Below are 69,420 nucleotides of genomic sequence, written 5' to 3'. Positions count from 1 at the left end.
CCCCAGGTGAGCTCATAGTGGCTTGCAATGAGACGGTTTGTGACAGCTTTCAAAATTTACATTAATTTGCACAACGGATTTTAAAACTTGATGGTGTTCACTTTCCAAGTTTTAATTTTGACTTAGGTTACTTTAAACAAGCCACGGCTGGCTCGGGTCAATTTACTAAAAGATTAAAATAAATTAAGATGTTAATTATCATTACATGTCTATACCTGATTTTTTTTTCCGGTTTAGGATGCTGTAATTCTGCCGCAGTTGGATGATGAGAAAGGTTCTGGGCAGAGAATGTTAGTACAGAAACTTTGACATTTTTAGCACAAAAACATTAAAATTATTGTCAAAATAATAATCAAGTCTTTTATTTTCAGTGCTATTATTCACAGTGAAAAAAATATTCCAAGTTGAGAAATAACTGTTTTTCAAAGTCAGTGGAGTAACACTTGTTTGCACCTCCAACAACTCATACTCAATAAATATAACTGAAGAAGGTTTTAACGCTTTCTTTATTAAGTTTTATTTATTTTTTTATTAGAAATCAATAACATCCTGTTTCCCTGACACACAGTGATCTTTTTCTCTTTTCTCTTTGGGCTTTTCCCTCCAGAGGTCACCACCGTGAATCAGCCGTCTCCATCCTCTGCATCCTCTACCCTCACGCCAACTAACTTCACATCCTCTTTCACCACATCCATAAATCTCCTCTTGGTCTTCCTCTCGGCTTCAAACCTCCGCATCCTTCTACAGATATCATCATTGTCTCTTCGCTAAAACTGTCCAAACCGTCTAAGTCTGGCCTCTCTGACTTTATTTCCTAAAGGTCTAACATGAACTGTCCCTCTGATGTTTTCATTCTGGCCACTCCCAAAGAGAACCTCAACATCTTGAGCTGTGCTACCTCCAGTTCTCCCTCATTGGTACCATCTCTAAACCATTCAAAATCTCTCGTCTCACTACTGTCTTGTACACCTTTCCTTTCATTCTTTCTGATAATATTTTTATCACACTTTTTATCGCATGTTATGACACTTTTCTCCACCCGTTCCAACTTGTTTGCACGCTTCTTTACGTCTTTTCCACACTCTCTATTGCTCTGGACCATTGGCTTAAAGTCCTCTACCTTGTCTACTGGTCCTCCCTGTAATGTCAGAGTTCCACTTGCGCCCATCTCGTTTACACATGTGGGTCTCTGTCTTGCTACAACTAATCCTCTCTTTTCCAGTACGGACCTCCAACTCTCTAGCTTCTCCTCTATCTACGCCCTGCTTTCCCTGCAGATCATAATGTCTTCTGCAAATACCATGATCCTCACAAATTCAGTCTAATGTCTTCTGTTAGCCTGTCCGACACCAAAACAAACAAAAATGCTTCAATGCTCAAATAGTCACAAAACTCTGAACTACAACAAAGATTGACCTTAACTCCAAAACAACAGGCTAAACCAGACCAAGCTCTTAAACATGCAAAACTGACATAAAACCAACCAGCAGTCTGTCAAAACCAAATATCTGCGCACAAAAAAAAAACTCAGGCAAAAACAAACCAGAATCAGTTTGCAGATGGGGTTAAAGCTTCGATACTGAATCTGGGTCTGCAGGGTCAGCTGGAGCAGTGGCTGGGGCCTGCAACCCATAGTGGGGCTCTACTAGCAGTTCCCTCCCTCGCTGTTCGCCAGGAGACTCCAGAGAGTGCAGAGGCATACCAAGAGAACTGAATGACCTAAAAATGCATCTGCGCCTTCATAACAAAGTTGCTTCAAGAGAGACTGCAGTGCTGTGTTGCCTCTTAAGGAGGCAACACAGCACTGTGTTGCCTCCTTCACGCTTAGGAAAACCTCTTCACGCTTCCCCATCGCGTGTTAAATCTGACTAAGATGTGCGAAAAAGAGTAAAACTAGGGGGCTGAAACGACATTACCGCTCTCTGGAGCCAACTGTATTTATGCACCTTGAGATGTGTGCTTAGAGGGAACTAACATAACAAACTGTGAAAGTTTGATTTGCATGGCTCTTCCACAGTAAAAACGAAGCAAAAAGGAACAGAAATGCCTACCAAAAAAAATAAATAAATAGTGGAATCTAACTCTGGCATTTCAAAAACCCACTACAATATCTGCGTACTTCTCCACAGGTCAATTTTCTTCCTGATGTCACGTCACGAGGGCTTGAAGCAGCCACATGCCCTTTGGAGATTGACACTTAATGCCTCATTGGCTCCTGCTACTAAATGCTAATGGCGGGCTGGTGCCAATTTCTAAGAAACAGAGACAATAGTGTGAGAATTTTCCAAATGTGCCCCCCCAAAATGACTGACTTCTCTCCTGAAGGATTTTGTAATGTGTTCCTTTGCTTCGGGACTAAACCTTACGGTAGGAATTAGGAGTCTCCGCTCATCGTTGAGGTGTTTCACATGTCCAAATGAAAGTAAGGCCTGCCACTGCCGAAGTCTCTGAAAAGTAGGTTTCATCAGCTGATTGCAAAAAGCGCTGGTGTCTTTCGGGTCTGTTGGAGGGCCCGTCTTGGGCCTTTTCCCCCTGCCAGTAAATAAAGGGACGGACAGTGTGCCCAGTGTTATCAATGAAGCCGGCCTCTCGGTTCTCCAGAAAGTGCAGCTTGGAAGGCGTCCATAGCAGGGCATTAGGCCTGGAGGTTTGTGTCGTTTGTAATTTATAACACTGAGGGAAATGGGTAAGAGGACAATATGGAGGGAGGAGGGAGAGAGGGAATTTGGGAGAAGGGGGAAGGGACTTCGCAGCACAAGCAAGTGGTGCTTGCCTAAAGTGTGTTGCACCGAGCCTGGATACCAGTCTGACCGGGCTGGAGGGTTTTCTGGGAGACAGAAAAGCTGAATGGGGCCCGGTTTTAGATAAATGTATTTTAAATCGACAACCCTCTTCCACCACTCAACGTCGACCCGTCCACATGACAGACTTAACACCGAGTGACTGCACAAATCAACACGTCTACATCAGAATTTCTCTCGACAATTACAAAGTACGATTAGGAATCTTCTGGTTTCAAATAAAGTCAGAGATATAAGAAAATAAAAGACAAATTTAATTTAGTTGTAATTAAACTACGTCAACTAGAAACCACGCGGATATGTTTAAGGTACATTTATGTTTTGGCGTTCAAGGTTCATCTTCACAATAACACCATCACTAACCAGCACAGCTGTATGCTAGTGACTACTTTTTTTTATATTTAGTAGTGTTAGAAAATGTACCGTTATTGTTAAATGAACAGTTTCGTATGAAAAAATTTCACTGTTTTCATTTTAATCTACCTACAATCACGATAAAATGGCAAAAAATAAACTCTCGCACATTGATCTATAAAATCGGGGCATAAAATAAAATAAAAAATAAAATAAAATAAAAAAAAAACACAGCTATGTGAAATTTTAATGAAGTTGAAATGTTGTAAAAAATTGAGCCATAATACAGAAGCAGTGCGTAATAATGTGGGTTTGCACCTCTATTAAATCTGGTATAGCAGTAAAACATCTACGGGGATCATCTACTCATGAATCATCGTCATCTTTAAGTTTTTCTATGAAAGCAGAAGTTAGAGCAGTTTTTTTTTTCCTCTCTTGCTGCTTTCAGTTGAAGAGTTCAAATGCCATTTCCAGCTGCTACCTGCTTTAAAGTGGGGAGGATTTTGAAGAAACAGTCTAACTGGTACAACTAAACAGCTTCAGCTTCAGAGCTCTTTTGCATAGTGGGGGTGTGACACAACAAACACAAAACACTCTAACATAGTTTCTGAGGCAGAATGCTGAACAAATGGTAAAAAAAAAAAAAAACTGAGTATCAGACATTAAGAGAACATTTTGTAAGCACTGGAAGAAAATATTACCCTAAATCAAAAGAGAAGTTGGCATTCCTGATGTTAGTTTTCAACTCATAATTCAATGTCTAACATATGGAGACTTCTTACGGAGTCTTTAAAAAGTAGTTTGTGATTATTTTTCCTCGGTATAATTTGCTGTGGAACAATTTGAAAATTTGCCTGATCACAGATTGTTTTTGCAGAACGTATCTAAAATATCCTGAAGAAAATGCAACTAGTGAAGGCCGAAATACTTTTGTGCAATTCTACTTGACAGGACTTTAATTTTTCTCAGTGCTGATGTCTGTACCCAAAAGACAGGAAATAAGGAAGACTTTAGATGTTTACTTCTGTAATACGCCACGTGCATTAATGCATATTAAGATATATTTGTTGTTTGAAATATTTGTAAGCATACTTAGAGGAGATCTCAGTTATTCACTGGTAGTTGTGGTCCCCAACTCCCACCAATACGGCGGTCTACTGTAATACATGGTTTCCTTTTTCCGCCTGAAGGACTCATGCTTCAGTTGGAAGTCATTTGTAACTTTTGATTCAGAAAGAAAAATGTTATGAACTAAAATATATGAAACTCTCAAATAGAAGTATCATAAAGAAGCATAGGAGAAACGGCCGTCTGCGAAAAAAAGAAGTCATATGAGAGAAAATTAACTCAAGTAATTGCTGCAGCAAAGTTTTCCACAAGATGCTGGCAAGATGGAGGAGTGTCATTAGTTTTACACATTTCTCTTAAGTCCGGGGGATTTTTTAACATTTTTATAATCTGTAGATATCTAAAACCAGAACTGATAGAAAGCAAACTGATATTTTACTATACAGAGCTTTTCACAAATATTACTTCTTGGGTTTTCAGCTTGCAACTGCAGCACCACTGTTTGCTCACTATGCCCTGAAGACTGGATTTCTGAAGGAAAACCTATTAAAACCATGTGGGGGTTTTTAAACCATGCTGTTAATTTAACAACATGAATATAAAATATGTAAGCATAAGTAAAATGCATAGGTTTGTGAATTCACAATTCTTGCAATACACACGAGCTTCCTTCAGCTTGTCACCGCAGCTCTCTCTGACCAAGAGCGGATATTTTAATGCGGCATCAATATTTGCTCTTAATGCCACGTTACAGTTGCTGAATCAACAACAGCTTTGCTTCGCTTGTTTATTAGGACTGTGGCTAAACTGTGGAAGGTATAAATATGATTAAAATAATATCGTCATATCATATACAACCCAGTCAACCAAGGGCGTAGGTTCGGTCTAAGTTTTGGTGGGGACCTTGACCCCCCCCCCCCTCCAGCACAGTGAAATGCCCAAGAGCACCGAACATTTTTGAGAAGGGGGGGGAAACCACATTGGCTTAATAATCCCCTCCCCCAACCATAACCATATCATACATCTTGTGTATACAACCAGATACAGTCCAAGAACACTTTACTTTTTCCTTTACAAAATTCAACAAACGTTACAAGTAAGATCAAAAGAAATATCCTCTGGATACAGCAAACACAATTGCAGATAAGAAGAAATCAATAATAAAATAAAAAAGAAAAAATATTACATAATTAACAGACCTATTCTACCTCACATTCAGTGCTGACCTTACTAAACACCGGACTTTACAACAAATGCGTTGCGTGATAGATATCTAACTTATGGGTCCACTCACTGTACTTACAGCCGACGTAGCGAAATGACTTCTAATGTCTGTCCTTTTCTTTTTTGGTGGCGACATGGTCTCGGAGACTCAGAAGGAGACGCGTGTGCCCAGCTAGCCGCCGCCTTTTGCAGCTAATCAAAGAACGTCCGACGATTCAACTGACTCCCCCTCCCCCCTCCCCCCACAGCACCGTTCCGACACGGTCTCGGAGGCTCATAATAAATGTCAAACTAAGAAGCTTCCGTTCCGCGCACTGCCTGTTGCTGCTAATCAAAGATCGTAGATCCACGTACTTTGAGCCAATATGGCAAAAATTGGTCGGGACTTTTTCATATCCCGTGAATATTGGTCGGGACATGTCCCTACCGTCCCTACCCAAACCTACGCCCATGCAGTCAACACCCTTCAAACTACTGCTGTCTCCCCAGAAGTTCTTCCATTTGCCATCCAGCAACTTCAACTTATTTGCCTCAAACCAAATGTTGAAGCGCAGCTGAAGCTCAGCATTCTGTCTTTAACAATTAACGTCAAACAGGATTCTTGTTTATGAGTGATCCGACGAGCCGCAGGCTTTCTGACGGAGCTTCTAGCACACACCAGCAACTCTGGACTGGAGATGCACAGAGAAATTGGTGGAAGTTCAGATTTACTGGCCCAGCCAGAAACTCAAAAATCCCAACTTTCCCAATCAATGAGCCACACTACTCTAAGTGTAACCAGATCGTGCTGATATCAGAGTGATGGACGCCGTTACATTTTCGGTATCAGTGAGTTGTTTGAATCTGATGTCGGAGGAAGCACGGAAATCAAACTGGATCTTGTGATGCATGTCTGTGGTTCATTCAGACTGAAGGAGAGAGAGCAAGGTCTCAGCAGGTAACAGGAAGGCTGAACGAACTGCTCACTTTTCCAAATCCTTTTACAGACACAAATCTGTGTCAGATTTTTAACCTCTTGAGGTTAAAAATTAAAGAATTTTTAAAGCATTTTTAACCTTTTGAGGTTAAAAATTTGAAGGTTAAAAATCTGACATAGATTTTTTAACCTCAAAAGGTTAAAAATCTGACACAGATCTGTGTCTGTAAAAGGATTTGAAAAAGTTAGCAGCTTTTCTTTGTTTTAGCTGTCTGATTTAAGGCTCTCCACTCTGAAGATCAAGATCACATAAGAAACACGCTAGATGTAAACAGAAGAGAGGTATTTGCTTCATGAAAGATAGAAAAAAACAGTATTTTAATCATTTAAAGGGCAAGATGTGGATAGTTTAGGAAGTTTAGCAAAGTGAATCAAAAAGATATCAAGTGATATGTATTAATAGCTTTTAATACAGTGATGCTCTCAAATTTAATAAGCTAAGAACGGTGTTATCCACAGTGGACATGAAAACAAAACCTACACCTGTTGTCGCAAGGAGCTTCAGCAGACATTCAAATTTCTGCCTTCTGTATGTCTTGCTGAGGCAAGCAGCAAGATTAGCCGAATTCTGATACGTTCAGTCAGTTTCGAAGCATATTTGACGCTAACAGGAAAACGGTACCGACTTCTGAGAACTCCAATCTGCTATTAAGACGCACTGATCTGAGCATAATCCCTCTCCTAATCATCATACAGTGCAGCGACAGTAATGGCAGTAATTTCCGTTCATTTTACATGAGTGACGTAATGATCAACACCCAAATGACTCAGATAAAATCTTAAAGACATAACCACAGACAAAACAAGCATTTCCTCCTTTTCAAAGACGTAATGAATTGTTTTTTTATGAGAAGGGGGAAAAAAACGGATTGAGGATTTTTCTTTAAAAAATTATGTCTTGTTAAATAAAACAGGTCTGTTTTATTTGCGAACTATATTTACGATTGCTCTGGAAAATTCAGTGCCTTTGTGAACTTGCAGTGGTTGTAAGGTGCTTGAGTTGACAGCAGCTTATGCAAAGAAACATGTGAAAATGTTTTGCATTGGAGATTCATACTTGTACTGGGCCTTGCAAAGGTAGTCATAACCTCTAAACTTTACAACCATCAATTTTAATTCATTTTATTTTATTGGAAGTCCATGTGATCGACCAACACAAAGTAGTTCTTAATCGTAAAGTGGAATTAAAAGGCTGCATGGTTTTATGGGTACATATCTACAGTTGTCCCCTTCTTTAAAAAAAATAAAAAACATTACCGTCTTAATCAAACTAGATGAAGAGTGTGAAAAGCTATTTTTTTGGATCTGCTCTAAGTTTCAGTAAGAGCTTCTGAGTCTTGTAGTTCTGTGACGACACAAATCATAAAGTCTCTCTGTAAACTAGAGAAGAAAAAAAATAAAGGCACGTAGAGGTCCGGTTCGATCGCTGTTGTGGGAAACAGATTAATAAAAGCAGCGTGGGGGTGGTTGCATTCTGAATTGCATAATAATTTTTCCACCGTGGCGCATGGCGACAAGAACCTAGGCAACATGCGCCGAAGGCAGGCTCGGCCCCTTAACTACACGCACAACACAGAACTACAAAAAGCAGTTCTTGAGGAGCAGCGCATCACTGGACGTGACAGGAGTCACTAATGAGTCTGCAGCCGGGTTGATGCAGAAAGATGCAACGGTGTCATGTTATATTTTACCACTTCAGACAATTTGTAACTGTTTTTATCTCTGCTGTGACCGAAGGAAACGCCCTAATAACGCAATATCTGCTACAATGAACTATCCCTGAAGCTTACGGTGACTCGGTTTGATTGGGGACCAAAATTGCAATATTTCTTACCTTGCCTGCCTGTGGTGGCGCTGCAACCTCTGAAGGAAACAATTCGAAAACCTCCGAAGAAGAGGTTTTCGGTTAAACTCTTCCTTCTTCACGAGAGTTAGACAAAAATGAAGTGGTGTCGGGTTTTAGCGTTTGTAGGATTTCTCTTTTGTCTTTGGCAAAAGACCATGAGCCATTTCTCTCGCTAGCGCTCAACTTGCCTGTTTGTTTTGGTTGTATTTACCCAGAATGCCCTGCGCTACAGTTCGCTTCCTGCTTTTCCTGCTCCGGTCCGCTTGCATCCACATATTCATTAAAACAGCACCAGAGTTCACTTCAACGAGCTGGGAATTAAGTTTTTAGGAGGACCAGGGTTCGCTCCTCGGTCCGCATCATAGATCAATTACGCATTCCCACCTCTCCAAATGAACCAGACTTTCTAGACAAACCGTTTGAGTAAAGCAAACATTCTGCTATTAATAGCCTCTTGGTTGCTCATGACTGCAAAAGATGGATTCAGCAGGGACCAGGTCAGATACATCAAGCATCTTTCAAACACAACAGGTCATTAACAAGGGGTTAACTTTTCAGAAATACGTGATTACTTCTGTCACAGCAGCTTACTGTGTCTGACTGCCCTTTTGGAGACGTTTGCCAAGTGGAGCAAACTTGGAGGCTAAAGTACTTTCCCTTTAATTCCAACTATAGTAAGGTAATACTTAGCAGTTTCTTTGTTGAACAACCCAGTCCAGGCTTGCACTGCACGACTGCAAACTTAACCTAATGCAAGCAAGTTGAATTCTACATTTAAGTTTGTTGCAAAGTTGGCTATTCAGCTGTATAATGAAGATGATTTTGAGGTGAGTGATGTAGTATTATGAGATCTATTAAAAAAGAAAAAAAATGTAAAGAAAAGTTATAATTCCCCATCGGACAGGCTGTGGGAACGCACCATGTCCAGATTCACACTCGACTGCTGTACTAATCGGGTCTTAAACGCCTACTCCATGTTGCACCAGAATCTGAAGAATGTAGGCCAAATCTAAAGCGAGTCCTGCAACACGACACACACCAGAGTTCAGTCCAGTCAACACCTCACACGCCAGGAGTCAGTCATTTGTTTCCTCATTGATGTCCAAAGCTGGAGAGTTTGGATGGACACGTCGCATTTTGTTGACACATTCAGCAAAACAAAAAAAGGCCAGTAGTTTCTATTTATTCTTTAGGACTGGCTTACTGCTAGCTCAGATTTTAACTGGACTTATTTTATACAGTATTAGAAATACATTTCAAAGTGCTAATAAATACATCAATACATTTTAAATTCTACTGAACATTTAACACTGGAACTGGAAGACATGTTAAGTAACCCAAAATAATAACTAAAATAACTGAAATGACAACATGAATTATGAAGTCTTGGTAAACAAAATGGTCCTTCAAAAAAAAGAAAGAGCTAGTTGAGACCAGTGCACCAAACAAGGAGCAATTATCATCCGATTTTTGGTCAAAAGAGAAAAATCATAGATCATGCAAATGGAAATTATTGCGTCTGTTTCGATTTACCATGCGATTAATTAATTCATTTTAGTTTCTGTTTGCTAACTCAGGAGAAACTCCCTCAACACATTATCCAAGCATTAAGTAAAGGTAGGGCAAAACTACGTAATCTGAACCCAAAAAGTGCAAACAATTGTCGTTGGTTCATGATTTAACAAACGAGACAATTATTTTTCAAGTAGGTTTAGTTTGGATAGCTTTTATAACGAAACACAGATTGCTCTACTGTGATTCTGGCTACAAACGACTGCACTTTTCTAAAAAAATCCCATACCGCACAGGAGAAAATCTCCGTACAACATTTGTGCCCTGTAAGAACAAGTAAACTGAGATGCAGGAAAAAAACCTCTTCACTTCTAATAAAGTGAGCAGCTGGCTGATTAATTCTTACTGAGTTCAAAGGAGAGTCCCTCATCAGGAAACATTAAGTGTTCTTACCAACATGATGCCATTTAATCCCCCGGTTTTTACCAGGCGCTTGCTGTCATATCCTCCACCACAACAACAAACAGAGAACAGAAAACCAAGCACAACGGTTTTGTCAAAGCTGCAACAGGAAAAACGTTTTCTCACCCCCCCCTTTAAGACAAAGCGCTGCACACAGAGGTCGTTTAGGTTGCTGAGTCTGAATTAAGCATAGATTGGCCTATATTACAGGAATCAGGGGGAAGTAGTTCAATGTTTTTTACCCAGGATGCCTTACTCTGAAACCGAAAGAAAAAAATAAAAAAATCATAGCTGATATGGATATTCACGACAAGCAGGGAGCTGACAAACTAAAACAACAGTTTACAAGAGCTAGAGCCAACTGAGTTTACGGTTACGGTAACACGTGCTGTGACGTGAGCAGCGCCCCGTCCGCTGACTCACATTGAGTAACTTTGGCTTTCAGGAATAGCACACCTCCCTCTAAAGCTGAATTCCTGTTTTTGCCCCTGCCACTCGGTTTAGTCCCAAATGGCATGCGCTGACCCACTCATTAACCAGTGACCCTGCAGCTGGACCAAACAACCCCTGCATGACGGTAATTGTTGCAGTCGGAGACACGGCAATTAATGAAGGGGCCAGAAGTTTCCACAAGGGTGTCTGACTGCATTAAAAGGCTCCCGCGTGAAGCTCGCTGCGACCCCTGACCTGTTGGACCTGTGTTGTGGAGACCTATGACAGTACAGTGTGTCGCTAAGATGTGGCCAAACATGATGTAACGAATCACGGTGTAACGCCTCCCTTTCTTTTACAGAGAAGATGAACTTTTGTGTCGATTCTGAGACCAGAAACCTCAATAAAAGTGTTAAAGTGAATTATGGAAGAGTGGAAAAATATGACCTCCAAGAAATCCCCAACATGTACGAGAGAAGAAACACCGCAATATTCAGTATCTCCAGTAGGTTGCGACTGCAACCATTAATGCAGATTCACTCATCGAACACAGATTTCCCCGCAGGATGATGATGTGGGAGTAAAGAGTGAAGATTTAAATAAATTGCAACTTTAACCACAACTTTTGGAAAAAAAAAAAAAGTATTTCAAGTTTTAGGCCACAACAATCGCAGAAAGACGTCGGACAGCATCCTGGACGTACTGCGAGTTTGATATACGTGGCCCTTTATTCTTTCTGCAACAGTCTTCAGACACGCACGCAGCTCTGCGAGAGGCAACAAATTAATTAACAGTGACTTATAACACAAAGCACTTTGAAGTGAGAGTGCACTGCGACCAGAGCCAGATTGACTGGAAACTCTGACCCCGCCGCCCTCCCTTCAACAGTCGCTTATGACTTCCCCAGAGGGAGGCGAAGCGAAGGCAAATTCCCTCTGGTGTGCCGCCAGCCGCAGGAACACTCTGATTCAGCCACTAAAGCTAAACCGACTGGTTTACTGTAAGCGTGTTGCAAATGTGACGCGGACACGGACCTGGTGCTGCTTTCTTCCACTGGTGGGACGCACAGCAGGTTGACCAAAACTACAGCGAGGAGGAAAAAACATTTACACCCGTTTTTTTTTGTTTGTTTGTTTGTTTGTTTCCCACATTAATACAACTGGAAACCTGAGCGTATTTTATTAGGTGCAAAAATGTCAAGATGTCAAGAAAGTCTGCAAAATCTTTAACACATCAAGCTCTGAAAGGGTGAATTAGCATCCAGGCCCTTTTTCTCTGACAATGCCAAATGACAAAAAATAAACGCAACCAATAAGCTTCATAATGACCTAATTAGTAAGTAAAGTCCAACTGCGTGTAGAGTAATGTCTTAAATGATCAATTAATCTGACAGGCCGGTCAGGGAGAGCATTATTTAGAGAAGCAGTCAAGAGACGCGCTGTAACTCTGGAGGAGCTGCACTGATCCTCAGTGTCCACACATCCTTAAATAGTCTCTAAGGTATTAAATTTATGTATCTAAAATGAATGCCTTATAATGTTCTCAATTCATTTTAAAACATGTCAGTTAACCTTAAATATATTAGGTCTTAAATGTTTTCATAGCAGCACTACTTAGTCTTGCATGTCTACTTCTTTTTCTTGCTGGATCTCTGCTAATAGACACTTGCTAACTAGCTAGCATGTTTTTTTGTGTCAATCGTGTGTAAGGGAAAATGTACAGGCAGTTAGCTGTACCGTGGTCATTTTCATCACCGCTTCACTTCTTTGTACCTCTGAGGCGTGACACATTCTGTGAAAGAAAAAAGGAAATCTTGGCACTGTGGGGGTAAAGGCTGTAGAGAGCCATATGCAGTGTGAGAAGCACAAAGCTGCTGCCAAAAGCCTCAAACAAACCCCAGAAAATTTCATAGTTTTTGCTATGAATGTAATACAGTAGAATCCCTCAACAATCCCCAATATTTGTAGTTCTTCGGTCTTAGATCTGACTTGCTGAAAAACCTGCAGACATCCTGCTCTGCTCAGGTGAGAGACTCTGTTGACAGGACAATTACCCATCATGCACTTTCCAAATCTGGTCTAGGTACGAAGGAGTGACAAGAAGAAAAGCAGTAGAAGTCTGCTTTAAAGTTTGTCAAGTAGCGGGCAATGTGTTCGAAGGCGCTGTGCTCAGGTGAACATTTTCACGCTCCAAGATGCTTCAGACTTGGCTTTAAGTTCACCTAAATGTATAAGTGGTTTAGATTTAAGGATATTTGTGTGATAAAATGGCCCAGTAAAAGTCCAGATTTAAATCCAACTGTGAATTTTTGAAAACTGATGTTCACAGATACTCTCCTTTCAATCTGACTGAACTTGAGCTGTTTTGCTAAGAAGAATTAAGAAAAAAAAACAAAAAAAACAAAAAAACTACAATCTCCAAAACATGAAAAGCTGGTAGAGACAAACCCCAAAAGACGAGCAGCACAAAATACTGAGACTGGACACTTTTCTGATTTTATTTTGGATTTAAAAAAAAAAAACTTTGAAAAGCCATATCTTGGCTTTTCAAATGGCAAAATGTGAAAAACTTTAAGGCAAAGGAAATCTTTTCCAAGGCGTTGTCTCTCAGTCAAAAAGCACAAACTCAGAGAGAAGCATTAGATGTCTCTCTAATTAAGAACATGCCCAGGGAGAGCTTTTTATATTAATTTTTGAGCCTCTGTATTCCTGGAAGCTTCTATACCCAAAGACTAAAAGCATAAGTAACCATTTTATAAAACTCAGTAGTCTTACTGTGAGTTGTACAATTAACATTTAGCATCAGTCAAGTTGGACAGGTCAGTTACTGGCTTGAAAGCACAGCTTTCTTCGTTTTAGGATTAGCATAAACGATGAGTAGTCCCCAGGAGTTTGCTCCTGGATTATTTCGTGGTCGACTGTAACTTCACCAAAATGTTTTATTTTAAAACGTACGTCAATAAAAATGCAAAATTGCACATGCAAAATTGAGTGCAACGCAAATTTCCCCATGGAGACAATAAAGTTTATCTAATCTAATCTAAAGATGAGTATTAACAGCAGAACAATATTCCAGCAAGTTCAAAAACAAACTGATGATGATTTTTACTTAATCTACGGAAAGAAAATCAGCAATTAGATTTAGGTTTCAGATCTTATTGCACAGATTAGTGTATCTGTTCTTCATACTGTAACACAAATATAACAAGCCGATATCAGCTATTTAACCATCTGTTTGGGTGGACACGCATATGCTGCTTGTTGCTCGGCAACTGTGCTTAAATCAGTGTTACCTGGTGATTGGTGTTACAGTCTCCATGCCACAGTTGTGTGTATAAAGACTGGGAAAGCACTATAAAAGTTTTGAACCACTTGCTTTTTTACACACATGAAATTTAATGCCCACACTACATCACACCAAGAACTTTAACTCCTCCAGGAAGGCTTTAAACCAAATTTGAGACTGTGTTTATGGGAATTTCTGACCATTTCTTTTTTTCAAAATCTCATTTGTGAGGCCAGACACTGACGATCAAACGGTGCTCCTGCGTCAGGGCTGTGATCTGAACTCGTTGCAAGAAGAAGCCAAAACAGTTCCTGAAGACTGGAAGCAGAACATTGCGCAAAAATTGTCTTTTGTTGAAGCATTAAGTGTTCCTTCCAATGAATTCACATGGGCTGAACCCAACCATTGAACAACAGCCTCGTACCAAAACCCACTCTGCACCAAAGGCTGTGCTTGAAGAATACAGTCAGTCCGGTGTTGTTCTCCTGCTTCCTGCCAAACACACAGTCGTCCACTGGATTGCAGCAAGGGGAAGAACACGTCAGAGGACGCAGCTCCACGTGCCACCACAAAGACAAGCGGCAGCATGATTTTACACTGGTGGAGCAGGGCTTGGGCACAGCTGCTGACCACTAGAAGCACATTTCATGCTCTGTTTTTCTGCTAATCAGGTCTGAAAATAACTACTATGTGCCTCACCGTCAACTAACCCTGTTTGGTGATTTTACATGCCCTTTCACTTCAAATATCACTAATAGTTGATGTAGAAGGAATGACTGCATGGAACCACACTGGCATTCACCGAGCGCCTCAGAGTGACCCATTCCTTCACAAGAGACTGTAAAGTCCTTCTGCCTCCCTAGGTGTTGATTTTAGAGCTACAGTCCAGAGAGCAGCTTTGAAAGTTATTTAGTGAACATTAGTGAAGACCCAACAATCGTAAAGGCCAAGAATCACACCAGTTACGTCAGGGATAAAGATGTAGAAAAGGCTACGTCATAAAACAACATCCCAAGCACTGACTACCACACTGGATGCTGTTCAGTCTATCGTCTGACAATGGGAACAGTACAGTACAGCTGTAAACCTACCAGGACATGGCTGTCCATCTGAACAGACAGACTGGGCAAGGAGAGCGTCAAACAGAGAGAGACATAATGACTCTGGAGGAGAAGAAGCTCTCCTCTAAATACAACATGAGATGTCTTATTATGAGAACATATTATGATTAGTTCAATAAAATTAAACTAAAATGTCTTTCTGTTATCAGATTTTAGAACAAAATGGAATCCTCTATTACAAGAGGAGAAAGAAAAAACATTGTAGAATGAGGTAAGCCTAGTTTGAAGCTGTTAAAAGCGTCAAACAAGCTTTCAAAAGATAGTTTTGCAATGTTTTTTTAAAAGTCATAGCTTTCCACAGCTATGACTGGTATGGAAAAAAAACACCAGTCATAGCTGTGCAAGGCTGGTAATAGGCCTGGGTAATATAGCTTAAAAATAATTTTTTTAAAAATACAAAATTCACTTTTTTTTCCCTTAAAAAAATCCATAAAATATCTTTAAAAAACTGGCCTTCATTCCAATCATTCCTTCTGTCAGTTGACCAGTATTCAAAGCTGATATAAATAAAAGATGGCAAAAAAAAAAAAAGATGACAGTTCTTGGGTGAATGATGGAAATAAAACCGTTTTATTCCCAAAAATGAAATCTTCAAAAACAGAAAATTCTATTAATTGATAAAATCGCTTTATTTATCGCCAGGCCCTCTGGTAGAGATGAGGTTCTGCAAAACTTTAGATATCATAAAAGTGAACGCCATTAGTCAGTTTTCTTCCACAACACAGTTTATCCACTGCTCTGTGTTGACGTATCAAACAAAAGCCTGGTAAAATACATGGAAGTTAGTCGATGTAATGTGACAAAGTGCAAAAAAAGCTCAAAAGGTATCGATGCTTTTCCACTTTACACAGCGGCAACAATACTAATAAAATAAACCCCGAAAGACGGACGTTTGTTTCCTCCCAACAACAGTGCCTGTCTGTAACCAGTCAACTGTGATGAAAACAAATAGTACGTTACGTAATGCTAATTTGGCATGGAGAACTTCACCTAATTTCTGGTAATGGAGCTGAATGATTTGTTCTGTTGTACCTCCTGATTAATCCTCTTAAAAATAAAGTGATTATTCTAATGAGCATGCAAGGCTACCCAATCACGCTTTTTCCAACATTTTAGAGTATTGGTAAATGAGCTGCGGACGGGCGCGCCTCGCTGCCCCTCCTGCAGCTCTGTGTTTTTAGGAGGAACCTGCATAAAGTCCAGCAGCAGCAGCTGTTTTAGTCAGACACAACCCACGGAGCGAGGGCGGAAACCAAACCGCCCCCCTCCGCCAAATGAACCACAGGTGAGGTAAGCATCTTTGCCGAACGACATGCGCGGACAAACACTCGGGGGCTCAGAGGTGCTAGAGGCTGTTATTCATTATCCACCCAACCGCATTCCAGCACCGGGCAAAAGCCGTTATCACCACCATCGCTCTCAGATGCGAGCAGGAGAGAGGCAGAGACGGATTTAAGCAGGTTCTCGAACGAGATGCCCTCACCTGATGACCCCGGCTCCGCCGTTGCACCATTCCCACATGTCCCACTGCTTTACAAATCAGAGAGAGAGAGAGAGAGAGAGAGAGAGAGAGGGGAGGCAGGCAGGGGAGGCTTCAGAGGCGATGTAAGAAGCTGTGGAAAGCTGGAGGAGAGTGGGAGAGTGTGAACATTAACACTGAGTGGAAGTGATGGAGAGTGATAAGGGCACCTCCTGCTCCCCCGTTTACAGGAAGCTGGTGGCTAAGGATGTGGCTGATGAGGCTGAAACAAACCCAACGTGGTGCTCCTGTGATTTTTTGTTGTTGTTTTGTTTCGTTTGCTTTCACTGCAAGGAATATCTTGTCAAAAGGAGGGCAGAAATACGTTCTCCTCACTCTGCTCCTGAAAATCAGGTTTAGACTATTTTTGAGGTCATTTGAAACAACCTGGCCTGCAGCTGCAACACAGGCATCCAGAGCAGAATGAAAGGTCAGCTTTGGTTCACAAATTATGACACAACTCATCCAATACCTTACCTGACTCAAGAGGAAGAGCAGATAGGTGAAACACCAGTTTGATAACGAGTGAAGGAGTGAGAGTCCTGAAACATTGCACATGTACAGACAATACCCGCGCTATGGAGAACCAAAAGTGCCACAATTCAATCATTGAATAATCTGCAACTAAGTATTCATAATTTTTTAATCTCTTTATTAAATTTACTTAATAAAGAAATAAATCATGTATGTATTTCTTCAAATCTGTCAGCAAATCTCCAGACAGTTCATGCTTAATTTTATGCAGATTGACAAACAAGTATTTCAGCAGAGCAAGCGTTTTTCTTTTTATTGCTTTGCAGGTACAGTACCATGATGTATGTTGGATCCTCTGAATTCAGTCTTATGTTAACTATTTAATTGCGTAAAGACAAGAACACACTCGGGAAAACATAACCGAATCGCATACAAAGTGCTAGCTTAACTTGCTCTACATTTGCCATGCTCCGTCTTGGGGGCACCATTGAAATAAAGTTCCTGTGTTTTTCCCTCAGTTACAGTTTAGCGTTTCAGAAAACAGGGACAGGTATGGTTTGAAAGCAAAAGTAGTGCCACACAATTGGCTACCATCCATTCATCTATTAAAACTGTTAAACTATCTGAGCAGATAGCCTGACTAACTAACCAGTTCAAATCCATTTGTTAGACTCAAGTCAGTCTTTAAAGAGAAAAACCTTTGGCAGGTAAAAGCTACAGTAAGTGCTGCAGAACTTGGTATGTTTATTCTACATTTTTTCTTAAGACTAGGACTCAAAACTACAATGACAATAAACAACTGTGGAATATCTTGTAATAGCACCAATTTGAATGATTCATGCTGTCAATTTTAAATGAAACATTCTAATAACATTCTAATAATAATAATAATAATAATAATAACATTCTAATTTTATACAGATCTATACTTAAGGTTATCATATCTCAAAAATGGGTACGTTGTTACAATTAGACATCTTGAATGTTAAACAGCTGTTTATGTGCACTACACAGCATAACTAACTATTTCTGACAATTACAGTTTCGCTAAAGGAGAGGTCCAGAGGCAAACATGAAAAGTAAAGTGAGAAAAAGTATATTACAAAATGAAGAGATATATATAAGAATGAATAAATTAATACTAATAAAAATGAGTATTAATGCTTATTCTGAAAGTGAATAAAGATCGAGTGAAGATGATCAAAATGATTGAAAATATATAAAACAGGAATATGATCAGACACACATTGTGGTTGAAAACCAGTGGATTAATAGCTTTGTAACTACCCTGACTTTGACACAATTAATATTTAAAACTATGCTTTAAATATTGAATTGGCGATTGAATTTCCCAATTAATTATTATAAGACTTACATGAAAGATGACTTAACTAAAAAAATGTATTGGATTGTGTCACTTTTGGCTTTCCATACAGGGAGAACAACAAACGTGCTTTTCTCACCTTTTTTAAACTCCTCCAGCATCGCATCCAGCTTGGTGTCATTAAACACAAAATGCAGCGAGTGGCTGTAAAACTTTGTGATGGTTTTGAGCGGCGTGCAATCATCCGGGTCAACGAAGGCCAGGTCCTTGACAAACAGCAGATCCACTATATTGGACCTCTCGCCCTCGAACACCGGGATGCGCGTGTAGCCGCTCCTCATGATCTCGGCCATGGTGTTGAAGTCCAGGATCGTGTCCCCGGGCATCATGAAGCAATCTCTCAGCGGCGTCATGACGTCCTCCACGGTCTTAGTCCGGAGCTCCAGCGCGCCCTGGATGATGTTCAGCTCCTCCTTCACCAGGTCGTTGTAGGGGTCCGTGACGCGCAGCATCTCCAGCAGCTTCTCCCTGTTGTACACGGTGCCGATCTCCTGTCCGAGCAGGTAATCCAGCAGCTTGCTCACCGGGTAGGACGCGGGGAAGGTGAGCAGCATGAAGAACTTGGTGAGGAAGATGGTGTTTGCCCCCACGGCCAGGCCGTGCCTGGAGCAGATGGCCTGCGGCACGATTTCACCGAAGATAACGATCCCGATGGTGGACATGACCACCGCGATGAGCCCGGAGCCAGCGATGTCGTCCAGGAGGATGGTCAGCGTGGTGTTCACCAACACGTTCCCGAGCAGGAGCGAGCAGAGCAGGTAGTTGCCCTGGCTCCGGACCGGCTCTATCTTCTTGGCGTAGTTCTTCTCCCTCTCCGTGCCGCAGTTCTGGACGATCTGGAGCTCCATGGGATCCAGAGCCATGAGCCCCAGGTTCAAGCCGCTGAACATGCCGGACAGGCACAGGAGCATGGAGATGAAGATGACCTGGAGCCAGAAAGGCAGCAGGAACTTTTTCTCCTCCACCACTATCACTTTGGTGTCGTCCCCGTCGTGGTAGATCCAGGTGTTCTCCGTCCACGGGTCGTGCAACCCGGCCACCGCCGGCGTGGAGGTGGCGATGCAAAGGTAGTACGCTTTACTCCTCTCGGTCTTCCGCAGGGGTTTGACCTCAATCTCGACTACTCCGGATGTTTTCCGATTCAATATGATGTTGGGTAATATAATTATATCCGAAGTCCTAATTCCGCAGGGATGCGAGCCGGACGAGTCCTCCCGGCTCTGGTTATCCCCCGAGGAGCTGTCAAAGCCCCCCACCGCCCGGCTCCGCTCGTGTTCCGTGAAGGCAATCTTGGACCAGGTCTCGTTGTTGATGTTCTGCCCGTAGACCCTCAGTTTCACCCGAGACCGCTCGCTCACCCGCAGGTAGCCTTTATCCATGAAGGAAATGTCGTCCGTGTCCTCCAGCCGGAGCCCGATGATGACGGTCTCCTCGGAGCCCTCCTTGCCACTTGTCGGGGTGACACAGCAGCCAGTGACAGCTAAGAAAATCATCGCCAAAGCTCGGACCCGGCTAAGTGACGCCATTTTTGCAATGTTGGGTCCAGGGGATAAGGGATCTGCCATATCGATGACCGTTTGGGCAAGCAAGCTCCTGAATGAAAAGGGCTTTGAAAAATCAGAGCCAGTCGGAGTCCGCCTTCATCTCCGCCCAGGGCTGCCGTGACTTGTGCATCGGGACCTGCTCTTTCCCACTACGTGTCCGACACTGAGAAGCAGCCAGCGCAGGCTTACAGGCCAACTCGTGCCTCTCTCTGTGTCCCCAAGACGGGCGACGGGAAGGACCAATCAGGGGCGGCGGCCGAGCCGGGGGGCGGGGCGTCCGCAGCCTCCTTGGCGAATCAGATTCCGGAACAAGTGCAGCTCATCTTTGGAGGCAGAGAGAACTCTCTACCCGTTGACTTTTTAAAGCAGGCTTCTTTATGCACCCTGCACTCGGGGGCACGACTCCTGGCTGATTTAATAAAAAGATAAGCCACATGGGTCAGCGTCAGACTGTTTGGAGCAAAAAAATAAAGTTTCTGTAAGTGGACTTAAGGTAAAGCAAAAATATAACTCAGTTAGAAATTAAAAAAACAAATTGTTTTCACAAGCAACTTGCAGGAAAGAGTATCATAAAACAGGAGCATATTAAAAAAAAGAATAATGTAAAAAAAAAGTTAGTGTGTGCCAACAATTTTACTCTAAAATGTACATATACATATTAAATTAAGTACAGTTTTCACAGACAACACAAGAAGGTAGCACAGCAAAATACACCAGTTTACAGAACAAAATAGTACAATCACAAATGTATATAATAAAATCTTAAGTTTAAATCGACTACTTACACACAGTGAGAGATTTCAAGTGTTTATATCTGATTATTCAGTGCTTATGGCTGACAGATTAAAAAAACTAATATATATATATATATATATATATATATATATATATATATATATATATATATATATATATATATATATATATATATATATATATATGTATATATATATATATATATATATATATATATATATATATATGTATATATGTATATGTATATATATATATGTATATATATATATATATATATATATATATATATATATATATATATATATATATATATATATATTTCTTTTTGAAAACTGAGACCAATAAAAGTGATTTCAAAGAGTAGAGTATGTTTACACTGTACAATAATGTGTTTTCAGTACTTTGTTGTGGCTCTTTATATATAAAAATTCAACACATTAAAACGCTGTATAGTGACATGGGCTTATAGGTTTGGGTATTTTTAGAATTTTGGAAAATACAGTGATTATTACACAGAGATGTATTGAAAATGAACATATTTTATTACATAATTAAATTAACTGAGCTATACACATTGTATGTCCATATAAACCAACAACAGTTGTTTAAAAAATACATTATAAAATACTTTTGTTGTTAAAGTTTGTTCAAACAGGTACAACTTATTTCTCTTGAGTATTTTAGCTTCAACTTATCCAATTTATTGCTCCATTTAATTTTTTTCTGATATTTTTTCAGTTTTTTTTAAAGAGTCCTTTTAAAGTATTTGATTAAAAAAATCTGATATATTACTATTACTTTTTTTGCTGCTGACATAAACTTAGTTTTTGGGAATTTCTCAGTTAGGGATAAATAATATATTCTATTGTAATTGCCAATTAAAATCTTTTTGTAAAGGTTAATACAGCATTCATTAGAACAAGCTAGGTACATGTATGAATGGTATGAAGCCTAGTGATTAAGACGAGTGAACAAAGTGTAGGTACATTATTTTGTAGTTCCCATTTGCATCCACTTCCATTTTTTTCCCTCTAATTTGGAGTTTCAACATCATTACCATCCTTATGTAAGAGAGGAGATTAAGGTGAGCCATGACCAGCACACTCATCCAGAGATGAGTCACTTATTGGTGATTTTTTTTTTTTGGTAACACAATCATCTTTCAGGCACTGCGAGTAAACATCCTAAACGCACTCATAGAGCAAGTGTTTATATTTCTGCACAGTTCGAAGCACATGCAAAAATGCAAGTCTCGTAATCTATTAGTGCTGCTGGCCTCCTGTAGTGTCAAGCAAAACAAATGACGATCATTCATAAGCAGGCATTAATGCAGTTTCATTGCATCAGTCGGAAAATCATTCATGCACACCACGCTGCCGGGCCTGTATTTCCGAGTCCTCTTTGCACAATCATTTGCAGAAGTCAGCAGATTTTGTGCTGTAGCATCCCCCTGTGGCTGAAATGAGGCCTTGGGCTGGCAGACTGAAAGGCCAGTTTTAAGGGATTTACCATGTCAGCCTGCATCAATAATTCAACAGCAATAAAGACATCAGAAGTGTAGAACGTCCGCACACTTACAGACACACACACACACACACACACACACACACACACAAGAACGCACCGTGTCCGTTCAAATGTCAGATGTACAACCGTGTCTCAATCACGATGACCAAGCTCGTCGTAATCATTATGCAGCACTGTATTTGGCACACATTTGCAGTCGTGCTGCACGGCTAAGTAGCACTGTGGGATGTTTAGGAAATCACCACTTTCACACCACTCAAACACAGCAAACGACCCCTCAACACCCGGAGTCATGTTCCCTTCAGGGGTCCGGGGGCGTCCGGAGGGCAAACGACATTCGGATACGTCTATAAGCCTCGACAGTGACTGTGTTTCCAATGCAATCAAACATCAGTGACTGTTGGAATGCAACACTCATTTATTATTGATGGATGACTCTTAAGGACTCATTTTCCGTAACAAATAAGTACGTGTATGTGCGCCAAATGACTATAGGAGCTGATAAGATGGCATTCCATTGGCTGAGAAGAGAACATTCCTTCCTGTTCAAGGTTCCCCGGCATGACTCCACACTCTGGTTATGACTCCGAGACAGCTGCTTGACCTTCTTGCGTGTGAATGTGTGCGTATGCAATGTTTCAGTGGGTATGCGAGTGGGAGAGAGAGTGCAGCGTGCGCCCCAGTGCACACATGTGTAGTTGTGACTGTGCGCACAGCAGGGCTCCCTGGGTGTGTCACACACTTCGGATTGATCCCAGACACACACTGACCTCCAGTGGTTTGAAACAAACAAATAAATCGGAGAATTCCTCATGCAGGAATTTAAATATGACACTGACCTTAGGTTGGACGCAACAAGACTCACAGGAGCCACCCGGTGGCAGGAAGCTGAAGTTCTCTGCAAAGCTGGAACGGTGTCAAGACGCGTTCTCCATCCACCTTCACTGGTCTACTGAGTCTGGACATATTTACAATCGTGAAGACACAGTGCATGCACCTTGTTTCTTTATCATACAGCATACAGCATATACAAACCTTAAACGTATAATTGTGGTCAATTCGTAAGCTTCACTAAAATCACTTGACAGGTTTTGGTATTCCCTTGAGAGATACCTTGAAAAGCATCTACAGCAACAGTAAGAGAGTAGGATCCAGAGGAAACGTCCAACACTGATGCTAACCAAAAAGAGCACACAGGTTCATCTCACATTTCCATAAGGAAACAAAAAACAGCAGCTTAAGATTTTCGGGAAAATATTCTTTTGACCGATGAGAGAAAAATGGAACTTTGTTGAAGATTTAGGACTGGTAAAACCAATACGTCATTTCAGAAAAAATATTATAACTACAAAGAAGCTGAGTGCTGTGATTACTGGAGCCATGAATTCTGCTCTCTGCCCAGAGGAGAATGCCCAGCCATCTGTTCCCACCTTTAAACTCTAGTGAACGTGGGTTTTACAGCAGGATATGACCTAACTCACACAGTCAGGTCGATGCCTTTATAATATCTACCATTATAAAATGGAGTACAGTAATCTATATAAAGGTTTAAGAGTGGTCTAAATCTGAAGTGAAAATTAATTTCATGCTGTGCGCTATAACTTTAGACACAACATTCATACTTCCTTAATAAATTAGGTCAAAGCAAACACAAGAAAGGAAGGTAAATGAATGTAACCATGGAGGGCATTTAAACATACATGAGAATCCATAAAGTCAAGAATCCTTTTGCTTTTGTGTGAAATAAGATTCAGCTTAAAGGTTAAATTAAACGAGCATACAGGGATCCATACAGATTTTTCACTTGTGACCTTTGAGGACACAAACTTTACCAAAAAAACACACGAGAGTAGGAGTTTCTCAAGAGGAAACAATGTTCAGCTAGTCAAAATGTCCTGAAGACAAAATAATGATGGCCAACACTGGATTAAAACTACACTTGTGCCGTCATCACAGATAAAAGATGTTGGTGGGTCTGACACGTATGAAAATTATATCTTGTATGAGAGGGCAACTTACAGGATTCAGTTGTCATCAAATTAAAGCAGATGTTTAGCCATGTATGTGGTATTTTTTTCTGTAAAAATACTTGGAACTTTAGTATTTCAGTTAAAATGTAATTTCTTTACTGAACAGCGAAAAGGTTCGAGGATTTTAGCAATTCATTAAAGCCCAGCTAAAAACTAAAACATGCATTTTTAAAATGATCTGTGGAGTTCTGTTTATAAACACCACACAAGTAGTTAAAAAAACAAAACTAAAAATACCAAATGTTCACAAATAAAGACAAGATATCCTGAGGACACACAATATTTATTCATATACACAAAGAGTACATGTTACAGTGAAATGTCAACAGGTACAGTTCTGTAAATCATCTCAGAACCTGAGTGGCTGCAGAAACTAGAGCTTCACCTTTCGAAGGTTAAGTAAGGACATGATGGTGTTAGAGCCTGTTGATTAAAAAGAACTGCCAACTCATGTAAAAGAAGAAGAAAAAAAAACCTTCACTGGTGCTCTGTGAAGAATAAGTTATTTTGTAGTCATCTTTACTTATTTTTTCTGATTTGAACTATTTTTCCATTATCCTTAATTTAGAAAGTGATTTCAGGAAAGCCAAAAAAGAAGTCCTTTTGTGACATTTCACAGCCACCTCTCTTCTCTTAGAAAACTGTGTAAAGGCACATTTGGAACAGGGAAAGTTTGAAATTTTATTCATCTGAAGTGTCTGATCTTAATCTTACTGAAAAAGGACAGTCGCACAGCATACTGCATGCTGCTGCATTTCTCAGTGCTCGTCCTGTGATCATTTGCAGCAATCAGCAGATTTTGTGCTGCAGCATCCCCCTCGAGTTCCCGACCGAGAGGCCAGGTCGAAAGGATCCACCGTGTCAGCCTGCATCAATAAATAAACAACAATAAAGACACAAGGACACATGCAATAAACTGGAGAAGTCCTCATGCAAAAACTTAAAAGCATGACACTGACCTTAGGCTTGGCACAACAAGGCTCACAGGAGCCCCCTGGTGGCTGGAAAGTGAAGTCTTCTGCGAATCTGGAATGCGTCAGGATGCAAGCTGCTTCTCCGTCCACCTGCACCACTTCATTGGTCTGTATTGAATACAGCCGTTTAAACACGGTGCTTTTTTTTTTTGCCGTCACAACGCAGGATGTGTACAGACCTTAAAGGTGTAGTGACAGTCAAACTGGAAGATGTCCTCTGCCCCAGTGATGCCTCCATTATATATGACCTGGCAGGTCTTGGTTTTGCCTTTGGGGACTTTGAACAGGCGGTACGTGGCAGAAACAAACTTGAAGTTACCTGTATGAACACATGCATGAACCGTCAACAGGGTACAAGTCACTAAATGAAATTCTCTCATGTAAGTGCGCTGTAGTGCGACGTTCCTTACAGCTTAAGTTCACCGAAATGCAAAAATACGCTGAGAGGAAGCGGTTTTGCACAGCCAGAGAAGGTGCAGAAAAGGTGAAAACACAACAAAAGAGCTTTTGCTCATATATAACATATATAATATAATGAAGTAGAACTGGCTGTTCTACAAAACAAACCTAGCACGTCCTGCAGTTCTTTATTGTCAACGGCGACGACGGAGGCCGTGACCAGCCGTGGCTGACTGAAGCCCACCTCCTCAGCCAGCTGGAGCAGGTCCTTCCACCACAGCGCTCCGCCCAGACATTCACCTGCAAAGATCATCCAACCTTTATGAGACAGACAACAGAAACTATGGAACAAAGCCTTACTGATACTAGTCAACTACGAAGGTGTGTGAACTGCTGGTTAGCTGACAGCACTGGGAAAACATGCACACATTCAAACCCAAAAATGCTTTTATTGTGACGCTCTGACAGGGAAAAAAAATTATAATTACAATACAATTATTATTAAAAAAAAAGAAAAGTTATCTGTGTCAGTTTCATCATAAACAGGCGTCATTAATTTTTAACAGAACTGTTTTTCTATCTTATCAAACTAATGAAAATGTTTTATTTCATTGTAAATAGAAAAAATTTTTACCAAAAATTTAATTGACACTAAATTCTGATTTTTTTTTTTTTTTAAATACCGGTTTTGTTTGATCAAGTGGTGGCAGAAAATAGTTGTGACCCACCCCACAGCACTTTGTGATTTTTAATTTCCTCTGTCAGCCTTCCACTGGAGTAGATGTCACTGAAGTACAGCTCACCCCCGTCCTTGAGGAGACACACATTTACAGAAAATATCGCAACAGCAATCCAACTTCAAACATATAGTGATAAAAAATAAAAAAATAAAGCAACTGGTAAAAGCATGAAGCTATGCGCACCTTGAGTGCATTGTATGCTTCAGCCAGAACCTGCTTCTTGTCTGGGGAGAGGTTCACTACGCAGTTGGAGCTAAGCAATATCAAAAATCATCAATGTTACAAACAGGATAAAAGAAGAACAAGAAGAAGAAAACCTGATGAAGTAAGGATCGTGTCTTACATGATGATGTCAAACGAGTTTTTTTCCAGACCCGCCGCAGACAAGGCCTCAATGTAGCCATGGACAAAACTCACGTTTGGCTTCTTGTAGCCGAACTCCTTCGCGTGATAATCCATATATTTTCTGGCCACTTCGAGCTTTAGCGGAAGAAAAATGTCTGGGTTTTCAGGATATATAGGCTGTTTATTCTGAACATTTGTATTTCACATTCATTTCGAGTCAAACATTTCGCGTTTAAACATTTGTAAAGTTAACATTTAGCCATTTACACTTCTTCTGAACATGCTTAAAAAACCTTCTACCCCTAAACGAGACTCAGTTTACCAACTACTCTGCATTTTTTTTCTTCAGTAATTTACACTAAGAATAAATCAAGTAATTTTTCAAACTTGCTACAGACTTTGTGAAGTTGTCCCAATGAATGTCATTTTTAAAGCCAGAAACTATTCCTCTTGAACTCGACAACAGGCTGAGATGTTGTGGTCTGTCTTAATGGCTTCATTCGTAATGCCGTTGCTCCCTACCTGGACCTCAGTCATGTCAATGCCAGTGACATGACCTTTTTCCCCAACTAGCAAACTTAACATGTAGCAGTCCCTTCCACTCCCACAGCCCAGGTCCAGAATCCTGCAGCCCTCCAAGGACTCCGGCACCACCAGACCACACCCGTAGTATCTGGTCAGGAGGAATCAGAAACAGATCAATCTCAATGTCAAAAAAGAAAAATGATAAAAAAAAAAATCATCCTCCTCTAATTACTTGTTAGAGACTTCAGGGTGAACTTTCTTCAGGGCTTCCCGTATGAAGGCTGGGAGAGGCTGAGCTGGAGCCACGCAGGCGCCTGTCTTCAGGTCCGACGTCTTCTGGAGCCTCTTTCCATAATAATCCTGTTTATCATGGAAAAGCTCAAACACTGACAACGGGGTAAACTGCATCCTCTATATAGCTTTATTCCTGATGACGCTGCTGGAAGACTTAATATATTTGCAAATTCTGCAACGATAGCAGCAGCTGCAGTAAAGCTCTTTGTTCTGGTGCCAAATTATATGCAGTGAGCTTTTTTTTTTTTTTTTTTTTTTTTTAAGTAACTAGCAAGGGGTTTAGCTAAATATCTTCTTGTTTTGCCCGTTTTGATACCGACTTCAATATGTTGAGACAAGACTACTTGTTTCTCTGATTTTAGTTAATAGAATGGACGTGAAGTTTCAGCTGGTGTGAATTAAAGATGAATTATTTTATCAGTTACCAACAAACGAGGACAAATATGGCGGGAGAATTTACCTTTAAGTCCTCACCTCACTGCTTGGGATTAAACAGTGCTGCAGTGAGCGAACCTGGTATGATTTTAGGTTTCAAAAGTATTGAGTGGAGTAGTTTTTATTTTTATTTTTTTAATGATTGCTGATATAATTAATCAGTGCGTGACATTCTGGGTCTTTCCCTTGCTGACTGCATTTTCAACTTATAAAATTCAATCACGTATCAACTGAATCATAATTACTAAGAACTTTCAAAAACTGAATCATTGAATTAATTGACTTGAGAATTACAACAGTTGAGTCCCAACACCACTGTTTGACATCACTGCATAAGAAAGGGATGTCAATAAACTTCCATTTATCATCTAAAACTTTTTTTAAATTTAGCCAATTTTAGTGACCTTAAATTAAATTTATAATTGTATGAAGGAGGGGGAAATGACGTCACGTTACCTTGACATCCTCGTGAACGCTGCTGTCAGAGAAATCATTTCCAATGGCACGTAAAAAAAAGAAAAGAAAGAATAGTCAATCATTAACTCTCAATGCCAACGTTACAGTCTTGACTGCGACAATAGCTGTATTTGCATAGAATAAACAGGTGGCTATTGCTACAGAAAACTTACAGAATAATTAAAATGTGCAGAGTAACTTAATAAATGTTACTGTGACATAATCTTATGTCCCTGTTTTGGACTACATGTGGACATTTAAGTCCGAACACACCTCGCCATGTTAGCTGTAAACTGTCACTTACAAACAGCACGTAGCGGGAAGATTAAGTACTTCTTACCTGTTGTGGTGAGCCATTATCCCGGGTTCCTACAAAATTTAAAGGCTGAATAGGGAACTTGAGTCACGTTTAAAAACAAAGCAGTACTGATTTCACTTCCTGATCGGCCGCGCCCTCTGCTGGATTTCCGCCCAAATCACAGACCAAAAGATTAATCTTTTCTAGACCGTGCTGTAACTTCATAAGGTCACTCCTTTTAAATCATAAGTTACTATTTATCCAAGTCAGTCAAAAGGGTCAGAATATATGTCAGTAAAAGGGTGATTTTACACTGTGACTGCAGTGTAGCATAGGAGCCTGTGTATATAAATGTTAATTTAATCTGGATTTTATTGATTTATGCATAATTACTGCCTCAGGAGCTCAGCTTGTAGCTCGTCTGCTCTGTTGTGTTTATAGTCTCTCATCTTCCTCTTGACAATACTCCATAGGTTCTGTAAGAGGGCTTAGGTCAGGATAATTGGCTTGTCAGTCAGTAACAAAGGTACCATACTGATTAAAGCAGGTGCCATTAGTGTGGGCAGGTACCAAGTCCATGTGGAAGTTGGACTCAGCATATCCATGAGCTTGTCAGCAGAAGAAACCATGGAAATGTCCTGGTAGATGGCTGTGTTTGTCTTTGGACTTCAGAAAACACAGTGGACCATCAGCAGTAGACGACATGGTGCCTTTAGATAACATGGATTCTGTGGGGATTCCTCCTCCAGCCTCTGGCACCGCAGCTTCTAAATGAAATTCAGTTTGTTTTCATCTAAATAGAGGGCTTTGTGACAGCAACAGTGCAGCCAGTTTCCTCCTTGGTCAAGGGAAGAGACATCAGACATTGTTAAGAAGTGGCTTAACACAAAGAGCAGCTATTGTTCTTGATAGGCCTATGTGTGGTGGCTCACTAAGCTCTGATTTCAGCGTTTTTGGGATCAAAAGTGGTTCTTCTGTAGTTTCTGAAAGTGGTTGTACAAACATTTCCCCCATTCACTCAAGTCATTCATTGTACCTGCACACCCTTGGAGGATCGTACAGAGCCGGTACCCATCTCCGTCCCTCAGTAGACGAGGCTCTTTAAGGGGCGGCACACAGGACAAAAAGCCACGCACTCACTCAATCACACCCAGAGAGAACCTATAAAACTATTTAATACATCTTTTATTCACATCTCACAAAGTTGTAAGACACATCACCAGTAAGTGATGGGGTAAAGACTTGCTTTAGTCTCTCTATATTCATCATTCCTCCACACTAAACCTCCATCACTGATGCCAAACCAAGATGGCAGGAAGTCACCCAGACAACACTGCTTGTAAATTTAGTATATTTATTGAACATACATTCATCTTAGTTGTTGAAATAAATGGCTTATGATCAGAACATTCCCAGAATATGTGCAAAACACACACACACACACTCTTAAGTCAGAAAAGCATCTTTGGCAGCACTGCCCTGATCTCTGAACAAATACTCATCGTTAGTCCAGCGTACCTTTCACACAACCTCGCAATGCAGGGAGATTTTCTAAAAGAACCCAATGTTAGCCTTAACAGTAAAATCTGTCCATGAAAATAAAGCGAGAGATATTTTTATAAAACATTATAAAGCAACTATATGGTTCTCCAACCCGCTACAGATGATTGTACACAATTTGCAAATATAAAGTGGTTTTAGGATTTTCTCTCTATTACACTTAAATGAACAGGCAGATATGAAAATAGCTCGTTTTAATAAGACAAAAGTACACAATACTTCATCTGGCGCTCACAAAATACGCTAATATGTAAAGCACTTAAAAGTGTGTCCATGTCGCGATGCATAACGGTCAATCAGCTTACTGGTAATACAAGGTTTCACATTGCACTGTAACCCCGCGCTGAAGAATGTGGGGGAAAATGACCTCCTGCAAGGTGCTTTCAGTATATACAGTATATTCATACTAAAATAAATTTGTTTGACCAATTGTCAAAACGTTTGTGCTTCGCAGAAAGATTGAACGTTGCGTTTTTATGCAGCTGTAATTTAAGTCTTACAAAACATGTTGCATTTTATCGTGGACTCTATGGAAACAGGCAGTTGAACAAAAATAATGAACTGAATCCTTGGTGAAACAACTGTGTTTGCTAACCAAAACATTAGCAACATCTTCAGTAATAGGGCCTTGGAGGACGATAAGTGTGGAATGTCACTGTTGTGGAATTACGGAAACAACCCTGGAACTTTTCACATCACAACCAGAAATTTGTGTGAATTTCACTGGAATTTTATAATTGTGAAGTTTTACAAATAAAAATCAACCACTAGAAGTTCTGCGTACAGCGGCAGAAGTGGCTCTGAGGAGACCAAAATTAAACCTACTGGGTGGTGGCGGCATCATGCTGAGGGGATGCCTCTGTCCAGTAAGAAACTAAAACCCGGACCTAAATCCGAAGTTTTTTGTAAAGTGAAAAAAAAAATTCAAGAGTGTGAATACTTTTGAATGGATTTTATATAAGGAGAAACCGACACAACCAGGTTTTAATTGGCTCATCCAGCCCTATTTTAACATACATAAAAGTTCAGATAATTTTCTTCAATTTCATCTCTTTAACTGAACAGTGCAAATGCAAAACATTTAGAAAAAAAAAAAAAACAGACTAGGATATAATTTTAGTTCTAAACAGTAATGTTACTGACATATTTAACGACATCAGACTGGAAGTTGCTCCAAAGATGCAACACCAAATGTTAAGAATAGCTCTCAGTGTTTCAAACAAGGGATTTGTTTTTTTCGTTTAACAGCTGGGGAGGGTTGGTAATCTTGTTGAAGTGACTTACAAAAGACATCTTGAGGTTTGCTTGTTGTCATTTCAGTTTTAATCTCTCTGAAGCTCGACATTCTTGATTTGAGTACCTGCTTCTTCAGGGTTCGTCAGTTTCATTAAAGCTTATTGTTCCTCGAGCTTTCACACCGAGTTCTGTTAGGCACCGACTACATACATTCAGCTAAGTTAGGCTGAAATGATCACATTCCAAGTAAATGTTCTTACTACTAACTAACACACACACACACACACGCACACACACACACACACACACCTCTCCATTTAAACATGTTGCGATGGAAACTAATCACAAACCACGCGAAACTATATGAACACTTCAGCCTTAAAATGTTGGGGTTTGTTTTACTTTGCAAAATATTTTCACTTTTAGAGAAACTGTGCAAAACTGGAAGTGTTCATGCTTTATCTATTTTTTTTTTTGTTTTGTTTTCTAAACGCAGACAAACTACCGTATCGCTTGTAAGGCTGATAGAGCAACACCGACAGAAGGCAGAGTGGTTTACAGTTGCTGAAAAAGCACTTTAGAAGCACGACTACCGGGACGCCGTGCAGTCTGCTCCTGCCGTAGACGTTGCGGTATCCTTATGAATGCACCAGTTCACTCGAGGTTTTTCCCGCTGTGCATGTTACACCACCATGTAATGTGCTGCAGCTCTGCAGATTTCCTGCAACTGAAGAGTTCCTGTCCTCATCCTCCCACTGAATCCGTTGCCGAGTCAGTGCGTTGGGTTGAAGGAGAAGGATGACTGCGGAGAGGAGAGCTTTTGCTTGCTGCAGGCTGCTGAAGGGGCTTGCACTGCCCCCTACGCAGCCCATGTTACGCTGGTTAAGGCCACTGGGACTAGTACGGGGAAGAGCAAGGTGTCTCCGCCTGTGCGTCGGAGTCATTTTGCTGCTCCCTCATCTGGTTATTTTAAGATGGGCTCATTCGTAAAACAATCCGAAGGTGCCGCTGGCGCCTCACAGCGTTTCATCCCTGCGGATCCGGGCTGTGGGCCGGGCCGTCCTGTTCGCTGATGGTGTGGAGGAGAAGGCACGCGGGAGGACCGAGTGAGCCGCTGCCTGCATTCGGAGGCGTCAGCGGGGGCCCGCGCCCGGCCCTCCTCTCCGCCCCGCCCAGCGCCTGCTCCTCCTCTAAGCTCAGGGAGGCTCGATGGCCGCAACTGTCACAGAAGTCGCCGGCATCCTCTTCCTCCTCCTCCTCCTCGTTACCGCCGTCCACGCCACGCCCCAGCAGGCTCTCCTGCTCCTGACCCGTCCCGCCAGCTCCACCGTAACCGCTGCCCCCACGTGTGCCGCACACACACACCTCGATCCCAGAGTCCCCGGTGAATCGCCGCCTCCTCCCGTTGGGTAGGCGCTCTTTATCCTCAGTACAACCCTCTGACAGCGACAGGTCCTTGAGCAGGGGATCCTTGAAGGAGTCATCCCCACTTCCACTTTTTTTCTCCTGGCTGCTGAGCATCTCCACATTCAGCCCATCTGACAGAAGAATAATGCTGGAGTCTTGGGCCGTTTGATGGGGTTTGTTGTCGGGCTTCGGCCTAAAGGAAGGAGGCTGCGCTTCCTCTATTGAGGGTCTACTGCAGAGACCGTCAGAGACCGGGGGCGCAGGAGAGGACTGGGTGGATGGACAGTGTCCCGCCTGCTGCTCAGGAGCCATGGCAACAGAAGCCACCGAGGAGGAGTTTAAGTTTAGGGCTGTGTAAGGAGGTGGAGGGGTCGGAGGTCGGTTGACCACCTCTTCATATTCAGGAAGGAGGTAGTTTGGTAAAAACCCTAGAAAGAAAAATAGAGGAAATTCAGCTTTGAAATTCAAAAAAAAATTTTTACATAAAAAAAAAAAAACATACAGGCTGTACACAGAAGCAAAAACAATCGCCAACATTAAATCAGACCAAAAGCTTGTTTTTGGACAATCTTTGGTTTGTTTACATTCAGATCTTAATTCAGAAGCTTACATCCACTCCCTCAGTGTTTGCCTTCAAACTTTTACGACTTGAGTCACACCTTTCGGGTTTCCTTCTCCAGCTTCTTACACAAGCATGCTGGAAATTCTGGCCCATTTCTCCTGACAGAACTGGTATAACTGGGTCAAGTTTGCAGGTCGCCTCGCTCCCTCACACCTTTCAGAATGAGTCAAAATTTTTCCATGCGAATCAGATCAGGGCCGAGTGATGCACCAACAGAGAGTCTTTGTTACCTAAAGCAAACTAATCTGACATTAATAATGTTTGGGTCGAAGCTTTGACATTCCGCCTGATGTCTTGAGATGTTGCTTCAACATTTCAACATGACCTTATTTCACTGTAATGCCGTCTACTTTGTGAAGATCGTCAACAATTCAATTTCAGATTCAGACCACAGGACATCCGTCCAAACATTAAGGCGTTGTTCCTGAGTGAATTTGCAAATTTTAATCTGGCCTTTCATGTTGATTTCAAAGTAATGGCTTCTTCCTTTCTGAGCGGCCTTTCAGCTCACGTTGGCGTTATTTCACTGTGGTACTCGCGCCATCGAAGCAGCTTCAGTTTGTGCTTTAGTTTTAGGGGTTTGCATCAACACATCCTCTCCTTCTCTCTCCTTCCTGAACATTTAGTGTGATGACTTCACATTTCTACGGTGTTGGTATTTCTATTTACAGTTGATGAATGTTGCACTATCAGCCTAATAAAAGTTTGTTGCAAAAAAAATTATTCTGATAACGTCTGCCTCAATATCAGAGAGAGAAATAAATGGCTATTCATCCTTTTATACAATGCATAAAAACATCTGGCTAAGCTTGACTAAACATTTCTCCTTAAGGCCTCACAGAGCTTTCCAGATCATTACTCAAGCCCTCCCACAGCATCAGGAGGCGTAAAGTGATCGAGTCATTTCTGGATTTTCTTTCTTGCGCTGAAACACGGTCGGAGCAGGTTTTGCAATGCTCGGCGTTCTCTGAAGGCTGGGACATGCAAACAAGTCAAGGTCTTGATGCTGCAGGACCCCCAGGATGGATCTCAGTGCAAACATTATATCTGAGCCAAGCTCCCACTTTGACTTAGAAGACATTTTCTGGTCATTTTCTGGTAAACAAATGAGGAAAACATATCAACAGGCAAAAAAATAACTTTTTTTTTTTAAGTCAGAGGTGAAGCTACACCCCAACATGTTTAACACAGATACAGAAATAGTACTATTTCTATACTAATCCACATCAGGGTATCTGCAGGTTTCACCAATGCAAAATTCAAAGACTTTGTGTACTTACGGAAGTAAAAGGGAACTGAGGGGTAGTTGTGTGCTTCCCGGTAGGCGATGAGGTTGATCTCGTGCTGCCGCTGTTGCTGCTGCATTCGGTGTTTTGTGCGCCGATGGTGGCAAATGCAGCAGAAGCACAAAATAAAGATGATTGCCCACACCAACCAAAACCCTAAAAATGGATGGAAAAAAACAAATACCATTTGCTTTAGAAATCCTAATTTCGCTGTTTTTCAAAAATAAAACAGGAAGCGAGTAAAATATGCTTCTGCGCATCCAAATAATACATTAAGAGAAGCAATTCACCTAAAACCTAACATAACGGTTCAAAGCATTCGCATGTAAGAAATAATTTAATTTGGTGGCACAGGTTAAATTTAACTCTAAATATATACATTCATAATTGTCTGAAAAATCATTTTAATGTGCTTTTAGTAATGCCCTGTTAGCACCTCCAGACTTAAGCTTAAACTACAGCAGGAAGCAGGAGAGAACTTTGTTTACTATGTGTGGGAAATAAACAGGTCTCTGTTGTGTCGTCACAGAAAAATGTGAGGAATTTCACTTCAAGGACGAACAAACAAGAAGGCAGACGCAAACAAAAACACACAGAAAACATTAAATTCAGGCTCTGAGGACATGAATCTCTGCATGGGCGTCAAATTGTTGCATAAGCTTTTTAGTAACATTTCATACTGCACTTTTACCGACAAACTAAGAGAAATTTATAGATTAGATAATCCGACAATAAACAGTCTTTTTTGATCCATGATACATTTGTTCTGTTTGCAGAAAGTGGAACATGAACATTTAGTTTGAGATCCAAAGGACAATTCATCTCAGAACCAAAAGTCCAGCTTAAAACTTTCGTCTAAGAGGCCGTGGAAATGGAAAAAGTCATTTTGTAAGTTACAAGGTGCATTGATTTGTGCGTTCTGTCAGTACTTTAAAAACCGAAATGATCAATGACAAATAACATAAAGGACAAATATCCAATTATAGATTAAATCCTTTAAATTGGGTTTAATCTATAATTATTAAGAAATAGAACTATTAGCTACCCAATTTCTGTAATAATAGAAAAAAAAGACTTTTCTGCTGTATTTCGACTCACTTCTGAATGAATGTTTTAAAGTGACATCAATTAAGCACACCTTAGTGTTATTAAAAGACAAAACCTCACACTTCAGGCCATGTAACAGTCTCCTGTTTTCACTGAGGTTTCCATAGATTATAAACATAAATTTGTAAAAATAAATGTATTTCTGTCATTTTGATCTTTTAAGACTAGGCCAAAGGGGAAAATAGTGACTAATTACACAACACAAACAATACAAGCTGCAGTTTAATGAAGTTGGAAATAAAGGGATCTGATGTGATCGTAAAGACGAAAAGGAAGAAGGTGGAAACTTACACCAGAGCTCATAGTAGTAACTGCAGCACTGGGATTCTCCGCAGCAGTGTCCGTACTCGCAGAAGTAGCTCTGGTTGTTGACGCCATCACAGTGGATCATGCTCTGCAACACAAGGACAGCAGAACATTGTGAAGGGATGTTTTAGCGTAAAATAAGTCATCTTGTCCAGTCGTATCAATTCAGGCCGTGGGTAAAAATGAAACAGCGGCGCAATAAGGATTCCTTTAAATTTCTCCATTTTCTGGTATTCAAGTCTACAGACAGTTATGGCTGCTTCCAATGTGCTTGGAGGAAAACAAAGACCAGGTGACGTGAAGACTGCAGCAACAGTTTGAATAATGAGAAACTACATTTATTAACAGACTCACACAGTTTGCACTAATCACCACACCACTATTCTGCACATTTGAGGTATAAGGATTGATGATTTATGCTTCAGGGGGAAAAAACTTATTTGCAAACTAAAACTGCACTAAAATTAAAATTGTCATTGCAATTTCAGTGCTCGCAGTATTGTAATAGGCGAGGACTACTTGACATTTTAATTTTCCACTCTTTCCAGTAATAAGGTATTCATAAATGTTTAAACATGTTTGAACCAACCCCGCCTTACAGAAGTGGGAAATAACCAAACTCAAACTTTTTGTTCATAGAAATTATTTCTTCTTGGTTATGTAAGAGCTTTGCAGAATGTTGCTGTATTCTTATAAATAATGTGGTAATAAAAGACCCTGAACATAAACTAAATCATCCAATCCAAGCAAATCCCTGCGCCAGGAGTAATTAAAATCCCTCCTCACATTCCTGAAATATTACATCCAGCAGAAAGGGATGGACGTGCGGTCGCACTGACCTAGACCTTTGACCAGAGAAATCTAATCTGTTGATCCTCGAGTTGAAGGAAAAGCGGACAAATCGGAATAAATTCCCTCGAGGCGTTCAACGGATATTCCTTTCATGGGAGGAAAAGGTTGGGAAAGGAGTCTGACAAGAATAAGGTTCTGCTCCCCTGAGTCATTAGGGGTAAAACACAGCTCTGTTTTTAAGTGCTAATAAAGACACTGGCAGAAGTTTTCCTTGAGCAAAAACCCACAGTGCTGCTTGTGTTTAGTCATCAATTACCATTACCGCCAATATGTAGTCATATTTTTCCAAGTTCACGCATTACAAAAGTAACAATCAGCTCTGGAAAAATTAAGAAACCACTGCACTGAATCCCACTGAAACCCTGGTGGTTATTCCACCAAATGCTGATTCTGAACTCTTCTTGAGTTAAAACATTAATGTTGTTGTTTCTAGTTTTCTTTGCATTACTCGAGGTCTGAAAACGCTCCATGTTTTTGTTATTTGGACCGTTTCCCATTTTCTGAAAATAAATACAAAATGTCTGCTTGGAATTTCAGAGACATGTTGTCAGTAGAATAAAAGAATAAGGTTCATTTTACAAACTAATCATTTTAAATGGTCTCTTACCCCCCACATCCCCCCAGAGCTGTAATGACTTGTAACGTGATTTTATTTATTTATTTTTTTTAGCTTTTAGTCGTTTTCTTTGACTTGTTTACGTAAATGTGTTGCTAACATCAAGTCATAACAAACTACTGATGTACTTAGTGAGTTTCTGCTGCATAAGCCAGGTTAACGGGAGACAGAAAAAGTATTGATTATGCTGGTCACAATGATTCACCTCAGTCACTTGATCTGAAATATAAATATTTAAGAAAAAATTCAGCATGACACTACAGGATAAACTGTATTACTAGGATATTAGTTCAATGGGAAAAATGCCATCACAGCTGTTATTTACTCGTATTTTCTGATTAGCAACAACATAGGATATATATCTATTCTATTGTTATTTCTGAGAAATCAGTGTTGTGAATGTCTCATTATTAAAAAGGTTGTTTTTGGCTTTTTTCTGCCCTCTGGTGCTTTTGCAGTTTTGTTCTTTTCAGATTTGTCTTTTCCCCAAACGTGACGTCTTCCACAGGACATTTTGAACTTAGCCATGCAACAATTCACACCTAGCCTGGGGCCGTAAACCCCCTGCTTTCACATACGGGCAAAACATGCATTTGGGATATTGCTGTTTAACACTGCAGAGGCAATATATGACTAGCCTCCAGTCTCCACAGTCTGTTTACCATCAACACATTGTCCCCAACACTTTTCATGAGTTTGAGTGTTCAAGCCACAAAAATGAGGTGTGGCTGTCACAGGCAGTGAAAGTCCATCCAACAGGGTCAATATTTAAATCTAGAGTACGAACGCATAAAAGTTTTAATACATTTCATACGGCAACACATTTTAAACATCTAATTTAGTGTAATGGTTTTTGGGTTACTTGTTTAATGTAAGCAAGCAGCCTAATGAGGTTTATGTGATTCAATGTTTCTGGACATTATTTCAGTTTGATGAATGAACATAATGTGTCATTACTAATAAGAGCCAAAAAGCCCACACAGAGATCAGAAGCACAATCTGATCTCTGTGCTTCTGATCTTCTTATAATACACTGGGGTTTCTCCCAGTGTATTATAAGCCTGGCGGCCCACCAGGCTTTACTTGCGCCCCCACCAGGTTGAACATTGATTATTTTTAAACATTAAGTCTTTTTAAAATGTTTGCATTTTTTAAGGCTTTATAGTCGGTGTTCAGATATTAATCTTCCATTCTTTCAATAACACATAATTATCAAGTGATATTTTCAAATTTCCTGTCAACATTAAACATTTTTTAACTCAAAAACACGACAAGCCGGTGAATGAATGACTGCCCTGGTGGCCAACCACCAGGGTTAGCAAGTTTTCTAGGGTGAACCTTGACATCTATCTATACAGTCTTCAGAAAATATTCAGAAAATTGGAACATGTTATTTATTTTCATAATTAATTCGAATGACATACCTGCTAAGACAAGTAAACTGATGCAACGCTTAAGAACGTGGTTCTGAAATGGTTAGTTTAGGAGCGTGAAACAGAAGAAACAGAAGAAGGATGAGAGAAAATAGTAAGACGTAGAGATGGAAATTAGGATGCAAATCAGCAAAAAATTTAGAGATACTACTGAATGCTGCAACTATTAAACAGAGTTGGACCAATTATGATGGCAAATGTTGATGACATGTTATATTTCTTAAAGTCAATCTTCAGAAAATAGCCACAAAATTCTGACAGGCACATCTCCATCTCAAACCTTGAATTTAGAGTTAATAATGATTAGAACCCAATAAATGTATTAGCTTTACTCACATTTCAATCTGTAAAAAACAAAACAAACAATGCTACCACGTACTGCCTGATAGGCCACATGTATCACTGAATTTAAAAGCTTACCCTTCATTAACGTTATTGCAATCTTTTGTGTCTTGGTAAAATATCAAAACTGTTTTATTGCTCGACATTTTTCCTAGTGCAAATCAACTGTTATATCACAGCCAGCACAAGAGCCCTCAGTATGTTGCCCACAATGCAAATACACAATGTGAGCCTAAAACACCAAAGAGCGATCCATTTTAAGGTCATTTTCAGTAGAAATCCTTTAAACTTTTATCTCCCCTCCATCAGCCTGCTGTATGTTTTCACTGTCAACACAGCGAACTTGCAGCCTGGCCAAAAGTTAACCAAACAGAACCTGTTAATGATATCCATCAAACCTGTGAAAAGCTAGGAAGTCAAAGAAAACAAGACGGATTAGAAGAGAGGATGCCAAAAAAGCCGTACAGATCATTAAAGAAAGCAATATGCGCTGATGGGCTTTTCTGGGAAAACTTCTTGGACTTTGTCAAGACTTATCTTAATCATTAGTAACCAAAGGTTAAATATAAAGATAAGTTTTAGTTTCTATAGATTACCATCGAAAGTCGCTGACTTAGAGGCATGACGATTCCAGATCCAGACAATCCCTCTTTCACCTAACGGCTCGTTCTCCCCACGGAGGAAAAGTCAAAAAGCTCTTAAGCGTACCCCCCTCTCTCTGCTTACCTACCACTGCCTTCTTCGACTCTACCCACCGAAACACTCGCACACGCCCACCCCACTCCAACGCAGCCCAAACAGCCAACAAGGATTGCTTTACGGAAATTTCCAGGCAGCGGCTGAGAACAGGCTCCTGGCTGCACCGCTCCATGACAATAAGGTGGTGAGAGGAGTGCGTCGAGTGAAAGACGCATAGAGAGAAACGACAGACGGATGTAGGCACGAAAGAGGAATAGTAAATGTATAAGACGCACTGGATGAGAACAAAATCTAACTGCTGACTGTGAAACAGCAACCTGGTTTTAAACCAGATGTTTCGACTTTATCAACACGGCCTACTGGAAAAAAAAAACAGACCAGTCTGTGAAAAGATTTAAAGACCACATGACGTTCTGTTCCTCTGTTGCAATAATATCTGTTGTTCTCCTGACTTGGTTGGTATCCTATGCGTCTCAGACTGTCCTCGTTTGGCCTAAGAGAATCTGGTTGGTTCTTGGTTTAAAGTGCCGATCTGAATACTTAAAAATGCTATTAAAATTAGCAAAAAAGCATTCAAATAAATCCTGTACATTTTTTTTTAAAACAATTTGTAATTTCCTTCTTTATTTTGGACCAAAAAGGCAGACCTTCTGTTGACTGACCTTTGCAGCAAAAATAAAAAAAGATTTGTAAAACTAAGATTTTTTTTTTTTAAATCCAGCAAAGAGGACTAGAGAAATGCATCAAACTGCAGGTGACCAATGATAGTTTTTCATTTTCAGCGTGATTCTTGCTGACCAAAGACTTGCCTGAAGGTACATCATTTGCTGTCACAACTCCCTTCAATGTGGAAGTTGTTACAAAGTGAAAAGGCCCAGAGATTTTCTGTATCAATAACTTTCCATTAAAGTTTTTTTAATTCAAAGTAGTGCACTAGAAAAGGTCGACAGGAATGGCAATATTTGAAATTACTTACTGAATTTCACAAAAAAAGATGTTCTACACTTGTTTGAGATTTGCTTGAGCGTTTAGGCACCCCAGATGGTTGCCATGGGAGACTGAAGTATCAAAACAACACTCCATGAGGTAATAACATTATAACATGATATAAAGTTATAAAAAGTCGAATTTACATGTTAAGTTTCCTTTTAAACAAAAAACATAGTTTCTTTTGTATCAAAAGGTTTATCTTAAAATTGAATATTAAATGTCGTTTAACTAGTCTTGCTGTAGTTAAGCGTTTCCTGATGCTGCAGATGTGTTGAAGTTTCATACAGAAAACAGATCCAAAGACAGACTGAATTTCACTTACGACACTTCTATTATTTTTCGTTTCATAAAACTTCTCCTTTACATTACAGGCAATCAAATAAAAAGTTTTTAAAATGAAAACTCCATCTTTGCCATTTTCTGTGTCAGTACAGTGTTTCATAACTAAGAGAAAGCAGTGATGTAAGAGCCAAGCTTAAAAAAAAAGTGACCACAACCTTATGGTTGGTGCCTCTCTAGTAATCTTTAATGATTTTCATAGATCGTCTCCAAAATGAAGTCAAATAAACATCTATGAGAATAAAAAATAAAGGTGACAAATGGTCCACTTAAAAAACTGGCAGAATAACACCAGGTCAAACTTCAACTTGGGAGCTTTTGAAACCTGTTTTATGATGAGCCTTTAGAAAAAAAAGAGTTTTAAAAAAGGAGCAAACTTTCTTAGTAAGACTTTGAGAATCTTTCACAAAGCTTGAAGAAGTGGTGATCAATGCCATGACTTCATAAAAACAGAACTTTGTGTTGCCTTTACGCGAGATCCAGACAAAAAATATAAAAGATCAACTTAAAAAAAAAGAACGAAATAACACTGAGAACAGTCTGTACGGATCAGATTCTCCTGCATCCCCAAACTGTCCACCTCTCTCATTCTTTACAAACAGATTAAGACGCAGATTTGGTTACCATCCCTGAAAATCTTCGCAGCAGAAACATCAACCTTAATGAAAAGCCGCTGAGAACCTAAAAGATGTCTTTGTGACTATGTGATACTGTGTATGAAGAGAGGTGTCTGCAGCTCTTTGTTAAGCCAGACTTCACAGCCACAACTGATCCACTTTCATGTAAGACTATAAGGCAATCAGCCGACGCTCATGGGCCCCTCACCGTACAATTATTTCTTAATCCGATTAGCTGTGAAAGAAAGAGATCTTATTATCATCGTCAAGGTCACCAAGAGAAAGCTCAGATGATGCAATGGATTTGCAGCTTCACTTGAAACCAAAAACACATCTAGACAAGATGCTCAGGAAGAAAGTTGCATGTTAAATTTCCTCTCACATCGTTTATGTCTGCATCTACCGTTTGATTTTAAAACTACATATTAACTGGAAGTTGTAGCCATGTCTGAATGACGGTGCTGTAACTCCATACCGACTGTGCATGACGGTGTCAACCACACGGTGAAACTCGTTGCTTCAAACTTCCAAAGCCTCAACTTCTCATTTCAGAAAATGGTATCAAACTTCGTGGAAATTTGATTCCCCAAATACATATAATTAAAAATACTTCAAAATATGTTTTTTTTGTTTTTTTTTAAGTCTGATTACAATTACTTTGTGTCCGAGTACACAAAGTGACAACGGCACTCTATGTCTAACAAATTCTTGGGACAATCTCTATTATGTTGTGTAGGTTTTGTTGGAAGGACCATTGTGTTTTATTAAAATGAACAATGGCTGAAAACAGTCATTACAGACAACAGGCAGAAAAACAGCAGGAAAAATGGTTTGCATTATGAAAGAAGCCAGTGGAGATCAATGCTCACCCTCTTATGATCAGCGAGGAAAGGTTGGTGGCATCAACTAACTCACTCTTTGGTTACTTAGCAACAACCTGTTGAGTAACTTATGTTGCAGCAATTTCAGGTTTTGCCACTGTCTCACAACTGTTTAAAACAGCCAAAAAACAGGCAAAAATATAATTTAATCAACAAATTGATTAGCCAGTGCAAGGTCTAGACAATTACCAATTTAAAAGTTTTTTTTAAAATCTCAATTACGGAATATGTAATTCAGGAGTTTGATTACAAATGCAGGCAAAATTATGTTTGTGTTCTAAAGGAGGATAATCACTTGTGATCTTTAATGCTGAAACAAACATGACCTACTGGTAGAATAAAGGGGCTGTTACAGTAATATTAAACTAAAATTATCAATAAAAAACTAAAAAATCTATTAAACATCTCCAGGTTTCACAACAATCTCTGTTTTGATTATGCCGTCACAGCTCTTCACAAGTCTAAATTTAAAGGCAAAGCTTCACCAGAATGTTGGCTTTTGAAACACTTTGTCCAAATATTCAACCAACAAACATTATGTGGTTATTTGAATTTTCTAACAGTGCTCTTTTAAATTAAACTGTTTAGACAAACACCTCAAACTACTTTGCAAACATAAAGAAAATGCGAATCAGTCTGGAATCGTTTAAAAACAGAGAAATGCAACCAGACTGCTGTTAAAAGATGATGCAGCTTGGAAGTAAACGGCAACAGATGTTGGCACCCAATTTTTCCACCAATAATACCACCAACTGTGTTCTGCTCACTTGTAGAGTTGTTGTTTCTAAAACTTGGCTCGTCTAAAATATCAGCCCCCTCCTCCCCCCCAAACTATAAAAACAAGAAAGGCCGCGACAGCTTCCTAGCTTTAGCCTCGCTAGCCGTGGAACAGCTAGCAGGCATGCTAACATCTCAGTTCGTGTAGCACAGCTTATGCAGGTCAAACAACTCTCTGTAGTTAGTATCTAAACCGAGCAGCTAAAACAAACGACTCAGTATTTATATGATGTAGTAAGCTTATGGACAAGAAGTGTGCCGATCCGTTTGGGTTGGGGTTTTAGCCAACAGTTCTGGTTAAGAACCTTGTCTTCCAACCTTACCCCCTCTGCTGCGGACTCCGTGGGGCTGACCGAGCCGACAGCATGCAAAAACAACCCCATCTTTAGAGCCGAACATACGCCTCTCATTCCTCCAAGAACCGGCCGCGGGAGGTAAACTTCTATTGTCCACAAACAGCGTCCCCTGACTGTGTCTTCAACTTATGTCTCGGCTCGAACTGCGCTCAGAGACCGCCGTATGCGCCGCCTCCTCTGGGACATGACAACGAGAATCGGGGCCGGAGCAACTGGTTGCTTACGGTGCGCCGCTGCCTGACACCGCTGTTACACAGACACACTGCTCCGGTCATTTGGGTGTGGCGTGGTCACCAGTGATGGGCAAATCCTGAACGAATTGTTTGAAACTGAATAACTTAGTGTTTGGTAACTCTAAACATCTTCTATGTAACTCATCACGTCAGTAAACGAACAAGGCCATTCTGACACTGCTGTGTCCTGCAGGAAGAATTAATGAAAAACATAAAGTGGATATATAAACACTTTGGAAGGTGGCCTCAGAATTTCTGGAAATGAAAGATTTGACCCTGGTTCCAAACTTGACATAATCTTAAAGGGCCAGCATTATGTGTGTTCTAGGCACATTGTGCCATTTTATATAGTCAAGTAGCCTTCAGTTGTTATAAAAAGTAAGGCCTTGAAATTGGGCCTGTCTTTAAAAATGCCTGGTCTTTCTGAAACTCCACCCTTTAACAACAATCTATTAACCCCTTAACGTTTTTACCAGTTCTGCACTGAGAAGTAGCTTGTACAATGAGCTCAGCTAGCAGTTTCACCAGGTGTTTGCTAACTGCTACTAGCTAGTCTGAAGGAGCTGAGTGGGGACAGGTGTGCTCTGAGGCAGAAGCTTGGAAGCTTGTGTGGTGTATTCTGTCAGTGTCTTCAAGGGGTTGGTGAGGTGATGGTTCAGGAATAAGGCTCTACAGGCTGGACTTTGGTTGAAAAGGGCAAAGATTTTATTACAAACTGCAGCCTAGGTCAACACAACCAAATTACAAGGAAATTGGCCCAAGGTAGTGCTGGAGACAGCGGGGCACCTAGAGTGGGTTGGAGGCACACTGTTATTGGATCCCTAAGTACCACCCCAGATGATTAACATAACACAGCACTGGACCATTTCTGAACAGTAGTTGGCACTATGTAGCACAAAGATGTTCTAGTTTACCATGTCATGGGTTGTCTTAATTAGTGCTGACATTAGGAACTAAACCAATGTTAATTTACCATCACATTACATAATTTAACAGATTTTCTTTGGAGATCTGTCAGATCTCCAGACTGTATTAAAAAAATACTGTCCGGAAAAGTTGACATGAATGTCCCTTAAGGAACCAAATAAATGTGTGCAGGGAAGGTGATAATTTCCCACATTAAAAAAAGAAGAGCATAGTGGGAGACAGCAACTTCTGAAGAACCTACATTTATGTCCTCAACATTTCTCTCCAGAGGACATTCAGTCATTTGTAAGAGCAAAACTGACAAAGGCTCTAACAGGTGATCATTACCTTTGCAAGCTAAACATAAATACCGTGCTGAGATAGGCAGCGCTGGAAGCTCTTTGAAATGCCAATGGAGCTATACTGCTGCCAGTATTGAATATGAAACCACCGATCCGACCGATCCTAAACAGCTGTTAGAAGTACTTACAGGATCACACAGTCTGACCAGAGGTATGCATCATTCATTGTTTCATTTATGAAGCTGAACGTGGCAACAACAGTGAAACACCAGCTCCTACAGCCAACCCTGTCCTCTTCATCCGTTTGTTTCTTGTCATTTTCATTACCTCTTGTGATTTCTACATTCCCATGGATTTGAACGTGCTCCGGTTCAAATTAAAAAGGCTTAATGATGTTAGTCATCGCTGTTTTGGCTGAACGGAGCTAGTGCAGTTGGACCTATAGACGTCATTTACCCAAAATGCATTGCATTTAACAACATGGTGACATTTGTGTGACAATATTTTATTAACATTTCTAAAATCTAAACAACCTGCAATATTGTTACAGTATTATTACTGTTGTTTTTACATCTAAAATAAATATTTCTCAAATAAATTCTATTAAATCTAATCGTTTAAGAAATAAAATGGAAAAATGAACCGCTAGAGAAATACTGAAACCAAAGAGAGAAAACTCTTGACTTTAATGACAACACGCAAATGTTTCACAACTGGAGATGTGCAGTTTGAGTATTCATAGCTACACGTTTTTTCCTTTTGTATGGATTCTCATGTGTGTGTTTAAATTAGATTTTTGGTTAAATCTTTGTCCACAGAGATCACAACAGAAAGGTTTCTGTCCAGTGTGAATTCTCATGTGTGTGTTTAAATGTGATTTTCGGCTAAATTTTTGCCCACAGAGATCACAATAGAAAGGTTTCTGTCCTGTATGGCTTCTCATGTGGGTGATTAAATTAGATTTTGCGGCAAAGCTTTGTCCACATATATCACAACAGAAAGGTTTCTGTCCTGTGTGGATTCTCATGTGTATGTTTAAGTTTGATTTTTCACCAAATTTGTGTCCACATAAATCACAACCAAATGGTTTCTGTCCAGTGTGGTTCCTCATGTGTCTGCTTAAATGTGATTTTTGGCTAAATCTTTGTCCACAAAAGTCACAACAAAAAGGTTTCTGTCCAGTGTGGTTTCTCATGTGCCTGATTAAATGTGATTTTTGGCTAAATTTTTGTTCACAAAAATCACAGCAGAAAGGTTTCTGTCCAGTGTGATTCCTCATGTGCCTGTTTAAAGTTGATTTTTGGTTAAATCTTTGTCCACAGAGATCACAACAGAAAGGTTTCTGCCCTGTGTGGATTCTCTCATGTGTGTTTAAAGTGTATTTTCCAGAAAATGTTTTACCACAGTATTTACAGCTCAACTTCACTCCTGTCTGAATCTTACTTTTTGAGTCCACATTGTTCTTCTCTGTAAAACATTTATTACCCACGGTGGTTGAAGATCCCATTTCTGAATGTGTCACATCTTTCTGAACGGGGCAACAGTGAACAAATTGTTCAGGAAACTCAGAGGAGTTACAAGGTTTGTTAATGTTTCCATCTGACTTTGGAGCTCTTCTCTCCTTCCAGTCATTGTCCAAGTTCTCAGTTTTCAGTCCAGAACCCAACTCAGAAGTAGACTGGTTTACATCATCGTCCTCTTCATCCTTCTCAATATCTTCAATCTTTAAGGAAATAGAACCATCTCCACAGTTTTCTATTTTGATTGATTCTCCCCCATTGATTTCTTTTGGAAAATCTATGTCTTTAATTTCATCTTTATAAAGATTCTGTGAGAGAAGAATGGACTGTATTTCATCTTCACTCTTTATCGGAGTAGAAGAGACTGGAAACCTGATGGCATCAATCTCCTTATTGAGCTGCTCTCCCCCCACACTGATGCAGATTTCTTCCTGCTCCTCCTTTATCTGCTGGGGCTTTGGGTCATGCAGCTCAGCAACAGATCTGTGGTCTTCAGGAGTTTCTTCTTTAACCATCAGCATCTGCTTAACATCTGTAGCAAACATGGAAACACATTATGCATATTAGAAAGTATTTAGACTGTAGTCTGGACTGAACTACTTCAATAAAGATGTATTTAGATGACTTGGCTAAATTTAATTAAATCATTTTTGTATCCTTTATATTGCAGTAAGGTTTATGACTATTTATGGTAACATTTTATCAACCCTTCACAACAACTATACGATGAAACCATTTCTGTTTTCCCCATTGAGGCTCTTTTTTGTCTCAACAACACCTGTATAGAATTGTTTTCAGTGACACGAAATAAATTTTTAACTCGTTTCTATGTGGAAAAAATGTCTTAAAATGGGAAAAATTAGGGAAAAAAGCCAACATTGAACATAGTGATAAAATTCTGATATATTTTTGCGATGATTTATAGTTTGTTAAACTATAACACACACTTTTTAATTCCTGGTTCAATAAAGTGGTCCTGATTCGACACACCAACACAAACATCTGTCTTTGTTTGATGCTCCTACCAGTTCATCTAAAATCTGAGCAGATTCTGCTACACATAACTACAATACAACAAAATTCTACACATTTTTGGTTTGGTAGATGAATAGTATAATTTCAAGTCAACAAAACAAGACCACGTCTTAATCTGTCCTTTTCCTTAATTTTAAACTGATCTAATACGTTTAAAAGCCTTTTTGGGGCCTGCCTATGCAATTCATGTGTAACATAGTTAATATTGTATAGAATTCCACTTGTCATTACTTCCAAGTTTGGGTTCATGTGTAAAGGGTGAAACAGCACCCCTTCCTGGTGGTTGGCAGGGCTAAATATAGTGAACACAGACATCTCGTTGCCAGTTCATGAGAGATGGGCGCGAGGTAGGTTAACTGAGTTTAATGCTCCGATAAAATGTTATGTTAGCTTGTTGCTAACATGAAATGCTGTCCCTCGTAAGGTGCTGTATCCGCTGTGATGAACCTGATTCCTGATCAGTCCACATTCTGTTTCGCACAGATAAACGACGTTTCATCTCATCCTGTCTCCTGCCCCTTATTCACACAACGCAGAACTGTTTTATACTGAACGATCGCAATTAGCGAGGTTAACATGGCAGGAACCTACTGTTCTACACCCAATAGGCGGTCTCTTTATTGGGGCCTGCCCAAGCAATGCATGGCAGGAACCTATTGTTCTACACCCAATAAGGCGTTTCTTTAAACTTATTTATTCTTTATGCACCCCCACAAAAGTGGTATCAAAAGGTTTAGCTTGATCCCAAGAAGGGAGCTACTATTTTTAGTGGGATTTGGAGTTAAAATAGCGACAAAATGGCAAAAGACGAGACTGAGTGTCTCATAAGGATAGGATTCTTTTTCCAAAGAATCTGTCTGACACACACACACACAGCATAGTGGATTTCTGACTTTAACTCGCCCTCACAAATACAAATATCGCTCTGTTGGTCTCAAAGTCAGTCATGACATAGATACACATGCCTTCTGCCCTAAAATGTTGTCGAAATTTTTCTAGGAGTTATAGTTTCCTGTCAAGGTGCTTCAGACCGCTGGGATCTCATAAATATAGCAAGTCTCTCTGTAGGACGGTCATTAATTACCATGGCAACAGCTCCTGGCATGCAGCTGCATTCTATTATGGTCTGTCTCAGTGGGACAGAGCCGACAGAGAGATATGCGAGACATACAATGCATTTTTCCCCACAATAGTTTTTTTTTTTGTTGTTTTAGAATTTAGACACATTCCTCATTATCTGTTGTTTCATTTTGAAGATTAAAACAGTCAAATTTTTAGGTCTTTTTGGTTCATTTGAGAGAACAAACACATTTTAAATGCCACAAATACTTTAAAATGTTTTGGCTCAGATCTTGCAATGTATTCTGGGTAATACGTATTTTCTGGGATTGTTATTTCACTTACAAAAATACATGTAAATGAAATATTTCACATATTTCTGAATGTGAATTAAAACCATTAGTATGAAGGTTGAAAATTTGCTAGGAAAAAATTAGGTAACTTTATGTTATTAAAGGTAAAGTTTAAACAGTAATGATTTCTTGGTTAATGTCAAGTTGTCATAACAAAGACATTTTGAATAATGTCAACTTTGTATTAAAAGTGTCATAATTTACCGAATGACGCTTTATGACAACAGTCATAAATATTCATGAAGGCTTATTCATGTTCATGACAGGTGTTATGTCATATTTATGATGGTGTCATGTCAGTCTTATTCAACCCCCTTCAAATAAAGTGTTACCAACAAACACAAAAATACTGATAAACTATCCGAAAGAGATTTTAAACCCCGCGGTGTCTCAGAGCACAATTTTATTGGCAAAAGTCTGATTTATACTTCGGAGCGGTTCGTCACCAGAAAAAAAGCGCACATCTCAAGACCGAATTAATTATTGTTTATAAAACATAAACTCTTTTGAAATACTCTGTTTAGACAAAATAAATTTAGTTGGCAAATTTAGCTAAAGTAAAAGTCTGATGTTTACTTTGTGGCACTTTGCTACCAGAACACGTGTTCATCTCTTACCAACTGACCAACAAATATTGTTATTGATAAAAAAAAACCCATAAGATTTCTTCTGCTCTTTTGAAGTGCTATTTACCATAGCAACGCTAATCTACTTACCACTCACGATATGGCGGACGTAGTTCGTTTGAAATGTCCACTGGCTAAATTTGAGTTTTAGGTAACTGATCTATTAGTCGTCTTAAAATGTTCCTCAACTGCAACGAAAACATACAAACCTAATCCGTTTAGCAGAACCTTCTGATTGAAAACAGCCTCCATGATCTGTCGCAGGTTATTTTCTTTGTCCCCTTTTAGCTTCTTCAGAAATGTCTCCGACAGCAGCTCACTACCACCATTTGAGCTGCTGCCTCCCCGTCTTTGTTGTTACCTCCTCTTATGATGCTCTTTTAGCAATTACTGAGCAGATATAGTTCAGTTTTCATCCAAACTCAGCGAAGCACGTTGCTCTTCCTCAAATTCACGCACTGTGTTCTTCTTCCTTAGTTTTTAACGGGAGCTTGCACCCATCAATGTTGCACTACTGCCGTCTAATGGATGTTACTACTTACTACCTTTCCTCAAATTCTCCAGTGTTTTTCAAAAAACGAAAAATCTTTACGTTCATTACTATTTATCAGAACAATATGGAGCTCCTTACAACAATCATATTTTCACATTTCAAATCTTTATTAAAACCTATTTCCACAATCAATAATCTTCTTTGACCCTCCTATTAACTAATAAAAACGTGTTATATCATTTCTGTGGTACTACACACCAATAAAACCAGTAAGACCATTCAAAAAACTATGACCAGTTCTTATTGTATTTAGAATTATCTCCTTCCCGTTTATTCCTCTAATTCTTATAACATCAACTGTATTTTGTGTCCCATATAGCAAATGATTTCTATTTATTTTTATTATCCCACCTCATTTTCTATAACTTCTTATTTTCTTTCCAAACTATGCTTTTGCCTTCGATTTTAGATAAAATCGAGCTCCTATTGCCATCTGCAGAAATGCACCTTTCTCAGTCAAAAACAACCAGTCAGAGTCAGGAGGAGGGTCTTAGCGCTGTCAGTGAAGTTTGTGTACGTGCTGCTAAAAGTGCTAATGGCAGAAAAATCACTTACCAGTCCAGGAAAACTGTTTATCGACCACTATCATGAGCTATGCTAACTAGCTTGAGCAGTCATTACCAGAAAGCAAGGGCGAGGGCGTGGGCACCGCACACAAGCATGATTGACAGCACCGAGACCCTCCTCCTGGCCAAAATAGTGGTTGTTTCTAACCTGACGGTGTATTTCCACAAATGGCAGAAGGACCACTAGGTGGAGGCAGAGAAGCTTGTTTTTTCAGATAATTTCTTATCTATTTTAAAAGTAATAAGATACTACTTTTGTTAGAGTGTAAATAAAACAAAATCTAAACATCAAGGAAAAAAAAATTAACACATACCTTTGTGGGCTAAAGGACTATTTCACCCATTTTTATTTGCCCATAGAGAATTTGATCTCACGTTCAGCTTCAGATGTAAGGAATAGCCTGTCTTTGCTGAGGTCCCTGAAACATGTTTCATCTCTGGAGGGAAGGGAGCTGCTGCAGCGTACCACGACATTTTATGTTGAGTGCAGAACTAAAGACGTGTATTTACCGTAATTTCTTGTCAGGGGAAGTTTGGAAGTTGAACAAGTATCTGGAAACAAATATTAATATGTGTATTTTCAGCCTTTATTTTCCTTCTCATCCCCAGTTTTTTTCTATATATGTTGGTGAAAACATTGGCAGCCAGTGTTAAAATAAATACATTCCACTCCCCATTTTCCAAAGATTCCTTGAGACAAGAGCCCCATTTGCAGTGAAGCTCTACAGATCAACAAACCTCATCATAATCCTCTTTATTCTGAATCCAGGCTTTTTATTTTGCAAAATAAATTAGCTAGTGAAACACTTCCATGATTTTTTTTTTTTTTTATCTTTTAATATCAATGACTAGTGTGTTTGCATAATTCCTGATTTACCATTCATAAAAACATACCAAGCTCTCTTTTTCTAAAAGCAAAACATTTTGTTTTGGAGATCATCACCAGTCCCTTTCTTGAGGTGGTCTGTACGGTATCCCTAGAAGTCTAAAAACATCTTTCTCCGTCGCCGTGGGAAGCGGGTTGCCACCGTGCATCTTCACGCTGCCTTGACGCACCACGTCTTTGTTTAGCGAGTGCTCCGATAAGCTCATATTTTTCGTCTTTGCCAGCGCTCTCATTGAGCGGTTGAAGTGGGCCGAGCCGGTGAAATACATAAGCGAGCAGGCAAACTCCTCGTAAGGCACGACAATGACGTCCAGCCTGCGGTGGCGCCGACCGGGCCCTGGCAAACGGCAAACGCCCATGTATTTCTTCTGCTCTCCGTTGTCTTCGTGGCTCACCAGGTCATCTGTTAGAAACCCTTAGAAACACAGATTGATGTTATTTTCATTATTATAAAAGAGAACAATAAAAAAAAAAGTGTCTATCTGATAGTACAGGGCTTACCACTGTCATGGAGAATCTGCAAGACTTTACTGAAAACTCCCTTGTGGGACTTGCCGTCAGGGTGAGAGATAAGAACGTCCACATCTCCGCACGTCGCTTTCCCGCGACGGTAAGAGCCGCACGCCATTGCCACGAGGCCGGCATCGACGGCATGTGCAGCATCCCTCACCTGCAAAGGATAAAAACTTATGCGTCATAGAGTTCATCTTAGAGCCAAATCATTGTCCTTTATATCTTTACTGATTGTAGCAAGCCCAACACGCAGTTGGCCCGTGTGTTCGCTAGCTTCTCTTTCCAATATGACTGGAGGCTGTATCACAACTTTGCTTTTGGTTTGTTTTCACATCTCTGTTTATTTCCCCTCACACATAATCACTTATTTATTTGTTGAGCTAAAGTATTTGGTGTATAATGTTTGTATTTTCACTGTGCTCCGCTAAACAGCACAGTTCTATTTCTCTATTTCACGGCTATAATTTGAGGGTGATTTTCCCCCCTCCCCCCAATTTCTTGCTAAACACATTGACATGATAAAATGAACGAAGGTATTTCAGCCAGAGAATACTAAATGCTTGCAGTATTACAAATAAATATACATTACCACTTTCTCTATGGCTGCCGCCTCTTCTCTAGGCATTCGGTCTAAAAGGTCATCGTAGTGCTTCAGTCCTATTTTCTGAGTGCTGGTCAGGTGGGCTTTTGTTCGGATGTCGTCCAGGGTGCGAAAGCCCTGCAAGACAAAAAGGAGATTCAGAAATTGTGCTTTTTTTTCCTATGAAATAATTTACCTTTAAACAAAAGGTAAAAGAAGTAAAAAAAAAAATAACAAAGATCCATTTTGGATATGCCACAATACGCAGGCAAGAAACTGGGACTTGGTCAAAACACGTAGCTAATGACTCAATGCAATCGGCTGGGTTTCCCTAGATAGAAAACTTTATAAACAACTTGACTAATAAATTGAAGTCGATGCATTATTAAAGCTTTAATCACACAAAAATAATGAATGACGTAACAGATATTAAATATGGACTGAGGTGCTGCAGCCCAGGATCTCTGTAGTGCTGATAATGTTTTTGTTTTCACCTGTTGGTACCAAAGTTGTGCCGTTTTCGCTCCTGCTCCCCAGATGTTGGTGAAAAGCTCCAAGACAGGCACGGCCTCTCCAATGTGATCGAGCTTCCTCAGGTGGCCACTCTCCATAATTTCTTCTATTTTATCCGCCATGCGTTTTCCTATTCCTGGGATCTGACAAGCTTCCTAACCCCAAAGGTGGGGGCCGGGAGGAGAAAAAAAAAAAAAGAAAATAATGAATCCCCCTAATAAACTTTTTTTTACATTGCAACCATAAACATCAGTGTTATTTATTGACATTATGACTGATCAACAAAAACAGGCTTGGGGTGTGCATGACTATTCAGCTCATTTGAATTGGGCAAATCTAAATAAAATCCCAGCGTAACAATTTGCCTTCAGAAGTTACCAGATATGTAAATTGTGGATTACACCTTTGTGTAATTTAAAAACATGTATTTTCCAGGAACATAGTGCCATGACCCCAAACATACAGTTAGAGATAAAATTCACCAGTTTAAATCATATGTTTGTGTGTACAGAGTGGCACAGTTAAAGTCAATTATACAAAACCAGCAAACAAAGCTTTCTATAGGCTACCTGATATGATGTGACAGGCTTGTGGAAGCTCTTCAGTGCGTTGACAGCCTTAGAGTAGCCCAGTGCTCTCCACTTGTCTCCTTGGTGTGTGTAGGCCTTGGCCAACACTTCCAGCTTGTCTGTGATGTGTTTGTTGAAGTTGTTAGTTTTGCACTGAGAAGACTGAGCACAGACCCACTTTCCTGAAATGGGCTTCTGAGCTTCAGCAGCAGTGGCTGCATCTGGAACGGAGTTTGTGCAAGAGCCGGGAGTCTCCTCTTTAGGGTGCCGTCCGGTGAGGAGGGCTTCCAGGTCGCTCTGAGAGACGCCGTCTTCTTCTCTGCTAGCTTCTTCTTCGGCCTTTGGGATTGTCTGGAAGCAGAAGCAACATAAAATGCGAATGATGATGCAAAGTGAATTGAAATCTGCAGTTCAGAGTCTGAGCATAGTTGTCGACAGAATGTCGCTGGTACATGGAAACTTACTATGTCTAGAGTCACCTCCTGCTTGGTAAGATGCAGACTTTCTGGCTCTGGGGTTGTTTCAGCAGGATGTTCAGTATTTTCTGATTGTTTGTCTTCTGTACTTTCATGCTTTGATTCCGAGTCCCTGTGTGAAATCACATGAAAAATGTTGTTAGACTGATAATTGGGTTGCTTTTCTCTTAAATGAATTGTCAAAAGAATGTGTAAAACTCTATCACAGTACTTTGTGGTATTATGGTGACAATCTTAAAAATGACCAAAAAAACAAACAAAAATTACTTCTTTTTTTAGGAAACTTTATGGCTGTGCATGGCACAGTTTTCGTAGCAGCACAAACAAAAATATTGTTCTTAAATAAACATTTCCACTTAAATTAGGCTAATTCAGGACACCACTTACTTAAAGAATTGCAATTTAAACTGAACATATGGAGTGCATTTAATCAAACGTCTAATTTATTGATAATTATTGATGCTCTCATGGAACAAACAAGACATTTTTCATGACCAATGATAAAATACATGATAAATGCCCAGACCTAATGTGTAAGTGAACAAGTGAAAACTGATAAAATATGACAGAAATAAAAGTGGCAATAGTTTCAAGACATTATTGAAACTATGTTCTAGAATAAAGAATAATCAGACGCCGAACCTTTTGGGTAACAGAAGGCTGTAGTTTTCCTCATCCAGGACTTTCTTCTCACTAATACACAAGCTTAACCAGGTGCATTTCACCAGATGAACATCGGATGGCAGACGATCCACCTTCATCAGGCGCAGAGCCCTGTCGCTGTCCATGGTGTCATCAACAACAACATGAGTGACGGAGGGGGACAACGAACTCTGGATTTGCCCTCCGTTCTGCTGGATTTGCCTGTGGAAGATCTGGCATCTGGCGTTTCCGATTCCAGCAGGCAGAAGGTATACTGTGACGCCATTAAAGAAGTCTCCTGAAGCAGGAAAGCAAAAAATAAGCAATAACAGCATGCTTATCAGATTATGAAGGCTAGTGAGGATTTGTTATCAAGATTTATTTATGAATCTTGATCATTTACGGATTATAAATGAATGAAAAAAGTCATTCAAGGGATATGAATATTTAAGGGATAAATATTCATATCCCTTAAACTTTTTCCTATATTATTAAGCATGGAAGTTTGTGGTTGCAACTTGGGAAAGAATTTGTAGAAAAGTACCATAAACATCTTTACCCAATACTGTACCAATGATATTTTTCAAACTGCCTGTGTCAGACTAAAGCTCACAAAGGTAAAAGTAGAAACCTGTGACATCATGTTCCTCTGTTTTCTTCTTGAGAGGAGGCACGTCCTTCCCCTGCAACACTTTAGCCCGTTTAACTTTGGGGAACTCTTTCACGATCCCGTGTCGAGGCTCCATCCTGGTTGTTGGAGGGAGGAGCCACCGCCCTGTTGCATAAAGTAGTTTAAAACAATGCAGTATGGAGCTCTGCAGCATACACTATTTATCATATAGATTACCAGAAGAAGTGCTTCATTTGAATCATCTGTAATCTTAAAAAAAAGCCTGGATTTACTGTCACTAATGACAACAAGAAAGAATACTTCAAATCCCTGCACATTATCTCAGCTCTATAAAATTAAATCTGTGTGACTTTGCATTATAAATAAAACTGATTATGATTATTACTTTTGAGCAACGTGTATATATTATTTAACAAAGTAAGTCCATAGGTTAGCTGGAATGCTAAATGACACAAAATCTCTCTTTAGTCTAATATTTAACCGTTCTCTTAAAGATGGAATAGATCTTCAATATATAGGAATCTGTAACATGGAATAGCACTTGACTAAACATAGCTTGTACGATTACATCAACTCTTGCAGCAGAACTATAAATATCTCCTACAGCACCATTTAAAGTTTTCACTGTGATATTTAATCTGGACTTCACATCACTAACATTTCCAAACGGTTAACAAAATTACATATTCGCTAGTCTAAAACCAGCTTACACACTAGTTTTTGCTGCTTAGAACAAATACCACTACCTGTGTTGTGCTAGTAGCAAGCTAGCTGTAATTTAAGTTGACGTTTAACGTATGAACATGTGCGTTTTTAATAAATCGTTTCGATTTTGAGCCCAGGTTTGATAGCGTAAAGAAAACTGCTTAGCTTAAAAGTGAAATCTCAAACTTAAAATCTCAGCTCTTACCCCAGTTTTACTCCAACCATAAACACGGTAACGATGACAGAGGAAGTAAAACATGCAATTTAAATGTTACACTTCCGGGTGTGGTGCAACCGTTACGTTAAGTCCAAAGTGTGTCTTTGCTTAATTTTCAGAATTTATGTTGTAAAAAAATTACATTGTGTACCTTTATTTGTTTATTTGTTTATTGAATTAATTATTTTTAGCCATGCTGTGTGAGACGAGTTAACGTTTTTGTGTACGTCATCAGGTTGCTGGGGTTACAAGTTGAATACGGAAGTGGCCCTCATGGAAACATGGCCGTGCAAAACTGGATCGATGTCCTGAAATCTTCGCAGAAAACGGCCTTGATACAGGACGGTAAGCATAACATAGCATATTATCACCGGAATTTCTTTTGTCTCGTAGACGCTATGAGTTAATATCTGTAGCGTAAGCTGGTAGCTACCTGTGTAGTTCATGTTACTAGGCAACGAACTCGTTTTACAACTGAGCGGAAGCCGCACATACTTAATAAGTATGAGGTTTTGCATGCGAATAGTAAATAATACACACAAGCTAGCATACGTTTGCTATCAGTGTAAATTAACCAGAGGTACCTCAAAATTAATCTATCTCAATGCCACTTTTGCTTATCACGTATGAAATCCGTTATTAGTCAGACAAAAGTGTACTTAGGCATATTGTTGAAATGGAAAATGAAAAGATGCACACAAATATTCTACACAATTTTCATATTACATTAGACCAACAGAAATGCAGTTTTAACACAGAAATGTTGTGTTATGGTCTACACAAATACTACTGACTTTACAGTTGTCTATCAAGCAGTCATTGGTTAGTATTTGGTTCAATATTTTTCAGTTAATAAAAGTAAATGAATAAATAAAATTTTATATATATATATATATATATATATATATATATATATATATATATATATATATATATATATATATATATATATAAACTTTTTAAAAAAATCCAAATCACAATCTGGCCACAAGAGTGCAGTATAGAGTCGTGTTAAAGACGCTCTACATACCTTCACTGGACAGGTAAACCCAACATTAATCATTCCCCTGACTGATTTAGGTTTAGGACTATTTTCAGTCAACCAAGAAGTTTGTTTTTGGTAGGAAATCAGACAGGTATATATCAGTGGATAATACAACTAAGAAAAATGGTTTATGAAAAGCAAAATGAAAAAAAATATATATATATACATATTTTTTTAAGCTATTGAAGAGTGTGATTGCTTGTTGTATATATACAACAATCACACTTGTTCACACGAACAAGTGTGATCGCTTGTTCACACTTGTGAACAATAGCTTTTGGTGCATTTTCACTGGAAATTTGACAGCAATTTCATTTTAATGAACATTTCCAGCCCTTTAAGATCGGTAAGCCTCCATCCCATCATCCTAATCTTTTTTTTTCTTTTTTTCCCCACAGATTCTCTATCAGATTCAAGTTTGGCTTAGTCACTCCAAAACTTGTAATTTACATTACTTTCAATCTTAAGAATCATGTTGGTAAAATTGAGATATTACATTTAACCTAAATCTGCCAGTAATGTGAATAATTTTGGGCTTCTCTGTACAATTGCAGGTTGTATTTTGTTGGTATTTTTAGACTAAACCCTGATTTTTAATTCTTTGATCATAAATAACAATCTATTCATCCAGAATTGCTATTTTATTAAAAAAGGGAATCTAACAATTTTGATCTGTACTGTTTTTAGTTTTGTGTTCATTGGAATTGTTCTTTTGTTTCTATATTTGACCTTCAGGGAAAAGGAAGATCCATTACCTCTTCACAGATGGAAAAGAAATGGCTGAAGAGTACGACTTGAAAACAGATGAACTCATCTGTAAGCAGCTGATTTTCTGCTCGACACATCTGCAGATTAATAACGCATGGTGTCTGAAATATTTCATTGTGTTTTACTAAAACACTGCGTGTTACAGCTAGAAAGTGGCGGCAGAAAAGCACGCTGGGAGTTCAGGGTGTGTGGCAGGTAGAAGTCGGGGAGCCAGTAAACGTACCTGCAGCTCTCAACTCCGATGTCATTAAAGAAAACTGCTCCAATGTGGGGTTTTTTAAAAAATTATTATTTATGTATCCAATACATTTAAAGCATTAGTTCTTTAAAATGAATGCTTTTTTTATTATTATTCTATTTTGTCTCTTTAGCCGGTGTTTCTGCGCAAAGACACAAAAACCAGCTTTCAGTGGCGAATCCGTAACCTTCCCTATGCCAAGGATGTCTTCAGTGTTTCCATGGAGCCGTCTGAGAGATGCATCATCATAAAGACCACAAATAAAAAGTACATTTGCTCAAAGCCAGGGATATTTTCCTGAGCACCTTCTTGTTCTTGTAAAGTGTGCTTACTGGGATTCAGTTCTTATGCCTTAAGTATAGATGGCACTGTTTGCAATACATTCATTAGTTCAACGGCTGCGTTATGTCATCTTCTTCTTGTCTTCCCAGGTATTATAAGAAGTTCAGTGTTCCTGATCTGGATCGAAGCCAGCTCCCACTTGACGGCTCCGCACTCAGTTACACACATGCCAACAACACTTTAATAGTCAGTGTAAGTCACACACACTCTAATCTAATGATTATTTTATGTTTTTTTTTTCTCTAATCTTGACCATTTTAACAATAAAAAAAAAGACGATTAAATGCTGAGTGCTAGATCTGTTTTATTCTCTCTCCAGAAAAAAAATGTATCAGTACTAAAACAAATGTTTTTCAATTGTGTCTCCGTCTGTTCCTTTTACAATTAAAATTCGCATTCTTATCTAATAAAAAAAGTATATATATATATATATATATATATATATATATATATATATATATATATATCAAAGTAATTCTAGGTTGACCGTTTCCTTTCTTCTTCCTTGTCCAGTACCAGAAACCTAAAGAGATTTTAGCCCTGGAGCAGGAGCTGCTGAAGGAAGTGAAGAAACTGAAGGGGACCGGTGAAGGGGATGTCGACTGTACAACCCAGTGAATTCTGAGTATGATGAAAAGAAAATGATAGAGGGCTTCATTTCAGGCAGCGCCTCCGATTGTCATGTCCCTCCTCACCCGCGAGCTTGTTTTTAAGCTTTGTGTTTGGATCCTCAGTGCCTTGTCTCTGGGCTAGTGCTTTCAGTTTTGGTGGTTAATTATTCAATCTGATGTAGACAGTATTAATAAAAAAACAGCAACACACACACATGCATTTCTAAAACCTTGACTTAAGAACTTTGCAAGTTCATTCATTTTCTCAGTTCCCTAAAGATGTATTTATTGTTTTACTGCACTTCATTTGAAGGTGTTTTCTTTTTTCCGGCGGGGGGTGGTAGGAGGGTCACATAACCTACCACTCTGCTTTCACTGACGTCCTTGTAAAACACTCCGGACACACAATGCTTTATGCTTGTTCGTTCAGAGGTCACGGTTACGACGACGTCTCATTTGTGTTAAATGAATTCCCTCATGTTGTTTGCACGCCGTTGGCCACCCTGAAAGCCATCGCGCGGGCTTGTTTCACCGTTTCCTGTCGCAAATTCAAAGAGGTCAAATTATATTTCCAGTTGCCTTGCACTGCCCTTTGGATAAAATAAAAATAAAATTAAAGTTTTTATCTCTTTCTTTTAAAAGAAAAAAGTACAATAGGGAAAGAAAATGACAAATTGGTATTTTTCCCATTGCATATTAAAGAGATACAATCAGTTTGACTGAAGATGCTTAAACAGTGGATATAAAAAAAAAAAAGGCGGTAGTGCTGTTAAAACGGGACAATGGCACTTAAATATAGATTGTTTCAACCTTGTGATTCCTTGCATTTTTCGCTGCTTGTCCAAACCCAGAAAGCAAGTGCAAAAAACAGAGACAAAACCACAGGTCCTCTCTCACCATTGTGCTTTGTCTTCTTCCAGATGGAAAGGACAGGACACAAGAAAACATTTAAACCAGCCAGTCCTGTTGTTTTGGGAATTCTGTTGGGGAAGGAACTTTTTTCTTCTTCTTCTTCTTTGTCAAACCCCGAAGTGACAAAACAGCATTTGATCACATTTCATCGGGATGGTCCAGTTTTTTTTTTTTTTTTTTTTTAATATTGAGTTGAAATAAATAGTCTGCCACACAGAATACCACCTAAATAGGTTATAGTTTGTGGTTGTAAGTAGACAGAAAGTGGGGCAAAAAGTCCATGGTCCTGCAATGAGAGGCACAAACTTAACGAATTTGACATCCAGCTCATGCTTGGTGAGAGAAGCCCAACTCCTCTGTTTAGGGTCTTCCTCTCCCCTGTCATTTGGCCTTTGACGGTCATGCTCAACTGCTTCTGGGAAGAGGGTTTCTTTCTTGCCTCCCTTTCATTCCCGAATGCCTCTTCCCAGCCATTCCCCCTCTTTCAGTTGATGCCACAGTTTGCCACACAAGCCCTGGTGCTCCCCCCCCCCACCACCCCCGTCCCCTGCCTCCCCTCAGCTTCCTCTCCGCCACCCCTCCCCCTGTGTGACTGGCTTCTTTTTGATAACTGACCCCTCCTCGTGTTATTATTCGAACCCACTATTGTATAACATGCCCTTTTATATGAGGTCCCACAAAGGGCCCATTTGATCAGAGGGTTACGGTGTGCGATCGTGAGAAATGCAACTACATGGTGGTAACCTTTGTTTGAGCCAAAATGGTGGGCTGACCTCATCGCTTTTAATGCATAGCTCAGACCATTCAGGCCCAAGTCTCACTTGCTGAGCACATTGAATTCAGTAGCCTGTCACAGATATTGCCCCTCAGTTATCTAGGTTTTCAGCTTGAAGAAGACGAAGGAAAAAAAAACAAAAAAAAACAACTTTTTTTTCTTTTTTGAGGGCGTGGAGGGGGCTGGTTGGTATGCTAGCTTCTAGTTTGGAAAACAACCACAAGAGAGCACACAAGCAGCTTACGAAACTCTTTAGTGGTTTTAATATACACTCTACAATAAATATATCCATCATTTGATGTAATTTACATTTTTACAGTAAAAATATATCCGTATACGTAGAAAAACAAAACGGGTTACAAAATTCTCCGAGAGAGCACGTCGACTGAGAGATGCTGTAACCACAGATAGCTGCCACGTCTAGCTTCACTTTTTAACATTCTTTTCAATGCTGGGCTGGCTAACGTCTAACCCTTTATGAGATTTCTTTTTTTTTTGTTGTTGTTTTTTTTTTTTTGAGCTCTCCAGATCGTAAAATGCCCTGATTTAATAGCCAAAGATAGGGGGGGAAATCTCGCTACAGTCTGTAAATAACTAGCAGATTAGATAGTTTACATAAAACCCAGTAACCAAGAAGTGTGTAAGAAGTCCAGAAATGAGGCAAATTTAAAAAAAAAAAAAAAGTGTGTGGGCACTTGAGTTCACACTATGCTTTCTCTTGAAGTGGTTCTTCTGTGTTGTTCCTCTTCAGTGGTTTCGGTCCTCAGCGTCCCCCAGAGCGCTGGTGATGGGAATGTTTAGTCCGCCTGCTGAGAGGCTGCACGGGGACGGGCAGAGGGAGGACGTCGAACGGCCTCCTGTCGCTCAGCAAGTGGCCCCTCGGAAGACGCTTCATGAAGTGGGCCTCCCTCTGGTGCTGCTTGGTCTTCGAGGCCTTCCTCGGGCGGCCCTTGCGCGTGAAGGCCATGTACCAGCCCTCGTACTTGGCGTTCTGCAGGGCTGTATAGTTGTTCTCCAGGACGATCTCGGTGAAGATGCAGTCCTTGCCTCGTCCTTTTCGCTGGGGGAGGAAAGAAAAAAAGCGGAGAGGTTGAGCTTTTTTTTTTTTTTTTTTTTTTAGGGAGATCTGAAACGTCATCTTTTGCTTCCACACGCTTTCGCTGGGTGGTTTTACGTGCGTGCCATCGACGTGTAAAGAGCCACAGTAAAAGAAAAAAACATTCAACGTGTCGCTTCATTAAGACCGAGCCACCTTGCCAATCAGCTTCCCTCTCTTGTTCATGCATATGTAGTATCCCGTCTTCACCCCTTTGATCCGAATGCGACTCCCAAAGGAATCCGTCTCCACTTCCAGCTTAGCTGCACAGACAAAAACAAGATGACAAGATGAGCGTGATACAAATGAAGCAGACTGTTAAAATGATGCTGCTCAGCCCAAGTTGTTAAAACGACATGAATCCCCTCTTTATCTGCCGTGATCCAGCAGCCCGCCTTTAACGAGCAGCATCAAGGGCTTCCAAAATAGCATCAAATGACAGCGATTTCACATGGCCTTGGCTGATGCCGAGGGCCCGTCAGGCTCTGTGCTCTGTGGGCCAGCTCAGACGGGGATAGAGGACAGTGAGAAATGCTGTGGTCAGAGGGACACAACCACAAGCAGCGGTGCAGCGGTCTGGGTTTATGGGAGCGACTCCCACCCTGAGGGTGCAGCCGAAACGAGCGGGGCTGACCTCTGTCTCTGTGAGCCTGAGGAAGGCTTAAAAAGTACACGAAGGAGACAAGTGAAGAGAAAGATGCGAACTTTAACCAGTGCTTATAAACTGAGTCAAGCATCGACTTGCAAGGCAATGAAAATTACCCATAAAGTCGAAGTGGGTAGGAGAGAGCAGGTGGGAGGATGGAGGAGGGGAGATGGGTGGAAGCAGAGCCAGGCCAGGGTTTCTGTCAGACCCTGTGTGGAATTTAATAAGGGACCAACCCGCTGTTAAAATCATGCTTAGCCTTGCATGATCTTTTGTACCTTTTTCAAATATTATTATTTTCTCTGAACTAGTTGAGCTGGCAGTCAAGTTTTTTTTTTTTACAATAAGGCTCCCACATGGAGTGTTGTCAAATGAAAAGCAAATTATTAATAAACTATTAATGAGCATTAATGGTACATTAGTTACTTTTTTTTTTTGGTGGGAGAAAATGTCACTAATGTCTTATATTTAGACATCAAATGCTGAGACGTCCTTTAACTGTACTTTCCTGTTACTTTTCACCTTTTCATGATCTACAGTCTCTCTATTAAACAAGTCTGAGTAGGTCGTTTATAAACACATCAAAGTAGCAGACTGGGGAAAAAAAAACATTTTAAAAATGTGTGAAATGGTGAAGCAAAGTGATAATTAAATAACTGTTTATGACTGTAATATTGACACACTGGACTAGGAAAGGTAGCCTTAAAGCATCTATAAAAATCCAGCGGTAATAGAAGTTAAGACGACAAGTTTTAGGCTTTGCAATAAAAAAAATAAAAAAATAAAAAAAAAGTTTTGTACAGTAGCGTCCAGTTAAATACTCCCCCCCTGGGCATCATTTGTCTCCTCTCTGGCTCTTCGCTGATGTGCTCTAGCCACTTCTTAATGGTTTATGAGCTGTATTCATCATAATTAACAATTTGTTCTGTAATTATTTGTTAAGCATCTTAGGTGTGCCCTGTTGTATAACAGTATCATAAAATGTTGTTCTAAAGTAGTAAAGAAAATTGTCTTAAATATGGGTGAAACTAATGAGTTGTTTCTTCTACTGTTTAAGCTGCCAAGTGAGAAAAAACAAACAAACAAACAAACACAAAGAATGTTTATTGCTTTAAATAATTTCTAAAATAAAATGTATCATTCTAGAAAATGAAAAGACTCTTCTTTTAATCCACAAATCTAAAATTATTGGGACGATTTTATGCAAAGCAAATTAATGATCAATATGGCTACAGTCATAATTGTTTGACATTCATAATGATGAGTAATGTGAAAATTCAAAAGCTCTTGGAGGCCCCCTGTTGGCCTGGGGGCAAAAAGCAGGAGCTCAGTTTGCTTATGTCTCAGACCTGCTCTACATACCAAAAAAAAAAGAAAGAAAGAAAAACTCAGCTGACTTCAAGGACAAATCTTCATTTAAGGATTAACACAGTTTGTCCATAAAGAGAGGACTTTCATTCATTAATTTAATGCAACTCTTAACTCTAAGTTTTTATTGTTTTATTGTTTACATTTTTATTGTTTGAAAAGATGCCTTGCACTAAGGGACCAACCCGCTGTTTACTAATGATTCTTCTTTACGAAGCTGCATTTAAAAAAAAAAAAAAGAAAAAAATTACCGGAGAGAATATTCACCTTAATTTTTCTGCCAAAAAAACAACAACAACACACACACACACACACACACACACACACACACACACACACACACGCACACACACACACATCACCGTGTTATTAAACGAGGATTTATCAGTACAAAGTTGATGTAACAATACACACATGTCGTCCGACTGGTCATCATTATATAGCGTTTCTGCCTACCGTGCACCGCGCCGTCGTCCCCGTTAGCATTGACCCGCTTGTTGGCCAGGACCTGGACGTGCTTCCCACTGGTTCGGCTGTACAGCTGGTAGGTTCGGGTCAGTCTGCGGCTCATGCGGTCCGACAGCCGGCTCTGTTCGGTGACGTGCTGCTTGAAATTAGGAGACGACTGCACAGTGTCCTACCGAGAAAATATGAAACATATGTCATATCGCAGAATTATTATTATGTACTTATTTTATGCCGATAGCTGCATCACGCTTGCGGTCTAACATTGATTTATGGGTGGCCTGTTTTTGGAGACGCGTTCACTCTGATAGGCTGTATTTTATTTTTTATTTTTTTTACCACCGATGATCTTTCACCTTTTCATGACTTCTTATTCCCCCCCACCTCCTTGTGCTCTTTTCTCTTTTTTTTCCGCCCTCATCATTTCAACCGTCCTGCAGCCACATATGTTTTAACAATTACCTTTTAGGCTGCAGCTTAACATTTTTCAAGATGTTTGAATTGTTGCCAACAGCCATAGCGCTCATAATAAAATGTTTTCATTGTTACTGCAGCCTGTTGAAGGGAGTTGCTACTTGCCGTTAAGTCATCGGCCAGGTATCTTTATAAGTTTTACCCAAATTAATAACTTTATGCAGCATGATTTTTATTTATTTATTTATTGAACTGGAAGTGGGAGTTACCTGTGCGTAAAAGCAAAGCGCCGCGAACTGGAGAAACCTGTGGCATAAACAGCAAATAAAATAAAAGATAAAATAACTGTTTTTTGCACCAACGAAAAAAAAAAAACAAAAAAACGCATGTTAGAATCTGCTAGCGGCTCCAACACTTACAGATAACCTAACCTCGATGTTCTCAGCCTCATCCTGTAATAGTTCAAATATTGCTTCATGAATACTTCGCTGATTCGGCGTTGGATGCCCTCAGAAATACCATTCCCGTAGATGGGTGCCTTCGGTTTGGTTTGAATCAACCTCCTTGTTGCGCACCGAAAGCCAAACCCATGACAATTAAGAGATCCAGAACTGTCAGGAGTCCCGACGCAGGTCCTGTCCGCAGTCAGGAGGGGAACGTCTGGAAGATTTAGAAGGCGCTGCGACGGTAATCCGAAAAGCGAAGTCTTGTGAAGAGCGTCGCTGTCACCCCAGCTCCTCCATCAAATCCTCTTTGACTCATTCAAGTTGTTCAAACAATGAAACGGTTTTTTTAAAAGTAGAAATTAATCCCTCTTTATCGCTCTCGAAGAGTGACTATCGTTAGTTTCACGAACGGATTTCTGCGCGTCATGGAAAAGATGCTTTTTTCCCCCTGAAGAGTGCGGTCATTTGTGAGGAAAGATGATGCGCGCATCTCCTTAAAATGTGGCAAACAAAGTTGCCTCCGCTGTCAATCTATACGTGCGGGTTGTAAAGTCCCTGCGTCCCCAGTCTTCCACCCACACGCGTGTTCCTTCTTTTCTTTTTTCTTTTTTTTTTTGCGGTCGCCTCCAGTCCACATACAGCATCTGTCTCGCTCTACATTTAAATACTTTAACTTGCGGGAAAGTCAATATCCTCGGCGAGAGCAGGCGGAGCGTTCAGACTGGAGCCAAGATGAAACTGAATCCTTGTTAGGACGCTCAAGCCTGCAACGATCCGCGTGCGAATCCTTCACCGATTCATACGGAGGGACTCGTTCATCTGTACAGGTGCATCTCAGTAAAAGTGGAGTGTGATCGAAAAGTGAATTCATTTCAGAAAGTCAGTTTTAGAAAAAGTGAAACTCATATATGGACGTGTTTCAAGCAGATTTATGTGTTTCAAGTTATTGTCAAAAACACAGGGAATTACAACATCACATTAGTCCAATAAAATAATTATTTTCATCCAAAATGTCCTTCCAAAAAAAAAAAAAAAAAAAAGTGTTTGGCAGGAGCTCTTGTCAGTGGAATTACTGCTTAATGCAATGTAACATTGTAGCGTTGTTGTGCCATTGGTGGCTGTTCAAGCACAGTGATAGCACCGTCATCAAAGCAGGTGTTAGTGCTTTTGGCTGTGTGAGCAGGTCCTGCAGGAAAATAAATTTAGTGTCTCCATAAAGCTGCTCAGAAGAGGAAAGCCTGACGTGTTTCCTGGTAGCCGACTGCTCTGCCTCTACCTGATGAAACACCGTGAACCAAAACCAGCGGATGACACGGCTGCTCAAGTCATCCGCTGGCTTCGGAAGCTTCCCACCGGACGTCGGACGACCTGGATTTTGTGCCTCTCCACTGTTTTTCCTTTAACACTCTCAAACCTTGATTTAGGAATAAAATGCGGCCGCTTTAGACTGCTGAGCATATGCAGTTCTTTTTCTGTTTAAGGTGCTTCTGAGTTGATCTTGAGTTCATTAGTGGCTAACCATGAGGCCAATTATAGTTTCTCAAGTTCTTTTTCTACAACACTTTTTCCTTCCTCTCAACTTTCTATGCTTGGATGTCTATGATCTGCCACGTCTTTAGCAATAACCTTTTGTGGCTTATCTGCCTTGTGGAGGGTGCTGATGGCTGTCTGCTGGACAAGTTGACAGTCTTTCTTGTCATTGTATAGGCCGTATCTCTATCATGACATGGAAGGAGTTTGGTTCTGCTATGTTACTTTTGTGTTGAATTCCTTCTCTCTTTGGATTTTGCATTTTAGTAGATCCTAGTGTCTACAAATGCCTCTATTTAGATATCGGTGTCGTTCCTTTGTTCATGTTACATCACCTGTGTGTCTTGGTAATGGCCGTTTTGAGCCATCGGCACTTAATTGCTTGGTTCATGCTTCTCAACGGCTTCGAGACTTTTGTATTAATTCGACTCACCTGATGCTGGTCCCATTAATCACCCTCCTCAGAATAAATGCTCCTCTGCTCACTCGCCCCTTTGCCGTATCTCTTCTATTGCAATGCCATTCTTTTCCCCAGTGTTGCTCATCGGTTCCTTTTTGTGCCTATGCGTGACCTTTGGGTTCTTAATTTCAACCACGAAATATTTCAAACATGGCCGTATAGCATGACTTTTCAGGGTTTTTTTGCATAATGCTTTTTCTACATGAAAAACTGAGTTTCATCTAAAGTGACAACATGTGAACACCTGACTTGTACCACCCTCTGTGTAAGGAATCTACTGATTCCACAATTTTGAAATAAATTATTGAAATACGTGATGTTTTCGGTGGACATGCACATGATAGACATGTAGTGAATCTAAGACACATTCTGCTTTTTCTGTGTTTAAAGGCAGATTAGATAAAAATAATAATAAAAAACATAACCAGCCATTATTCCCAATCACATTAATCTCATTCAAGTACAGAATCGCAGAACACTTTGTTTTCTATCAGCACATGGAAAAATTCCCTGGCATGTACTTAAGAAAATCTACTGTTACATTAAGTTATTCCCTTACTGCAGGTTAGAGGTTGTTTGAGGGGGGGGGGTCCCTCAGGATAGGACCCCGACATACTTTTTTTCATCCTACATATTTAAGTAATACGTATTCCATGTGAACGCATGAAGCACAATGGTTTTCACATAACATCTGAAGCCTTTTTTCACATGAATACACATGCTCTCTCGCTCACAAACACCCCTCAACGACTGCTTTCGGCCTCGGGTTTGAGCCTGAAAACCTCGTCCGGGGCCTCAAGTGCTACTTTCGCAGCATGGCTTCATACGATACATCATGCAGTTAAACCGTAATTATTCTTCGTGACAACAGAGGCGCAGGGTTTCCTTTAAGCGGACGATGACCGCTGCATGTTTGCACAACAATGCTGTAAATAACTGTCTGTCAGTGAGTAATTAATGCATTTTATGTACATGGCACCTTACAAAGATGTAAATCACAAAGTTCTTTAATGAAAAAGAGAGTAAATATTGAAGTGTAATTTAGAAGACAAAAAAACAGTTCAATGATAAAGATAAAATGGAAATTTAAAGTGATATTCAACCAAATTTCAAAGAAAAATCCCTTCAAATTAAGAGTGTCTTCAAGACAGCGTAAAAACAAAGGAAAATCATTCAACAGTCGATGTGCTGCTGTCTGGAGAGAGCGATCAC

General features: G+C 39.9%; 7 protein-coding genes across 11 annotated transcripts; 1 reads left to right on the top strand and 6 right to left on the bottom strand.

Annotated features, from left to right (window-relative positions):
• Positions 1-18,445: 18,445 nt before the first annotated feature.
• cnnm2b (cyclin and CBS domain divalent metal cation transport mediator 2b) lies at positions 18,446-20,819 on the bottom strand. Its single transcript, XM_088007367.1, has one exon. The coding sequence runs from the start codon at positions 20,021-20,023 to the stop codon at positions 18,446-18,448; it is 1,578 nt and encodes a 525-aa protein (XP_087863493.1). The 5' UTR covers positions 20,024-20,819.
• A 3,760-nt stretch (positions 20,820-24,579) lies between these two features.
• Positions 24,580-29,011, bottom strand: as3mt (arsenite methyltransferase). Of its 2 annotated transcripts, none has more exons than XM_014967383.2 (11): positions 28,824-29,011; positions 28,484-28,505; positions 27,531-27,658; positions 27,296-27,446; positions 26,772-26,908; positions 26,612-26,681; positions 26,417-26,498; positions 25,857-25,988; positions 25,469-25,608; positions 25,275-25,397; positions 24,580-25,181 (listed from the first exon to the last, which is right to left on the bottom strand). In XM_014967383.2, exons 1-11 carry the CDS (start codon positions 28,838-28,840, stop codon positions 25,092-25,094), a joined length of 1,092 nt encoding a protein of 363 aa, XP_014822869.2. In that variant the 5' UTR covers positions 28,841-29,011; the 3' UTR covers positions 24,580-25,091. The 2 variants fall into 2 exon arrangements, with proteins under 2 accessions (XP_014822869.2, XP_014822870.2); XM_014967384.2 differs by having other exon boundaries at positions 28,484-28,502.
• A 1,106-nt stretch (positions 29,012-30,117) lies between these two features.
• Positions 30,118-44,635, bottom strand: wbp1lb (WW domain binding protein 1-like b). Of its 2 annotated transcripts, none has more exons than XM_014967380.2 (4): positions 44,175-44,635; positions 36,291-36,393; positions 34,887-35,048; positions 30,118-33,412 (listed from the first exon to the last, which is right to left on the bottom strand). In XM_014967380.2, the coding sequence occupies exons 1-4, from the start codon at positions 44,259-44,261 to the stop codon at positions 32,604-32,606; spliced, it is 1,161 nt and encodes a 386-aa protein (XP_014822866.1). In that variant the 5' UTR covers positions 44,262-44,635; the 3' UTR covers positions 30,118-32,603. The 2 variants fall into 2 exon arrangements, with proteins under 2 accessions (XP_014822866.1, XP_014822868.1); XM_014967382.2 differs by lacking the exon at positions 44,175-44,635 and adding an exon at positions 40,145-44,159.
• A 487-nt stretch (positions 44,636-45,122) lies between these two features.
• On the bottom strand, positions 45,123-50,751 carry LOC106933738 (uncharacterized). The gene is made up of 2 exons (XM_015013200.2): positions 50,451-50,751; positions 45,123-47,700 (listed from the first exon to the last, which is right to left on the bottom strand). Exons 1-2 carry the CDS (start codon positions 50,491-50,493, stop codon positions 46,391-46,393), a joined length of 1,353 nt encoding a protein of 450 aa, XP_014868686.2. The 5' UTR covers positions 50,494-50,751; the 3' UTR covers positions 45,123-46,390.
• Positions 50,752-51,925: 1,174 nt separating this feature from the next.
• poll (polymerase (DNA directed), lambda) lies at positions 51,926-57,184 on the bottom strand. 2 transcript variants are annotated; one of them, XM_015013196.2, is made up of 9 exons: positions 57,081-57,184; positions 56,171-56,314; positions 55,540-55,837; positions 54,886-55,009; positions 54,422-54,772; positions 53,834-54,007; positions 53,349-53,477; positions 52,748-52,916; positions 51,926-52,661 (listed from the first exon to the last, which is right to left on the bottom strand). In XM_015013196.2, exons 2-9 carry the CDS (start codon positions 56,283-56,285, stop codon positions 52,300-52,302), a joined length of 1,722 nt encoding a protein of 573 aa, XP_014868682.1. In that variant the 5' UTR covers positions 56,286-56,314; positions 57,081-57,184; the 3' UTR covers positions 51,926-52,299. The 2 variants fall into 2 exon arrangements, with proteins under 2 accessions (XP_014868682.1, XP_087866244.1); XM_088010118.1 differs by having other exon boundaries at positions 54,901-55,009.
• Positions 57,185-57,333: 149 nt separating this feature from the next.
• Positions 57,334-60,714, top strand: dpcd (deleted in primary ciliary dyskinesia homolog (mouse)). Of its 2 annotated transcripts, XM_088011284.1 has the most exons (7): positions 57,393-57,437; positions 58,536-58,578; positions 58,873-58,953; positions 59,051-59,172; positions 59,277-59,410; positions 59,575-59,677; positions 59,999-60,714. In XM_088011284.1, exons 3-7 carry the CDS (start codon positions 58,914-58,916, stop codon positions 60,101-60,103), a joined length of 504 nt encoding a protein of 167 aa, XP_087867410.1. In that variant the 5' UTR covers positions 57,393-57,437; positions 58,536-58,578; positions 58,873-58,913; the 3' UTR covers positions 60,104-60,714. The 2 variants fall into 2 exon arrangements, with proteins under 2 accessions (XP_014868684.1, XP_087867410.1); XM_015013198.2 differs by lacking the exon at positions 58,536-58,578 and having other exon boundaries at positions 57,334-57,437.
• A 1,764-nt stretch (positions 60,715-62,478) lies between these two features.
• Positions 62,479-67,591, bottom strand: fgf8b (fibroblast growth factor 8b). Its single transcript, XM_015013197.2, has 5 exons — positions 66,192-67,591; positions 66,042-66,078; positions 65,350-65,530; positions 63,036-63,142; positions 62,479-62,843 (listed from the first exon to the last, which is right to left on the bottom strand). The coding sequence occupies exons 1-5, from the start codon at positions 66,248-66,250 to the stop codon at positions 62,547-62,549; spliced, it is 681 nt and encodes a 226-aa protein (XP_014868683.1). The 5' UTR covers positions 66,251-67,591; the 3' UTR covers positions 62,479-62,546.
• Positions 67,592-69,420: the final 1,829 nt, after the last annotated feature.

The sequence above is a fragment of the Poecilia mexicana genome, unplaced genomic scaffold, assembly GCF_051168715.1.
Source record: "Poecilia mexicana isolate PSO_F unplaced genomic scaffold, ASM5116871v1 scaffold_1, whole genome shotgun sequence".
Classification (NCBI taxonomy): Eukaryota; Metazoa; Chordata; class Actinopteri; order Cyprinodontiformes; family Poeciliidae; genus Poecilia; species Poecilia mexicana.
Note: the sequence above shows the minus strand (reverse complement) of the source record. Positions and strands in the feature narration are given on the sequence as shown.

What these genes read in the sequence shown, in the direction of transcription:
- cnnm2b (XM_088007367.1), bottom strand. Translation starts at nt 20,023, where the DNA reads ATGGCAGATCCCTTATCCCCTGGACCCAACATTGCAAAAATGGCGTCA.
- as3mt (XM_014967383.2), bottom strand. An exon ending in TTGACATGACTGAGGTCCAG is followed by an intron (nt 26,909 to 27,295) that starts GTAGGGAGCAAC and finishes CTTCCGCTAAAG; the next exon opens with CTCGAAGTGGCCAGAAAATA. An exon ending in AAATCACAAAGTGCTGTGGG is followed by an intron (nt 25,989 to 26,416) that starts GTGGGTCACAAC and finishes TGATCTTTGCAG; the next exon opens with GTGAATGTCTGGGCGGAGCG.
- wbp1lb (XM_014967380.2), bottom strand. Translation starts at nt 44,261, where the DNA reads ATGAGAGGCGTATGTTCGGCTCTAAAGATGGGGTTGTTTTTGCATGCT. An exon ending in CGGAGTCCGCAGCAGAGGGG is followed by an intron (nt 36,394 to 44,174) that starts GTAAGGTTGGAA and finishes CTTGTGTTGCAG; the next exon opens with AGCATGATCCACTGTGATGG. An exon ending in TTACTACTATGAGCTCTGGT is followed by an intron (nt 35,049 to 36,290) that starts GTAAGTTTCCAC and finishes ATCCATTTTTAG; the next exon opens with GGTTTTGGTTGGTGTGGGCA.
- LOC106933738 (XM_015013200.2), bottom strand. Translation starts at nt 50,493, where the DNA reads ATGGAGGCTGTTTTCAATCAGAAGGTTCTGCTAAACGGATTAG. An exon ending in GGTTCTGCTAAACGGATTAG is followed by an intron (nt 47,701 to 50,450) that starts GTTTGTATGTTT and finishes TGTTTGCTACAG; the next exon opens with ATGTTAAGCAGATGCTGATG.
- poll (XM_015013196.2), bottom strand. Translation starts at nt 56,285, where the DNA reads ATGGAGCCTCGACACGGGATCGTGAAAGAGTTCCCCAAAGTTAAACGG. An exon ending in CACAACTTTGGTACCAACAG is followed by an intron (nt 53,478 to 53,833) that starts GTGAAAACAAAA and finishes TTTGTCTTGCAG; the next exon opens with GGCTTTCGCACCCTGGACGA. An exon ending in GCAGATTCTCCATGACAGTG is followed by an intron (nt 52,662 to 52,747) that starts GTAAGCCCTGTA and finishes TGTGTTTCTAAG; the next exon opens with GGTTTCTAACAGATGACCTG.
- dpcd (XM_015013198.2), top strand. Translation starts at nt 57,374, where the DNA reads ATGGCCGTGCAAAACTGGATCGATGTCCTGAAATCTTCGCAGAAAACG. An exon ending in AACGGCCTTGATACAGGACG is followed by an intron (nt 57,438 to 58,872) that starts GTAAGCATAACA and finishes TTTGACCTTCAG; the next exon opens with GGAAAAGGAAGATCCATTAC. An exon ending in ATAAAGACCACAAATAAAAA is followed by an intron (nt 59,411 to 59,574) that starts GTACATTTGCTC and finishes TTGTCTTCCCAG; the next exon opens with GTATTATAAGAAGTTCAGTG.
- fgf8b (XM_015013197.2), bottom strand. Translation starts at nt 66,250, where the DNA reads ATGAAGCAATATTTGAACTATTACAGGATGAGGCTGAGAACATCGAGG. An exon ending in GGACGACGGCGCGGTGCACG is followed by an intron (nt 63,143 to 65,349) that starts GTAGGCAGAAAC and finishes TTGTCTGTGCAG; the next exon opens with CTAAGCTGGAAGTGGAGACG. An exon ending in GAGGGAAGCTGATTGGCAAG is followed by an intron (nt 62,844 to 63,035) that starts GTGGCTCGGTCT and finishes TTCCTCCCCCAG; the next exon opens with CGAAAAGGACGAGGCAAGGA.